At 37.3% G+C, this 72,089-nt stretch overlaps 2 protein-coding genes and 1 non-coding gene across 8 annotated transcripts; all 3 read right to left on the bottom strand.

The window, feature by feature from the left end:
* Positions 1-8,724: 8,724 nt before the first annotated feature.
* LOC140894130 (small nucleolar RNA R71) lies at positions 8,725-8,831 on the bottom strand. The gene has a single exon (XR_012153679.1). It is a non-coding gene; the product is annotated as a small nucleolar RNA R71 (small nucleolar RNA).
* Positions 8,832-35,590: 26,759 nt separating this feature from the next.
* On the bottom strand, positions 35,591-61,762 carry LOC140887098 (autophagy-related protein 18b). The gene is made up of 11 exons (XM_073294133.1): positions 61,605-61,762; positions 61,454-61,527; positions 43,914-43,987; positions 43,704-43,813; positions 41,536-41,627; positions 40,595-40,707; positions 38,892-39,011; positions 37,852-37,997; positions 37,409-37,522; positions 36,549-36,611; positions 35,591-35,940 (listed from the first exon to the last, which is right to left on the bottom strand). The coding sequence occupies exons 1-11, from the start codon at positions 61,661-61,663 to the stop codon at positions 35,802-35,804; spliced, it is 1,104 nt and encodes a 367-aa protein (XP_073150234.1). The 5' UTR covers positions 61,664-61,762; the 3' UTR covers positions 35,591-35,801.
* A 4,822-nt stretch (positions 61,763-66,584) lies between these two features.
* Positions 66,585-71,344, bottom strand: LOC140886654 (transmembrane 9 superfamily member 12-like). 6 transcript variants are annotated; one of them, XM_073293362.1, is made up of 3 exons: positions 71,218-71,323; positions 70,005-70,463; positions 66,585-68,884 (listed from the first exon to the last, which is right to left on the bottom strand). In XM_073293362.1, exon 3 carries the CDS (start codon positions 68,794-68,796, stop codon positions 66,820-66,822), a length of 1,977 nt encoding a protein of 658 aa, XP_073149463.1. In that variant the 5' UTR covers positions 68,797-68,884; positions 70,005-70,463; positions 71,218-71,323; the 3' UTR covers positions 66,585-66,819. The 6 variants fall into 6 exon arrangements, with proteins under 6 accessions (XP_073149463.1, XP_073149466.1, XP_073149465.1 ...); XM_073293365.1 differs by having other exon boundaries at positions 70,037-70,463; XM_073293364.1 differs by lacking the exon at positions 70,005-70,463 and adding an exon at positions 68,985-69,051 and having other exon boundaries at positions 71,218-71,306.
* Between the last annotated feature and the right edge of the window lie 745 nt (positions 71,345-72,089).

Here is a 72,089-nt window from a genome sequence, read left to right as displayed (position 1 = left end):
CTGATCAGTCGGCACAGATAAGCGTCACACTTACGGATAGGACCATAGACTGTTTCAAAAATACCCTGCTCAACTATGTTATGTATGATGAAGAAAGATGATGTTTATGCTTAAAATTTATGTTTCAGCATTTATGTTATGAATAAAATGTTTTCATGCATGCTCATGTATCATGTATATGTATTAGTATGATTATGTGATGCATTATTTTAAACCTTGATATTCAAGTTTAGACATGTTGAGCCCCTAGGCTCACTACGCTTATATGGTGCAGGTGAGTCAGATGATACTTATGTAGCTCCTACCGGTGGTGAGGATGTATGAGCTCACGAAACAGTGGCCCCGTGACCGTTGCAGTTTTTAGATGATGTTTTAAGATACATTTATTTTTATGACGTTGAGTTTTTAAAACAAGTTGCATATTTCTATTTTATTATTTCCCCATATGAGAGTTTCAAACATGTATTATTTACTATTTTTGTTTCATGCATGAAACCCTTTTTAATTATTTATTTGTTTATTTTTATTTAAGTTATTACTAAGAAGTAGTATTTTAATTGCTACGTGTAGCAGTAATTGATCTTAAATATGATACATATATGTATGGGCATATATGTATTGTTATTATTAAAAAAAAATTCCGCATTTAAGTTTTAAGAAGGTCTAGATGTTTCAATTGGTATCAAAGCACGGTCCTTGGAGGATGTTCATCTGCCACGTGAAGCTCAGAAATCTCACTATCGATCTGTAAGTTTTAAATTTTTTTGTTATGATCTATAAGGAGCATATGTAATGATTTAAGATTTCTTGTTAGCAAAGTTTTAAAATACTTAGTTATGTCTTGCGATTTACGTGAAGAATATGTGGTGATGCAGTATGCCCCAAGACATGTTATACGACAGGTTGACCTCAAGGAATTTTGAATTTGGAAATTTGGTTTTATTTTGTTGAAACTAAGTTTGATATTTATGTTGTCACTTGAATTTTTTTTGTAGTAACTTATTGATTTTAAGTTAGAATGATTTCATTGGTAAATTATTGGGTTGGTGATGGTAAGAGGTAGCGGGCCTATCAAGAAATTTTTTTATGAAGGTGTAGCGATAAATAGAACAATAAAGGTAAATTCCAATAAGAGGCATTAAGTTTTTGTGATAGCAATAGAATTATTGCTTGAGGCAAGAGTAGGATTCCTCGCAAGAATGATTAATCGAGGGTTGTATAATTTTCTTCTTTGGTGAATTTAAAATGTTACTTTATAGAGTCTGGTATATATTTTTGGGAATTAAGTTTGCATGTGTCAAATTATGCTAGTGGGTTCACAGATATTATATTGTCATTCATTTAACTATTAAGGTTTTTCCCTTGACGAAGAAGTCATGATTTTTTTTTTGGAGATGACACTGGTACCATAAGGTTATAGTTTGATGGTTTGTGGTTTTAAGTTTGTACTCTTAATTATATGAGGTATAAATTGATGATAAGTATGTTTTGTATTAGATTCTTGAATCTTTGAGAATAAAAAAATAATCGTGGAGTTAGTTTGATAAAGAATTGGGTAATCTTTGATAAGAATTAAGGGTTCGCATGGTTGGTGTTACCAAGTAAGCTGTATTGGGTTTGACGTTCAAGTCACTACGTTTAAATAAATAGATTTGGGAACTTGTCAGCCTGACTTATAGATATTGTGATGACTGAATGATGAAGGTGTAAATTTTTATAGGCTTGTGTAATTGGTCAGGTGTGGCATAACACTTGTTATAAAATTTTGGTTTCGATGTCAAGTGTAATATAAGCTTTAGATATGACCTAAGAGTTGACGATATATATATATATTTTATGGAGTGAGTTCTTTGTTAAGAGTTGAGTCATTTGAGAATTTGGGTTGTTGGTTCTACGCTTGTATGGGTAGTTGAAGCACTTGGAATAATCACGAGTCAGCGTAATGACTTGATATTATAACTGTTATCTCGATACTTTCGTTTTATGTTGGGGTTAATTGTATATAAGTATTTGTATGGATGTTCTTTCAATATCCTTGAGTTGTATAAACTTGAATTATTGGGTCATGTTATAGGAGTGTCTCCACCAAGATTTTTGGGATGCATGAGCAAAAAGGTACTGGTTGTGATTTGACTATACATGGGACCAACATGTATTACTTGTGAGCGAATTATTCAGTTTATTAGGTAATTGACTTAGTATTTTGATTTTGAGGAGTTCAGATTCCATGGAATATAAATAGAGGAAACTAGGAAATGATATGGAATTAACTATTGAATGTTATATTATTATGCTATTTAGAGATGATGACATGTAAATACTATTCGGGGAATTTCACTTCTCCAATAGGAGAATCTAAGTGTCTTAAGTCTAAACTAACCACAGAATTAGAATTCATATATTTTAAGCATATTCCTGACGTTAGGAGAATTTATGTTGTGCATGACGTTTGACACTAAATTCACTTTTTGGGTTTCATGGATTTATAGCACTCGAGATTTAAGATTTTCAAGTGTTCGATAGTTGAAAGTGTAGTGGTAAATGGATAAGTTGAAGAAAATTGCGATGAATGGTAGATGTTTGACTCAAAGATGTTTAACTTGTTATAGAAGGCTAGTGTGTGGATAAGCTTTACAAGTTGAATTTATTGGGGTTGATATTGTAATCATATGCTTTAATAAGTAAATTTGGGAACAAAAGTTCGGCTCACGAATGTTGGAGGATTGATAAGTAGAGTGTATAAGCATATAAAATCAGTCAAGTTTTGGCATATTGTGATTTTTGTGTTTAGGAAAAATGATTAGTAAAGTTAATATTTTGTTTATCAGAGTACGCAGCAGAAGCATGACTTTTGGGATACTGAAACTTGGGAACTAGATGGGTGATCGTGGATAGACTCACCAAGTCAGCTCATTTCTTGCCGGTGAGGACTACTTACTCGTTGACACAGTATGCAGAGCTTTATATCAAGGAGATTGTTAGACTGCATGGCATACCGGTGTCGATAATATCAGACAGGGATCCGAGATTTACATCTTCTTTCTGGAAGAGTTAGCATTGGGGACTAGATTATTATTCAGTACAACGTTCTATCCCCAGACAGATGGTCAGTCTGAGAGAGTGATCCTGGTTCTTGAGGATCTACTGAGAGCTTGTGTCATCGATTTTCAGGGCTCTTGGGAGACTAGATTGTCGTTGGTGGAGTTTACCTATAGCAACGGCTTTCAGGCATCTATAGGTATGGCTTCTTATGCAGCTCTCTACGGGAGGAGATGCAGATCTCCCGTGCATTGGGATGAGGTTGGCGAGAGGATTCTACTTGATCCCGAGATTGTACAGCAGACTGCAGACATTGTGATTCAGATTCGGAATCGTATGAGGACTGCTCAGAGTCGTCAGAAGAGTTATGCTGATACTCGACGACGGGATCTCGAATTTGCTGTTGGCGATCATGTGTTTCTGAAGATATCACCTATGAAAGGGGTGATGAGATTTGATCGAAGAGGTAAGCTGAATCCGATGTATATTGTGCCTTTTGAGATCTTGGAGAGAGTTGGCACGTTGGCCTACCGTTTGGCTTTACCACCAGGACTTTCAGCAGTGCACAACGTCTTCCATGTATCCATGCTTCGGAGATACGTCTCGAATCCGGCGCATGTACTAGATTACGAGCCTTTGCGGTTAGCACCGGATCTAGTATTTGAGGAGAGGCCTGTTCAGATCTTAGCCAGGGAGGAGCGGAGACTGAGGACGCGGGTCATACCAATGGTCAAAGTCCAGTGGTTGAATCACTCCGAGGAGGAGACCGAGGCAGACATGAGAACCCGCTACCCAGAGCTATTCGGGTAAGTACTTTAATTTCGAGGACGAAATTCAATTTAAGGGGAGAGAATTGTAACACCCGAAAATTTTAAAACGTAAATCCGCATGCATAATTAGGAGAAATTAATTTTTTAATTAAGGGTTAAATGTATTTATGTGATATTATGTGATTTATATGCATGATTTAATTTATTTTAGCATTTAATCCATAATTATGAAAATTCTAGATTTTTAAGGAATTTAATATTTTGATCGCGTAGACGGGACCGCGAACGGACGAGATACCAAAATTCTTAGCCAAAAATATTTTATGAGTTTTATGAGCCTTAAAATAATATTTTAAGGCATTTTGTCAAGAAAATTTTAGTATTTACTTGTATATTTATTTAAAAATTGATTTTTGCCCAAAATAAGTCATTTTAATGACTTTTATTGATCTTTAAAAATCCTTTAATATTATATTTCGGGATTTATTATTATATATCAGATTAGTAGGTATTTTTAAAAGTTTAAAATATTATATTTATGTTATATTATCTACCTCATTAATTTATATTAGTTATTATCCTAAATTAATCCTAATTATCAAAATTTAAAAAACTAAAGCCTACCCTACCCTAAACTCAATCAGCCGACTCCATCCTTCTCTCCATTCTCTTCTTCACGTTTTCTTCAGATTTCACAATCGCCATAGACGACCAAGCTTGATCTTCGTAGATTTTTGGTTCGTTCTTCGTCCCGGAGTCTCGTAAACGCATCAATCTCCATTCAAAGATTAAAAGGCATGTTTAAAACTTTTATTTGGCCACCATATAAGCTATTACTCTTGCATGATGTGTTTTATTTCAGATTTTTCATGAAAATTTTGAGTTTATGCATGTATGCCTTGTATTGATACATGTTCTTGCTTGATTGGTCATGACTCATGTTTTTGCCATGCATGGTATGGTCCAGAGGCTGGGGCTCGGTCAAGGGTGTCCTAGGGTGCCTTAGGGTCGAGTGGTTTGAGTGGTTTGAGCCAAGGTTGGTCTGAACCGAAAAAATATCTTCTGGTTGCATAGAAGGTCGCAGTTTGAGCGGTTTTGGGAGAATGGTTCGCGTGCACTGTATAGGACGGTTTGAGGGTGATTCAAATTGGGTTAGAACCCCAAGACATAGAGGAAGTTATCTCAGGTAGTTCTCTAGCCAGTGATGGTCGGATTTGGGCGGCTGAATGGCCGGAAGTCCGGCATCGCGCGCAGTGCGCGAGCAGAAATTAGGCAGATTTTGTTTTGGTTCGTTCGCCTTCGTTAGAACTCCGTTTGGGCTGGTTTTTAGCTTTCTGGAAACGTCTTGAAGTCTTCTAGGTGTAGGTGGTGGTGCTCTGGCCATTTGGTGGCCGGAGTATGGCGGCCGATGCCTCTGAACAGAAGCTAGTCGCAGCCGAGAGTAAGGAACAAGAGGGAAACGGGTTTAGGGTTTTGGGCAGGTCCGGGTCGGGTCTTGGTGCCTAGATCGGGTCTGGTAATTTGTGGGTTGGTTTAGGTCGGTCCGGGTCCTGGTTAGGTGGGCCGGGCTTGAGTATTTTTAATTTTTAAGTGTTTAAGGTTTTAATTGGTTTTTGGGCCAATTAATTAGAAATAAAATTATTTGGCTTTATTTTGTGCTTTAAATAATTTATTTAAGTTAGCCCAATGATTTTTGAGTCAATTATGAATAAATCCCCAAACCCAAACCTTTCTTTCTCCCAACTCCCTCCCTTAAAGATTCTTTCTTTGCACTCCCTAAGGACCACAAAACTTGATTATTTTAATATTTAATTCTTGTACTCAATATGGGTTGTTTTGTGCTTAGATCTGAAGGTTTTATACTTATATCTAAAGATCTCTGTGCTTATATCTCATGTTTTAATGCTTATTTTGGAACAAATAATTATGTGCAAAAAATGGTATCAGAGCTTTAGGTTAAATATTTAGACTTAATATTATTCGTTAACTCATACTTTTCTTTGTTGAGGAGAAGATTTTTTACAAAAGATGACTTCAAACGAAGGTTTGAATCAAGAGGATTTTATTTATATGAAATCCTATAAACAAGTTAATCTGTTCACAATAGATTACTTACGACAGAAAGATGATTTCTAACTCTCAATTTTTAGAAATTACCCCAGATTCCTCTAAACTCTCCGGAGATCTTAGAGAAATTCAAAAGACGGTACAATATTACAGCAATCAGCTGTATGAAATACCTTGACAGATTGAAGGAATCCTTAAGAAACAAGAAGAAATTCTTGTAACCCTAAAGGATCTTCAAACTAAAATCACAAATATAGAACAAACTTCAGGTTCTAGAAAAGGAAATACAGGAGGAAGGTTACCACTCTCGTTTGGTACCGAACCGTTGTTACATCAGAAAGGTAAAACCAAAATGGTTTAAAAACCTTTAACTGATGATGAAAGGATGATTAATCTTATAAAAGCAGTATCAGAGAAAAACACTATCTGATGACTACTTTAGAGAGATTAAATCTCGAGGACCTACAAGATCTCGCGGATTCTTTTGCGAATCTCAAAGTAGTAGATCTAAAAATGAACTCCCTTGAGGGCGAAAAACCCATAGGGAATCCCCCAAGATATGCGGGTAAAACAAAAGAACCACATAGTGAGTTTCAGGTTGGAGAAAATTCACATCCAGCAGGAACCAGATCAAGAAGGAGTAAAATCCCACTCCATCAAACTCTTTACGGAAAAACTGTTTTAGATCCAATACATCCTTACGGGGTTATGTTAAACCTTGATGTTTTGGACTTAAAAAATAGAGAAGATCTTATAGATGATTGGACGTCAGCTATGAGAATTGCAGCAAGGACATTTGATAGGAGTCTTTTTTATGTGTTTTTATTGCTTGTTTTGTGTTTGTTTTGCATTCGTTTCGTTTACATATTGTCCGTTCTTTTCCATTCTTGTTCTTTATATTGTTTTATTATGTTCGTATTCACTCCTCTGGTTTATCTATTTTTATGGCAGGAAATCACCAAGAAATGCCGATACTTGATGGGAAGGTGATGCACAGTAGAGGCCATGCAGATAGAACAAGAAGAAAGGCAAAATTCTGGAAAAGAAGAAGGGCGCGCGGGCGGCCAATATCTATCGCGCGGGCGCATACACGGTTGAGAAAAACAATAGGTTGGAACTTTAGGAGGCGCCCGAGCGGCCATATTCTACCGCGCGGGCGCGGTCACGTATTTTTGAGACAGTAGTGCAAGGAATTTCGAGGCGCCCGAGCGGCCAATTTCTACCGCTCGGGCGCGGCGCGCAGTTTTTATTTTTTTTTATTATTTTGAGAGTTTATTTCGGAGAGGATTCTGGGGAACTATAAATACAATTATTTCTTTAGTTTTTGAGGGTTACACGGGACGCATATCAGAAGACTACCGGCGGCTGAACGCTTGAGATTTCTCTTCTCCATTGGGAGTTTTTCCTTTTCTTCTTCTTCTGAATTTTTATGTTGAACATCTTGGAGATTGAATTTTTGTAATGAATTCTAGTAGCTAAACTATTATTTTGTTGGAATAGAGGGGATCCTAATCCCAAAACACTGTAGTGTGATTGAATCACCGGACGTATTGGGAATTGATTTATGTTTATAATTGATTTTATCATGTATTTCTTTCTATGTTGATGATTAGCTACCCTTAACATAGATTCGTAAATTATGAATTGCTGTCGAGAGATAGGTTTATAATTAGGACGAATGATATAATCCATGGACTTAAAATATGCATAGAGATATGGTATTTAGTACATGTTGATAGCCATAGACCACCAGGTTGAAAGTTCATAGAAAGCAAAGCAATCAGTCGTGATAAATAATTAGAGAGATTTAATTACTTCACTGATTTGCTTAGTTTGGCATCACCTCGAGAGAGAGTGTCAATGTTATAGGAACTTCTGTTAAATTTATAAGAATAAATTAAGTTCCAATCGTCCAGTTCAATTAGGGAAAAGGTGAACCGAAATTCCAACAAAATCATTTTGAATTGTTATTCTTCACTCTGAGATTTGTTGGCTTGGTTGTGAAATTTAAGTTTATTTATATTGAGTTTTAATTTTAGATGTTAGTTAATTCACAAATCACTTTTTCGATACTTTGTGTAGTTAAAAATTGAAAAGACAAATTATTTTTGTTAGTCCCTGAGGACGATACTCGTACTCAGTACATTATATTATAACTTGAATCGTGCACTTGCGATTTATTCGAGCTTAATTGATAGATATATTTACGTTGATTTTTCATGGTAGTATTTGCTCGATCAAGTTTTTGGCGCCGTTGCCGGGGACTAAATAGATTTTAATTTGTTTGATTTGATTTTTCTCTATTACAATTTTAATCATTCTTTTCCATCTGTGGACTGCAGGATTCTCTTGCAGTACATGCAACACTCACCTGAAGGACTATTGCCTTTTGATCCAGAAATCGACAGAACCTTTCACAGAAGAAGAAGGCAACAGCAGCAAGAAATGAAAGGAGAACACGAACAAGAACCACCAGTTTACAGATCCATGATGGATCTTGCCTTACCAAATATTGAAGGTGCTCGACCAAGCATTATCCGGCCAACTGTAGCAGCGAATCACTTTGAGATAAAGCCGAGAGATTTTTCAAATGGTTCAAAACACGCTTCAATTTGGTGGAAGTGTCATTGATGAACCCTATGTGCATCTCACAAATTTTTTAGAAATTTGTGATACATTCAAGATACAGGGAGTTTCAGATGACGCTATTCGTTTGCGTTTATTTCCTTTTTCACTACGAGACAAGGCGAAAGCATGGCTAACGAATTTACCTGCAGGTTCCATCATAACTTGGGATGATCTGGCTAAAGCTTTCCTCACCAAATACTTCCCACCATCGAAGTCAATGAAGCTGAGAGCGGACATCACAACTTTTTTCCAAGGTGAACAGGAAACATTTTATGAAGCATGGGAACGCTACAAGGATCTACTGAGGAGATGTCCACACCACCAATTACCAGACGGTCTTGTGGTACAAACTTTTTACTATGGACTATCTCATTCAAATCGTACCATGTTAGATGCAGCTGCAGGTGGGAATCTACTGCGAAAGTTGTCGGAGGATGGTTATGAATTAATCGAGGAAATGGCAACCAGTGGCTATCATCCTCAATCTGAAAGAAGTGGGGCCCGAAAATCAACTGGAATTCATCAAGTTGAAGCATTCACATCTGTGGCTGCTCAACTTGAAGTCATGAACAAAAGGATCGAGGAACTGAGTGTAGGACATTCGGCAATGCGAGTGCAAGAAGTATGGTGTGAAAAATGCGGTGCAGAGCATTTCACGAAAGACTGTCAAACATTCTCTCAACCAGAGGGAGTTATGACAAGCCACATGGGAAATCAGAATCGCCCCAGGAATGACCCATTTTCGAATTCATACAATCCAGGGTGGAGACAACATCCGAATTTTTCATGGGGTGGACAGAATAATAAGCCGTATGGAAATCAGAATTACAGCAGGCATCCTCAAGTGGAGAAATCAAGCTTGGAGCAGATGATGCAGAAATTTATATCATCTACTGAAACCCGTATGCAGAATCAAGATGCATCGATCAAAAATCTGGAGAATCAAATATTTCAATTGGCCAAATCAATTTCCAGCAGAGATCAGGGTACTTTGCCAAGAGACACTGAGAAGAATCCGAAGGAACAGGTGAAAGCAATTGAATTAAGGAGTGGAAAGACGGTCGAGCCTGAACAAAAAAGCGAGAAAGAGCCCGAAATAGGTACATCAAAAAAAACTTCAGGTAAGTCATCTATCTCAACACCCCCACCCACTTCACAATCAAAAATTGTTGTGCCACCACCTTTTCCTGCAGCTCTTAAGAAGGCCAAGCTAGACTCTCAGTTTTGTAAATTTTTAGAAGTGTTCAAGAAATTGAACATCAATATACCCTTTGCCGATGCACTGATGCAAATTCCAAGCTATGTGAAATTCTTGAAGGAAATCCTCTCTAACAAGAGGAAATTGGAGGAGCATGCAATGATAAGTCTGACAGAAAATTTCTCGGCACTAGTGCAGAACAAAATCCCACAAAGAAAAAGGATCCAGGGAGTTTCTCTATCTCTTGTGTAATTAATGATGTTCAGTTTCATAAGGCTTTGTGTGATTTGGGTGCAAGTATAAATTTAATGCCTTACTCTGTTTTCAGGAAACTGAGCTTGGGAGAACCAAAGTCCACCAGAATGTCTTTACAACTGATGGACAGGTCCATCAAATATCCACGGGGGATTATCGAGGACGTGCTTGTGAAAGTGGACAAATTCATCTTTCCCGTGGACTTCGTGGTGTTAGATATGGAAGAAGATCTGGACATGCCACTCATCTTGGGAAGACCTTTCCTGGCAACAGGAAAAGCACTTATAGATGTCCAGAAGGGAGAGCTGTTGTTGAGAGTGGGAGAGGAGAAAATTTCTTTTGACGTTTTTAATGCTTTGAAATTTTCTCAGAATAATGAAGAATGTTTTCAGTTAGATGTAGTAGACTCACTCTTATTTGATTATGTGCAGGATAATTTTCAGGAACCGTTAGAGGTTGCACTTGTATCTGAACAGTTGGGCGACCTCAGTGACGGAGTAGAAGAGATGACCGCATACTTGAATGACAACCAGTCATGGAGAAGAGGTGGAAAGCTTAGACTTGAATACCTTGGTGACCGGAAGGATTTAGTTCTTCAGAAACCAAGCATTGAGGAACCACCTACTGTGGAATTGAAATCATTACCCATTCATCTTAAATACATGTTTTTAGGTGAGAACGATAAGTTACCTGTCATAATATCTTCTTCTTTAACAGGTGAGATGGAGGACAAACTAATGGAGGTGCTTAAGAAACACAAGAGTGTGTTTGCTTGGAAAGTGGCGGATATCAAAGGAATCAATCCATCCATATGCATGCACAAGATTTTAATGGAAGAGAACATCAACCCATTAGTCCAACCACAGAGGAGACTAAACCCAAAGATGCAGGAAGTTGTGAAAGCTGAAACGATCAAACTGTTGGACGCATGTATCATTTATCCTATTTCTGATAGTCCGTGGGTGAGTCCAGTGCAGTGTGTACCAAAGAAAGGGGGGATAACTGTCATAAAGAATGAGAATAATGAATTAATACCTACTAGGACAGTTACGGGTTGGCGTGTGTGCAGAGATTATAGAAAATTAAATGACGCAACCCGTAAGGATCATTTTCCCCTCCCGTTCATTGATCAAATGCTAGAAAGATTGGCTGGGTATGAATTTTACTGTTTTTTAGATGGGTACTCAGGATACAATCAAATAGCGATTGCACCTGAAGACCAGGATAAAACGACTTTTACCTGCCCATATGGTACGTTTGCCTACAGACGTATGCCTTTCGGATTATGTAACGTTCCTGCTACTTTTCAGAGATGTATGACTGCTATTTTTCATGATATGGTTGAAAATTTTCTAGAAATTTTCATGGATGATTTTTCTATTTTCGGTCAATCTTTTGATGCATGTCTGCATAACTTAAATTCTGTGTTGATGAGATGCGAGGAGACCAATTTGGTGCTTAACTGGGAGAAGTGTCATTTCATGGTGACAGAAGGTATAGTGTTGGGTCACAGAATTTCTGAACAGGGGATCGAGGTAGACAAGGCTAAGGTGCACGTTATTCAAAATCTGCCTCCACCTACGACAGTAAAGGGAGTTAGAAGTTTCCTCGGACATGCTGGTTTTTATCGGCGATTTATTAATGACTTTTCAAAAATTGCCAAACCTCTGTCCTCTTTGCTCATGAAAGATGCCCCTTTTTATTTTGATTCGAATTGTTTGCAGGCCTTTGAGGTGTTGAGAGAAAGACTGGTGACTGCGCCAGTATTGACATTGCCGAACTGGGAGCTTCCATTTGAAGTAATGTGCGATGCTAGTGATTCTGTTGTTGGTGCGGTACTTGGCCAATGAATATACAAGGTATTCCGAACCATCTACTACGCTAGTAAGACTCTTAATGAAGCTCAGCTCAATTATGCCACCACTGAAAAAGAGTTGCTAGCTGTAGTATTTGCACTAGACAAATTTCATTCGTACCTTGTGCTTTCAAAAATCACAGTCTACACAGATCACTCTGCTATTAAACACCTATTGGCAAAGAAAGATGCGAAACCTAGACTGATTAGGTGGATCCTGCTTTTGCAAGAATTTGATTTAGAGATCAGGGATAAGAAAGGTGTTGAAAATGTAGTAGCTGGTCATCTGTCTAGATTAGAATGCATTACTGATGATGCACAAAATGAAGTAAAGGATATAGATGATTGGTTCCCTGATGAAAAACTTTTCGCCATAGAGAGTTCACCATGGTATGCAAATTTTGCTAATTTTCTGGTCACAAGCACACTCCCACATAATCTATCTTTCCATCAGAAGAAAAAAAATTTATCGGATGTCAAGCACTATTTTTGGGAGGAACCATTTTTGTTTAAAATATGTGCTGACTCAATGATTCGGAGATGTGTGGCGGAAGGAGAAATGCAAAGCATCCTCAGTCATTGTCATGATCGTGAGGTAGGTGGCCATACTGGGCCAATCAAAACTGCAGCGAAGGTACTTGAATGTGGGTTCTATTGGCCCGACCTTTTTAAGGATGCGCGCCGGTATGTTTTAGCTTGTGATAGATGTCAGCGGACAGGTAATATCTCTAACCGAAATGAAATGCCTATGAATAATATCATTGAGTGTGAGATATTCGATGTTTGGGGAATCGACTTTATGGGACCATTTCCACCTTCTTTGACGAAAAAATACATTTTGGAATCGACTTTATGGGACCATTTCCACCTTCTTTGACAAAAAAATACATTTTGGTCGCAGTCGATTATGTTTCAAAATGGGTAGAGGCTGAAGCTTTTGCAACAAATGATGCACAAGTTGTACTAAAATTTTTGAAGAAAAATATTTTTAATCGGTTTGGTACACCCCGTGCAATCATTAGTGATGGTGGCACCCACTTTTGCAATAAACTTTTTGACAAACTTTTAAAGAAATATGGTGTCAAGCATAAGGTATCTACCCCATATCATCCCCAGACCATTGGCCAAGTGGAAGTGTCCAATCGAGAGATCAAACAGATCCTAGAGAAAAGTGTGAGTACTAATCGGAAGGATTGGGCACTTCGACTTGATGATGCCTTATGGGCCTATAGGACGGCATTTAAAACCCCTATCGGCACTTCCCCTTATAGATTATTATTTGGAAAGGCATGTCATTTACCTGTTGAATTAGAGCATAGAGCATTTTGGGCTATTAAGACTCTAAACTATGAATTTGCTGTTGCAGGTGAAAAAAGATTGTTGGACCTAAATCAACTGGAAGAATTCCGCGACAATGCATATGACATGGCGGTTTCGTACAAGGAACGGACAAAAGAATACATGACAGACGTATTCGTCAGCGGGAATTCAAGGAAGGAGAGGCTGTGTTGCTGTTCAACTCCCGGTTAAGACTATTTCCCGGGAAACTGAAGTCTAGATGGTCTGGGCCCTATAAGATCACCAGGGTGTATCCATCAGGGGCCATAGAGATCAAAGATGCCCGCAACGAGTCGTTCACGGTCAATGCTCAAAGGTTAAAACACTATGTGGGGGGTGATGTGGATTCCACGCCAGTCATCACCACATTGACTGACCAAGACTAGTTTGGGGAGGGTGAAAAGTCTAGCTCTCGACTTTAAATTGAGAACTACATTCTACTTTCCCTTTTATTTATTTGCGTTTTTGTTCATTTTAGTTCAAGTGTTAGATTTTTTAGTTAATTTCCTGTCTTTCTCGAGTTTAGTTCTGTTTTAAAATTTTTTGAAAAAATGGGGTGCGCTCGCGCGGCAGTTTTTTGCCGCCCGCGCACCCAACTCTCGGTCTTAAAATTTTTTGAAAAAAAGGGGGTGCGCTCGCGCGGCAGTTTTCTGCCGCCCGCGCACCCAACCCTCTGTCAAAAATTTTTTAAAAAAAAGGGGTGTTCGCCCACGCGGCACTTTTCTACCGCGCGGGCGCCTCGCGCAAAATCAGAAATTTAAAACACCCGATTCCTTCTTCCCTTCTTTATTTTCTCTCTTTCCTTTTTCTCTAACCCTAATTCCCTCATAGCCGCCATCTCTCTCACTCTCAATTTCTTCTTCTTTTCTCAATTTCGCAAGTAATTCACTCGATTTCTCACATCTCTCGACATGGCGCCAAAGAAACAGAAGATTGCCACCTCTAGGGCCAACCCATCCCACTTAATAGATGGGAAATTTATTTCTGAAGAAGCAAAGGCACGTTATGAGGAAGCCAAGGCCGCTAGGAATCCCATTCCGGAGCGAGGAATTGATCTTTCTGAAAACCGCACCGCCTCCCTTGGCATCGTAGCTCGAGGATGGGCCGAGTTTTCCCGCCAACCTCTCGCGGCATTAGTCCCCTTGGTCCGTGAATTTTACGCCAACGCCGCCGAGCGTACCGATAGCACTACCTTTGTGCGGGGTAAGATGGTTTCTTTTACTCCCGCTGCTATTAATGCGTTATTGCAAACTCCGGAAGTAGACGATAGCCAATTTCTGGCTTTTAAGGCCAATCCGGATTATAATGAAATTTCGAATGAGTTGTGCTATGAAGCTAATGTGTGGAAGGATTCGGTGAAGTTCATATCTTTTAAGGAAAAAAATTTGCGGCTGGAACCGGCCTTGTGGTATGCTTTTCTGACCCACAGGTTGATGCCGGTGTCCCATACACATGTTGTGACAATGAGCAGGGCGGTGCTTCTCTATGCTGTGCACAAACAATGGCCGATTAATGTTGGACAAATTATCAACCAAGAGTTGTACACTTCCATTCGCACGTCCAACATTTAAATTTTCTTTCCGACCATTGTTTCTTTACTGTGTGTGCAAGCTGGTGTCCCATACAAGGACACAGAAGAATGGTTGCACCCAATGCAGGCAGTGGATAACACAATTCTGAAAGCAAAACATGCCTTCCGCGTAAGCGAGTTTTCACTTCCTGGCCAGGCCAGCTCTGGCCCTGGTCAATCATCACGGACTGCACCTCGGCCACCTCCTGCTCACCGCACCACACATGATTCATTGATTGAAATGTCGGCATGGATGCAACATCAGGAGCACTGCCAAGAGGTAAACACCGCCTACAATGAATCCACCCATGCCATGATGCGAGGACTGCTCGCCAATGCTGGGATGGACCCGGCCGTTTATCCTGCACCACCGCCATATCCTCCACCATTCCAGTTCCAATATGCTCCACCGGTTCGGGATCTGCCCGAAGACATGGATGAGGAGGAGTCTGATTAGTACCAGGGGAGTTTTTAGTGTTTTTTGTTTTTATTTTCTTTTAGTTTGTTTTAGTTTTGGTGGTGTTAAGTAGCATTAGGGACAATGCTTGTCTTTAGTTTGGGGAGGGTGTGTGTCTTTTGTGTTTTCAGTTTTGTTTTTCGTGTTTTCTTTGTTCGTTTGAGTCGTTTGTAATGTGGTTGCAAGTGTTGTGAATGAAAATCAGAAAAGCCAATGATGAAAAAAAAAAAAAAATTGGGTTCACCGTTTGTTTTTGCTTAAGTCCATGACTATCTTCTTTGTTTGACAAATCGTTTTGAACTAGTATAACCAAGTCGATGAATAGGTCTCAAAACATTCTGTGAGGTACACTTGAATCTGTATTTGAAACACACAAACTTGGATATGATTGAGGCAATTTGTTTGATCTTTGGGCTAGAAAGAAATTTTCGTGAATTACTTTAGATGCCCAATTGAGCCTTCACATTTATATGAGCACGAGAGGTGCATAATCTGGATTTTATGTTGGTGTAATCATCGCTTACTACTGATGATTCTTTTTTCTGCACTGATTGAGATCTGTATGAGTTAACTATGAATTGAGATTTGTCTAGAACAAGTTCGAACATCCCTCGAGGCGCAATACGAGCATACTGTGATTTAGGAGTGATATAGGCATTTCTTTCTGAATTTCGTTTGTGCCTTTCAAACTACCATTGATTTATTTTGTCCCTAGTACCTTATTTGAGCTTAATAGAAAACTAATGGCACGCGTGAAAACGTGTGGAAAACCCCCATTAGACATTTTTCAAGAAGCTACAATTACTACCCATAGCTTAAACACTCATTCCTACCTTGTTGGGAGTAAATTGAATGTAGATCATTGATGTGTATGCTCCTACTGAAAAGTTGAGAAACGAATGGTGTGTTGAGTGTTGTTCAAAAATCAAAAGGGGGTAGCAAGAAGAAAAGAAAAAAAAAGAAGGGATATGTTTAAAAATATGAAAATATTGAGAAAAAAAATGGGGAAAAAGAAAGAGAAGACTGTTGGCAAAAGGCAAGTGAAAGAAAAGAAAAATCTGGAAATCAATGAATGAGAAGAAGTGCAAATTTTTAATTCGAAAAGAGTAGTCTGTATAGAATGATCATTATTTACTCCCTCTTTGAATTCGTGTCCTTCATTTGGAGCCATTAGCCTAGCCTAACATTATAAGCCGAATAAGACCTATTGACCGAGTTACAGTTGCCTAATATACTAGTGGAGAGGGGTTGTGAGAATTTTGCCTATGGACTGTTGATAGACACAGTTAATGAATGTGGATTCTTGATCAAAAACATGCACACACTATTTTTCATTGAGTTATACTAGTCATGAGTGTGTGTATTATTGAATGTTTCAAAATCTTGATCCTGATATACCCAAAAAAGTCCTCATGATTCTAGAATGTGTGAATTGAATTTAGAGTAGAGTATTCCAAAATACGGAGTTGCGAGATTTTGAAGTTTGCAAGGTTTGCTAGTTGGTGTTACATTTTCAAAATGTCAGCATGTTGATTGATTGGATTGTTTATTTTGTGGAAATTATTCTGAGGCTTAAGAAGATTGATTTCACTTCCTTGTTTCGTCGTTCTGTTGTGTCTGCATGTTAGTCTATCACCTATTTTGCTCGAGGGCGAGCAAAAGGTTAGTTTGGGGAGGTTGATAGGAGTCGTTTTTATGTGTTTTATTGCTTGTTTTGTGTTTGTTTTGCATTCGTTTCGTTTACATATTGTTCGTTCTTTTCCATTCTTGTTCTTTATATTGTTTTATTATCTTTGTATTCACTCCTCTGGTTTATCTATTTTTATGGCAGGAAATCACCAAGAAATGCCGATACTTGGTGGGAAGGTGATGCACAGTAGAGGCCATGCAGATAGAACAAGAAGAAAGACAAAATTCTGGAAAAGAAGAAGGGCGCGCGGGCGGCTAATATCTACCGCGCGGGCGCATACACGGTTGAGAAAAACAATAGGTTGGAACTTTAGGAGGCGCCCGAGCGGCCATATTCTACCGCGCGGGCGCGGTCACGTATTTTTGAGACAGTAGTGCAAGGAATTTCGAGGCGCCAGTTTTTATTTTTTTTTTATTATTTTGAGAGTTTATTTCGGAGAGGATTCTGGGGAACTATAAATACAATTATTTCTTTAGTTTTTGAGGGTTACACGGGACGCATATCAGAAGACTACCGGCGGCTGAACGCTTGAGATTTCTCTTCTCCGTTGGGAGTTTTTCCTTTTCTTCTTCTTCTGAATTTTTATGTTGAACATCTTGGAGATTGAATTTTTGTAATGAATTCTAGTAGCTAAACTATTATTTTGTTGGAATCGAGGGAATCCTAATCCCGAAACACTGTAGTGTGATTGAATCATCGGATGTATTGGGAATTGATTTATGTTTATAATTGATTTTATCATGTTTTTCTTTCTATGTTGATGATTAGCTACCCTTAACATAGATTCGTAAATTATGAATTGCTGTCGAGAGATAGGTTTATAATTAGGACGAATGATATAATCCATGGACTTAAAATATGCATAGAGATATGGTATTTAGTACATGTTGATAGCCATAGACCACCAGGTTGAAAGTTGTAGAATTCATAGAACGCAAAGCAATCAGTCGTGATAAATAATTAGAGAGATTTAATTACTTCACTGATTTGATTAGTTTGGCATCACCTCGAGAGAGAGTGTCAATGTTATAGGAACTTCTGTTAAATTTATAAGAATAAATTAAGTTCCAATCGTCCAGTTCAATTAGGGAAAAGGTGAACCGAAATTCCAACAAAATCATTTTGAATTGTTATTCTTCACTCTGAGATTTGTTGGCTTGGTTGTGAAATTTAAGTTTATTTATATTGAGTTTTAATTTTAGATGTTAGTTAATTCACAAATCACTTTTTCGATACTTTGTGTAGTTAAAAATTGAAAAGACAAATTATTTTCGTTAGTTCCTGAGGACGATACTCGTACTCAGTACATTATATTATAACTTGAATCATGCACTTGCGATTTATTCGAGCTTAATTGATAGATATATTTACGTTGATTTTTCGTGGTAGTATTTGCTCGATCAATATTAGATCTCAATAAAGAAGGATTCATTAAACTTCTAAAAATTAGCCTAATGGGATCTGTCAAGATTGCTTGGGAGATGACTATGCCAGATACGAAGGAATCAATCTTAGCTGGAGAATCCCTCAGTGAAATTGGAGAAAGAATGGCCACCCTATTTAAAGCACAATTCATAGGGGTAGACTATTTCAACAATCAAGATACAGAGAAAAAGAGAAGATATACTCAAGCTCTGTATAGCCTCGAGTTACATGATATCTGTTTAGTTGATGAATACATTATGTTATTCACTAAATACAGATGGAATTCAGGAGTCGAGAAAAATGTAGCTATTCAGCTATTTTTCGCAAAAATGCCAAGTCCCTGGAGAGAAATGCTGATTAAAGAATACGTTCCAGGTCATCTTGACACTTTGGCAAGACGCGCGTCCTTTTTGAAAGAAAAATTGGCAGAATGGTGCCATATGGCAGCATTACAGAAGAACTACAAGAAAATAAGGGGTATAAATAAACGTACACCTTTATGTTGTAAAGATAATGATCTTCCAACGATCATTGGAAACAGATCACAGGGATTTAAAAGGAAGAAATTCAGAAGTAATCCCTACAATAAAAGAATGAGAAGTTCTTGGAAACCAAGAACATTTTGGTCCAAACAAAAGGCCAGATCTTATAGGTCAGGAAGAAGAAGTGGACCTACAAGAACATCCCCAGTAACAAGCTCATCACAAAGCAGGGGAAGAACACCATCAAGAAGAACTTTCAGAAGAACTCATACAAGAGTAATTGAAAGTTTCAAGGATTGCAACTGCTGGACATGTAGAGCAAGAGGACATATATCTACAAATTGTCCAGAAAACGAGAAAAAAGGAGTTAAACTCTTTGAAGCAACACCAAATATGGATGATACGGTCTTCTTTCAAGATCTAGTCCAAGTATATCAATTTGAGGATAACCCCTCAGATGAAAGCATATACGAAGAAGAGATATTGTTTAGTCAAGAAGATTCTGAGGATGGATCAGAATCAGAATAAAGAAGAAGTGTTTCGGCATGAAACACATGAAAGTTTGGCTGGATTCTTTAGCCAAACCACGATATCTCATAATATGGTCCAAAGGATTATGAGAGAAAATCCAACGTTACAAAAGTACCAGGGATTTTCGGCAGGACAAGTAGAAAGAGTCTTAGGCAACCTAGGGCTTAGACAAAGAAGACATAATTTGATTTACAAAGTATCAGTTGAAAGGTGAGGTAGCAAGGACGATGTCTTGGATTCATATTGGAGCAATCCAAATAATGATCAAGGCAACTTTTAAAGAAGGAATAGATTCACCCATAGATATCGTAGTATGCGATAAAAGAATGGGAAATATTCAAGATGCTGTCCTGGGTACTATCTCAGGAAATCTTTGTGCAGGAAAAATTGTAGGAGTTATCTATCCAAGAATAGACTACAATTTAGCTGACAGGGACTTTAGTCGAGCCTTGACGTTGCATCAAAACTTCAAGGAAAAGAGACTAATGAAGGAAGGTAATAGACCATATTCTATTACATATCAAATTTCATATGCTCTTTCTAATACTCATCATTCTGAATTATTTATTAGAAATGAGTTCATTGAAATTCCAGAGATCTTTGGGAAAGTTGCTCATGCAATATACCCAGAAAGAATCGAGTTTCCTTTAATTCAGGAAACAAACATTCAAATCCAAGACAGACCGGTTCTATACAGAGACCTTAAAATAGAACCTCGAAGTTTATCTTTTCAAGGAAACCGAATGACAAGTAGGAGATGGGACAAATCTCCTATTCAAGAAATTCCACCAGAAGAAAAAGAGTTTTCTATAATAGGAAAACTTAGATCTCCAAAAGGATGGAAAGAAGTGAAAATAGTATTCGATATTACAAGTCATCGTAACCAGTTCCCTTGTAACTCGATTTACTATTTGGAACAACATGAAAAAGGAACTTACCAAGGATTGATAAATATTGGAGAATTGAAAGTTCAAATATGTGGAATTCCAGGAAAAGAAGTGGATCAACTCATTCTTGGCCTAGAGTTTCTGGAGGACCATAAACCATGGAAACGCCTTAAAAAAGGAATAGAGTTCATGGTAAAAGAAAAGACTTGGAGGATTCAATAAGAATTCTACGAAATGGAAAACCAAGAGAATTGGATAAGGGACAATCCCTTAATCAGATTCGAGAACTCTGTTTACAAACAGAGGAAGAAGCAGCTGTTGAAATTAGTAAGTCATGAACATGATTTACTAGATCGCATTGAAGAGGTAGAAAGGAGTAACCATACTCTACCTTCTGAAGCCTTAGGAAGACTAAAGGTGAATAGTCTTAATCGGATTACTGAGTTACAACACAGTCTGTTAAAAATGGCAGGGCCATTTAGTAATCCCTTTAAAAAATGACAACAAGTCCTTTCTCCATATACATTCCGATAGGGATATTGTATGAACAATATAAGGCTGAATACTTTGCAGCTTATATTTATTCGGGAGCAGGAATTTGTACAGCAAAAAGAGGAGTCTTCCCTGAAAAATGTGAAGAAGATTTGCCAAAAATTGCTGGACGAGATTTCTCTCGAAGAATTTTAATTCTTTGCAAAGGAATAAAACAAGCAGAGATCCTTATAGGAGGAGCAGGTCAGACACCTTGGTACAAGGTAAAGACACCACCAATCTATTTCCATGATATAGGAGCTGATATCCTGTTAGGAAATAACTTCTTACAAATGTTTAAGAAGTACACACAAGACAATGAGTCAAGAAGACTTATGTTCACTACAATTTGTGATCATAAAATTATCGTTCAAAGACTCAAAGTTGCTTTTTATCGATAATTGCCGATAATATTTCGTAGCCAGCGTGGTGATAAGGGACAACTTTTTCACCCAAAAATGAAAGATCCAAGAAGGTTTGGAGAAATCATGTTGAAAATAACAACAGAACAAGAACTCCAAACAGAGGATATGGAGCTTCTCAAGGTAACTCTAAATCATAGAGATATAGAGTTAGAAAATAAGGTATCCCTTGAAGATGTCAAAAAGAGGCTCAAAGAAAGTTATAATGAGCATCATTTGGCATGGTGGGATAAAAATCAACTCAAAGCCAGTCTTACTCTAAAGGAAGGCAAAGAGTATGAATTCGTCAGATATAAGCCTATCCCGATGAACATAACAGATCAAAGGGATATGAGAATGATTATCAAGGAACATTTGGACCTTGGTCTAATCAAAGAAGGAGTTTCACCATATAGTAGCCCAGGTTTTCTGGTCAGAAATCATGGTGAAATAAAAAAAGGGAAACCCAGGTTAGTTATTAACTACCAAGGTATTAATAAAATCCCGGAGTTTGATGGGTACTTCATACCTAGTAGAGAACATCTAATTAGCTGTGTACGAATGCTAGAGTGTTCTTAAAATTTGATTGTAAGTCTGGATTCTACCAGATAAGAATGGAAGAAGGCAGTAAGAAATTCACAGCCTTCTCTACTCCACAAGGACACTATATTTGGGAAGTTATGCCTATGGGATTGGCTAATGCACCCCAGATATTTCAAAGAAAGATGGATAACCTTTTTAAAGATTATTTCAACTTTATGTTTGTTTATATTGATGATATTCTTATAGCATCAAAAAATATAGACGAACACGTTAAACACTTAGATATTTTCTCTAAAATTTGTAAACAAGAAGGACTGGTGTTATCTGAAAATAAAGCAGTCATAGCAACAAGAAAAATTGAATTCCTCGGTATTGAGATTGATGAAACTGGAATAATTCTACAACCCCATATTGTGGAAAAGGTAAAGAATTTTCCAGATAAACTCAAAGATGTAAAACAACTCCAGAGTTTTCTTGGAGTAGTTAATTTTGCAGGGATGTTCATTAACAATCTAGCAATGTACAAAAAGGTATTCAGTCCTTTGTTAAAAAAGGATGCTAGGTTTATATGGAGCGATGACCATACTAAAGGGGTAAACCAATTAAAAGAGATATGTAAGAATCTCCCAAAAATGGCTATACCCGTAGATGAAGATGATCTGGTATTATTTACGGATGCCAGCGACGATTGGTGGGCGGCAGTCCTTACCAAAATCACTCCAGATGGGGAAATACCATGCAGATACTGTAGCGGTCTTTTTTTCAGAATCTGAGGCCATTAGATGGCATATCAACGAGAAGGAATTTTATGCGGTTAAAAGGGCTTTTGAAAAATGGTCATTATTTTTAATTGCTAAAAAATTCACTCTGAAGGTTGATAACACCCAGGTAAAAGCTTTTCTAAAGAATAAGATTGAATCTAAACCTGAGAAAGCTAGGTTATTAAGATGGCAAGCATTATGTTTAAATTATATTTTTGATATTGTTATTATTAAATCTCATGAAAATATTCTTGCAGATTTTTTAACAAGAGATGGAAGGCAGTGACGTGGATTCCATCCTGAAAATGCAGAGGCATCTCAGAGAACACCTTGGGTTGCTTCAAAACGAGTTCAACCAGTTAGCCATTAATGCTGAAATGGCCGGCAGGTTACAACAAGCTGATCGGATCAAAGTATCTAATCGAATTACAGGATGTATGCAAGCTCAAACACAACTATGGGCTGCTATTCAAGGGCCAATTGTGAAGGCTATAGAGAAACCATTGGTTTCTCATAAACAAGATATACTAAAACCATTGATTTTACAAGAAAAAGAAATACAACCACCGGTTGTGAAACAAGATGTTGAGGAATCTAAAACTCAAGAAACAAGAGCTAATCTATCATCAGCCTTTGATGATCTGGATGAAGCAACAATTGATGAGGATAACTCATCAATTCAACCCTCCGCCTCTAGGGTAAAAGAGGAAGAGATCAATCTTAGGCCCAACACTGACAAGGGCAAATCTAAGATTGATACTAATCCATCTATTATTTCTCCATTCCAGGTTTATCAACAGAAGTGGGAGAAATTGAATACAAGGAATGAAATCAACCCGAACACTTGCAGGGTTGATGTTGCAGGAATATATCCAAGGGTTTGGCTAGAAAACAATGTCAATCCTAAAGATGTAAAACTCTGGTATGAATTTGGGGCTTTGGCATCAGTTTATACAACGTCACCAAGCTTTCTGGAGATATCACAGTTACCAAAATGGATTCAGGAAGCAGTCCAAGAAACATGGGCAAATAATGATCATTTGTCCAGAGGAGATGTGCTTGAGTTATATTTTTTCAGTGCAGCTCCAGAACCAACAGTGAAAGGATCACACGAACCCTTTCATTTTATCAAGCTGAGGAGACCTGATATAAACAGTCATAAATTTATCAAGGATCCTAAAACTGAAGAAATACCCTTGGTGTCCACTTTCGGGGAAAATGAGATCTCAACCAGAAGGGCATGGGGTATTTGGGTCTGTCTTACTGAGATGGACAAAGTCAAGTTTCCATTCAAATTTTATCAGAATTCTGTGAACGGATCGTTCTTGTTGAACACAATGACAGGAAAAACTACAGCATTTGCGGAAGAACTCTTCGAAAAGAAGAGAAATCTTTTGTGGAACAACAAGCTGTCGGGGAGTAAAGAAACTCACCGAAAATTTTGTAACATGGCTCATATTAGACGATGGTCAGAGAATATCTGCCCAAAATGCCCAAATCAGAAGGAGCCAGAATTTGGAAAAACCTTTAGACCCCGAACGGATCGAAAGGATTTTTCCGAGGCAAGCAAAGGTGGACAAGGACCACCAAAGATGCATTTTCACAGGGGTCTACTTCAAAAGCAAAAGATGCCCCGACAACAATAAAGCAGGCATGTGAGGAGAATAAAGCCAAAAAAGTGGCAGGCATATGATTCCTCCACTAGTAAAAGATGCCATCAATAATGGCATAAAAAATTCAAGACAGCTGCCTCCTCCACTAGTAAAAGATGCCATCAATAATGGCATAAAGAAATACAAGACAGCTGTAAGATTCCCTGAAGTTTCTCGGTGAAACGAGTGGAACTACAGCTATAAATACAGGCATTTGAGGAAGCTGAAGATATCGATCATTCCCTTCAGTTTTCTTACGAATAAAATTGTTGTAATATTTCTCTTTCTATTGTAATAAGTTTTTGTTTATGTATTTCAAAAACGAGGCTACTATGAGTAGCTAAACAAGTTGTCTTCTCCTCTTCAAAGGAGTTAATTTATGTAATAATATTATGTCTGAATAATTTTTCTAAAGTCTCTTGTTCTTTCATGTTCATATTTTATAATTAAATTTATATACCTTACGCCTTAAGGTAGAAAACGAATTAAGGCTGTGCTGGGTGTCGTTAAAGGAGCTTGTACAGAAATCATCTGTTGCGACTGCGTGGTTGGAGTGTGAGGAGCACTTCGTAAAACTCGGCAGGTATGACCCGACGACATTATGGTCAAAGAGGTATTTAAATTTGATTTACTTTACGGAAGCATGTTGGACCCTAATCTAAAGTATATAGGATGGAAACCTTGCGCAACCAATAGTTCTTCACGACATGAACTGGTTCGATAGGTAAAACAATGTCAAAGTACAAAAGATTAGTTAAATACTTGTTTAATCAAAATTGGGGACCACTAGGGAGTGCAAACTAAAAAATTTGAATGTAGGGAGTTAGAAGAAATTTATGTTTAGGTTTAGGGATTTTAAAATAATTACCCCATGATTTTTATGGGCTTGGGAGCCCATGGGAATTTTTGGGTCAGTCAGAGGATTTTTGGGCCAGTCTAGTGTCTTATTGGGTTTATTTAAGTTAATGGGCTTAAATATTTTTATTTAGGCCCATTTAAGTTTAGTTAAGTTATTTGGGCTAAAATATGATAATTGGGCTCTTATTTAAGTTTAATGGGCTTAGAGTGAGTGACCAGCAGTCTGGACCAACCCATGAAAAATAACTAAGTGCGGAATATATATTTAATTATTTTTATGCATGAAGTTTATATTTTAAGTATAAGTATATTTAATATGAAAAAAATCAATTAAATATATATTACGGACAAATTTTCAGTGCATGCATTCATGAAATTTTATATGATATGATTATGATTATGTATGAGTTGAGCAAAAATATTTTCTTGATGGAAATTGAAGTAGTGTGACATAAGGGTGGTTATCCACCATATGGTATATGATTTATGAGGTAGTTTACTACCATAGGAGGTGATTTATCACCGCCACGTACGTTGGTTCATGAGACTGATCAGTCGGCACAGATAAGCGTCACACTTACGGATAGGACCATAGACTGTTTCAAAAATACCCTGCTCAACTATGTTATGTATGATGAAGAAAGATGATGTTTATGCTTAAGATTTATGTTTCAGCATTTATGTTATGAAATAAAATGTTTCCATGCATGCTCATGTATCATGTATATGTATTAGTATGATTATGTGATGCATTATTTTAAACCTTGATATTCAAGTTTAGACATGTTGAGCCCCTAGGCTCACTACGCTTATATGGTGCAGGTGAGTCAGATGATACTTATGTAGCTCCTACCGGTGGTAAGGATGTATGAGCTCACGGAACAGTGGCCCCGTGACCGTTGCAGTTTTTAGATGATGTTTTAAGATACATTTATTTTTATGACGTTGAGTTTTTAAAACAATTTGCATATTTCTATTTTATTATTTCCCCATATGAGAGTTTTAAATATGTATTATTTATTATTTTTGTTTCATGCATGAAACTCTTTTTAATTATTTATTTGTTTATTTTTATTTAAGTTATTACTAAGAAGTAGTATTTTAATTGCTACGTATAGCAGTAATTGGTTTTAAATATGATACATATATGTATGGGCATATATGTATTGTTATTATAAAAAAAAAATTCCGCATTTAAGTTTTAAGAAGGTCTAGATGTTTTAATTGCAATCACTCAAAATCCAGTGATGCATTCCAGAACCAAGCACATTGATGTGCGCCATCATTTCATTCGTGAACACGTACTCAAAAAGGAGATTCAAATGATCTACATATCTACTGACCAACAGGCAGCAGATATTTTCACCAAGCCATTGCCGGACGCTAAGTTTTCTTATTTTCGCAATATTCTTGGTTTAATTGATTTAAATTAAGACAAGCATAAGTTTAGGGGAAACAATCGTTTATTTATTTTAAATACTTTCATTACATAGAGTGCTTAACCCTAACCCCTAGTGAGTCTGAAGTCAGCATGAGCCGCAGAAATTCTGCTTCTCATTTCATGACTCCACTCTATCATCCAGACGGAGAGCGAGCCTTGACCATTGCAGACGTCATCCTCGAAACAAATGTTCTGGATCTCGTCTCTTTATGCCAACAGCATCATGAGCCGAATAGCAGATGGCCTTAGCACCACACCAGTGCTCTGGGTTCGCAAGAAATGCTTGCACCACAGCAACCCTGCAGCAAGGCCCGACCTAAGAGGCACAACACCTGAACGATGTTGACGACGAATGGCTTCCATCATATACCACACGCTCATGCCTCTTTCAACAACTCTACTTCTGTAGATGGACTTTCGTCTTTCGAAATCGGATTCATCCATTATTTTTTTTTGTTATTTGTTATTGTTTCAACGAAGCTATGATCTATTTACTTGTTTACATCACAGTATTTATAGGCGAAGAATACCAAAAGGCCAAAGGTCATGAATGCCAACAGTTACCTACTGATTTATCTTCGAGAAAATCCGAAAGAGATACTGGCTCAGACTGTTGATAAGCATACATTATCGATATTTGTGCACTCTTGCATTTATCTAAAAGCTCAAAATAGTTATTATTTGCAAACAGTGATTTGTCTTCATCAATATCTGTTTTCCTTCTCGATGATATCTCGTTTAATGTGTGATGTGACGTAACTTTATTGCTTATTGATTCATAAAGCAGATAATGCGCATAGATTTGTTTATTTCAGGAAACAGAGAAGGACATATTATATAAGAGCCCTAAAGGCTTCAAGAGCCCTACTGATCTCCTTCTCCACCTCACTTTTCCAAGAGAGCATGAAGAACGTAAGCTCCCTGGTAGGAGAGCAAACGTAGCCGAGATCATCCGATCGGATGCGCTCCAGTCCTTCTAGCTCTTTGTAGAGCGAGAGGAGCAATAGGCCCTCTGGACTGAAGACCAACATCGAGTCAGACGACCCCAGCTTGTCTTCATATTGCTGCACAAGGGCAGCATAGTCTCTCTCAGAATCGTGAGGATGGCCAGTTGAGAGAAACAGACACAACTCTTCAATTGTCTCAATTTCTTCAACAACCTGGAAGAACACAGCATCTTCGTACTCTCGAGACCTTACTCTCTTCAGCACAGCGGCGAATTCTTCTGCCAAATCATTTCCCGAACCCGGCATATTGTTTTCTGATTTATTGAATGACTTCTTATTGTTACACGACTGATATATTCACTTCATATTTATAGGCATAATAAGAGAAGGTGAAACGTCGGGTGATATCAATCGTCTACTGAACGGATCACGCATCAAATCATTACTCTAAAAATCGACGGCGTGTCCAAGACTTCACATATCATGATGTCAGACGTTCAAGAATGATTACAGTCATTGGAATTCGAATCCAACCGCCTTATATTATATTTTATTATATTATATTCATTGTACTTACTTTATTTTACCATGTATCTTTCACTCTCTCTCTTTTTCAAAATTAAAAATTTTAAGTGACGTGACACCATATTTACCGATCATTTCAGACGTCTCTCACAACTTGTCTTGCAAATCAAACTCATATTCAGTTTTTGCATCTGCATTCTTCACAAACTATTGATCAAATACTTTGTTTGCAGAAAAACTCAAGGATGTCTATCCAAAAGACTTGTCTGGCTATTAATTTCGATGAAGTTCATTCCATCCAGAATGCGGAAATTTCAGCCATGTTCAACATGATTGAAGCTTCAGGTCTTCGCAAATTTCTTAGCTCTGGATCAACGGTCAACTATGATCTGGTCAAGGAATTCTTTGAATCCGCCCAACTACATCATGGATGCATCATATGTATCATCAGAGGACGGAAGATTGAGTTCAATCAACGTTTCTTCGGCGACACTTTCAACTTGCCCACAACCGGTTTGATGAAATGCGCAGACTTACCTGACGGAAATGCAACTCATTGGGCAGCTTAATTCACACTTGATGGCTCACCCATTAAGGTCAATGGCCTCAAACAAAGCTTGAAGCCAGCATACCGACTGTTGGCTAACATAGTCGCAAAAACTCTTTTAGCCAAGGCTGGCTCCTACGACAAGATCACTCTCGAAAAGCTTCAGTACATGGCCTCTATTGCCTCCCAGTTGAACTTCAACTGGTCTTCGATTCTCTACTCTAATGTGAAATGATTAGAGGCAAAGGACAATCGGAAGGTTTTGCACTACATATATGTTATCTACTTGCAGCCCTAGACGTTGACTCCTCAGACTATGAAGTCCTTCATGCAGCCAAATGGTTAAATGCAGTCACAATCCCTCTGTTCTTAAACAAGAATCAGGTGACTTCTGACCAGCTCAGGACTATCAAACGAGAAATTGGGGCAGAGCAACACACTGCCAAAAGCACTGCAGCTCCCCAAGTCAAGCGTACTCGACCGATCAGACAACCTATTCAAGTAGACTCTGATCTGGAGGATGAGGTTAGTGACAATGCTCCCTTAGTTCAAGTATTCGCTCACCCCTCTCCATCCCAAAAGGAAAAAATGGCTCCCAAGCTATCTCACCCGAAACCAAAGAGGATCAAGTTTCTATCTACAGTTCACACCCCAACGTCTCAACTGACCACAGCAACCACTGAAGTCTCAACATCCGAAACACTATCTACTCACCCAATCCAAATTCCCCAAATAACTTCCGAACCAACTTACAGCACCATTGTTACCACATTACCCATTTCTCTGCCCTCACCGACTTCATCAGTTGATATTGCTGTCATCATCAGTCAGCAAATCTTGAGAACACAAGAGTTGGTTGTGAAGACCCAGATTCCTCCACCAAAAGGAATCACTATCCAGAAACCCTCGTTCTTTGTACTGACCTCAACTTCAACCGACCCTCAGGGAAAAGGAAAAGCACCTCTCATCCCATTTCAAAAAACCCAATCGGTAGGAAAAATGGAGGTTCTTATCATTATTTTTAACATTCTCCAGGCTGTGCGGTTCAAACTACAGGAATTTGATGAATGGGTGAACTATCGTCTGAATGCTTCATATTCTCAGATCTTGCTTGAGAACTATCAGCCGATGAGCAAAACTGCCAAAGATGACACTGAAGTCATCTTACGTCTTAAGCAGTCAGTTGATGTCACTGACACTTTTTACGAGAATATCGGCTCAAATACTTCATCCCACTACCGGATGAAGAATACATACAGGCGTATAACAACGTAGTTCAGACCATGATCCCTCTTCTAGATTCTCATGATAACTCGGAAACATCTGACTTCGTATTTTCAGCAGAGGAACAGGAATTTATTGCGGCACAAGACGAATGTCCCTTGACATATTTTCCGTTTGCTTCCTCATCAGCCGCTGAACCTACGTCAAATGCTGATCTCATCCCAGACACTCCACTGACTGACCCAATCACAACAGTTACTGGTGATAATCTTCCTGAGATCCCACTCACATCAGTCTCAGATGTTATGCAATCAATTTTCGATGATGAACAACCAACATTTCCTCTTCTGGAGATCCATTCTGAAGACTCGCCTCAACCTACAACTGACGGCTTGCAGCCCTCCAATCCAATTCACCAAACAGATCAGGTAATTGGAATCGATGTCCGTTCATCAATCGATACCACCATAGTCTCGCCTCCAAAAGAACAAACTACCACACTTGCTTCAACTTCAGCTGTTGACTCCGAACCAGCGAATTATGCTTTGGAACGCATCGTAGAAGATTTTCGCGAGACCACATAGCGACTCAGCAATCGCATACAAGGACAAGACCCTGGCATTGACAACACAAGATCAGCGATTATGTCTCGTCTTAACAGTTTGTCTTCTGAACTCGGCAGATGCGTCACTGAACTGAAAAACTACAAAGAACGCAATCTTCGAGCTATTGGTACTATTGCCGAACAGGTCTCTCAAACTGTTCGACGCACAAATGAGCATACTTCAACGCAAATATCAGTTCTTCAGGCTGATTTAACCGCTCATATCGACTCCCGTATTGACACTTTTCAAAACACTGTCGGTGCTCAACTAGGAGAGATCATCTCTCATCTCACCCGTGGTGATGTCAAAAAGGGGGAAGTATCCAGAAAATCAGTTGACACCTCTTCACAGAGAATGCAAAGAAAGTAAGGTACATTTTATGTACATTTTATTTACTTAACGAAATGTAGGTGTAATAGGTCTTCACTGCTACTTATCAATGATTGCTTGTAACATTAATTTTTCAATGCAATTCATCTTCGCAATGAATTCATTTCGTCTACTATCTTCTTTAAATGATTTTTGGGGCCTAGGTTTTGTCATCACCAAAAAGGGGGAAATTGTTGAATCCTGAATTTTGGTGATAACAAAACAATACTTTGTTGTTTAGTCGGCCGCCATTTATTTGTATAAGCAGCTACGTCAACCGAACAAAGACATATCTACCAACGGCAGCCAAAGCATGCAAAGTAGTTGTACGTCAACCGAACAAGTACATATCTACCGACATCAGCTAAAGCTTATCAACCAACGAAAGATGAAAAATAGTTGTATGTCAAACATATCTACCGAACTTCAAATACAAAAAGCTATACACTACATTTCGAAGTTACAGTTTCCGAGATCTCAGAAAGTGACAAGACAACTGAAAAGCAAAAGGACGAAGCATTTAAGGATTTGTCTGATAAAGTGAGAAAGCCTTAAATAGCATTTAATGTGAGCGACACATTGAATAGACAATTAAAGGCGCTCCAAGTACGAAATATTCAGAAAGCTTTATCAGTAGGGAAATCCTACCGTTGGACAAAGAAGAAAGACGTTGAAGACAAAGGCTATATATATCAAAGCCTCTCTAGACAAAAAAAAAAGAGACGACAGAACACAACACAACAAACGCTTATTGAGAATCTGTCTATCTGAGCTCTCGAACCCATCTTGAATACTCAATCGCTCAAAGAGAAAACCCTTAGCCTTAACAGCTTTATCCGATCTTCGAAGAGATCTTTTCAAGGGTTGCTCAAATCCAGATATCGTTTGAAGAACGCTACCTGATACAAGGATTTGAGAAGTCTTAAGTCCTCGAGAGACTAAGACAATCATCATCACCATCTGAAGAAAAGTTTGATAAGAGCTTCAAATCTTATAACTGTGAATCTAGGAGTTCCATATTAGGCATTGGATAAGTCCTAACTTGGATCGGGTGTATTGCAAGATGTTGTAATAACCAAAGTCTTCTAGTGAATCCTTCCGAGGTGGAAGAAGGGGTGACGTAGGAGATTGAGTTCCGAACATCCAAGAAACATATCTGTGTCTACTTACGTTATTGAATTGCATCATTCCATGGATATCATCTAGCATGTTTAGAGCTATTTCCGCACTAATCATAGTTGCTCTTATATCTCTAGCAGGCTAAAAGAAAACCGGTCGAGTGAACTAACATTTACTCAACCATATTGCATTAGATTTTAAAGACTATCAATAGTGTGTATTCACCCCTCCTCTACACACTATATCGATCCCCAACACATGACATGCTGTATATAAAGGCATATAAAACATGCAATCACATAATCCATGCAAACACATAATACATGCATACTCAATCTGAATATCTCGAATAATATTTTCGTACCTCATAAACTAGGCAAGCTAGACCAGCACTATGTCCAAGCCTATAGTCCGCACTACAATGCAAAGTACTCATGCATTATAATCTTATATTCTAAAAGTCTTAACTACACTATAGCATACTCCCTATTTACTATAAGGAGCCAGAGCTATATCTGCGTCCGTCGTCAGCCCGCTGATGACGACTGCCCCAGAACTTGGGCACCGCTCCGCCGCAACCCCGGAGCGCCTGGCCAACCTCCGGACCAAGCCTAGGAAGGCTGGAAACACCCCAAAACCCCTAGAATACACTAAAGACCGAGAGAGAAGTTGGAAATTGGTGTGAAAATTCTGAATTTCGGAGGGCCTATTTATAGGCGGAGTTCGGACGGTCCGAACTACCACTTGTCCGAGCCGTTTAGACACCTGGACCCTGCGGAGTTCGGACGGCCCGAAGTGGTCCGTGTGCTCCGAACTGTTTTGGTCCTTCTGAAGTCATTTTTGAACCCCCGGGACCTACCCCACCATTTTCGGACGTTCCGGATCTGATTTTCCACTCATTTTCACCAAATAAGGACTCCTTAAACATGTTTTGACACTTTTAAAATTATATGTCATTTTATAACATGTTTAAAATCACTTAATCTTGTAAAATGAAACCGGACTACTACACTGTAAGTAGGAGATAAGGATACTTCAGCTATACAAACTTTAATGCTACCTGAACACAAAGAATATATAAGGAATTTTCACGAGCACCAATCATATGAGCAGAGGCTCCAGAATCAAGAATCCACGAATCATTATAGACATTATAAGTATATTGAGTTGTATGAGCAGGTGGACATGATCCATGTTTTTAAAACCGAACAGAACCGGCCGGTTCGATCGGGAATCAGTCACAGGTCTGGTCTGGAGCACCCCAAAAAACCGTTTTAACTGTCAAATAGGTCAAGAACAGGTTGAACCGTTTTTTTTATTTCTTTTTCGAAAAATTAAATTTTTTAATTTTTAAAACTTCAAATTTAATATTTTTTTATATATGCATGATTATTTGTATTTCATTAAAAATATTATTTTAGTAATTTTAGATTTTTTAAAAATTAATTATTTTATTATTTTAAAAATGTATAACTATAATTGATATTTTTAATACATTTATACATTTATATAGTTTTCAAGGCATGGTAAATATATATTTTTTTGAATTTATATACATCTTTTGGGTTTTTAAAATTTAAAATATATTATTCATTATTATGTTGTATAAATGATTTTTCGGTTCGACCATTCAGTTAAAATAGTCCGACCTATTGGACCGTTTTTTTAAGGTAGACCAATTCGACCACAAGTATGGTTATGAAAACATTGGACATGATATACTTGTGTGCAAGATGAGAGGAAGGAGTGGTAGTAGTAGTAGCCGTGATACAAGGAGATTCAAGTCTAGCCAAAAGGTGCAGGAGAGTTTGCACTGATGGGATCGGATAGTCCCATAGAAGATTTTTCTTCACCTGAGATTGAGGTCGTGAACCACTAAATCTTCTACCACCATAGCCTCCTTAATTTGGGACTGACATGGATTATCCAGCATGTGTCCTTGGTGTGATTTGGTTTCGCACAATATTCACATTTTCTCTCATTTTCTTCTTCGCCTCTTTTACTTGTACTTCAAGCTGCATTATATTTTGTAGTGATAGTATGCGATTCGACAAGCAATACCAGATCTTTCGTTAGAAATGATTGGTTCCGTCTGCTTTCTTCCTGTTGTACGTAGTTAAATGCCTGTCGTAAAGAGGAAAATTAAAAGGGTCTCTTCCAAGAACTTGTACTCAAATTTGATCAAAGACATCATTCAGCCTTGCTAGAAAATCACACAAGTTCCTGTTAGGAAGATGTACTCCGAATTATGAACAATACAACAACAACAATAGCAGCATCAATAATGAACAAGTCGATGCGAGAGAATCTCTCTATCCGCAAGACAAAATTGCCTGTTAACAGTGCTCAACGTTGACGACAATCGACTCTAAGATACAATGACTAACGATCGTGATATAGCAGCACTACAAATATCACGAACTTCAGCGAACGAAAATAAGTAAAACTTTCTTTTGAGAGAGTGAGGGAGAATTCGCAGAAAACAAAAATCTGATGTATATACGTTATAAAATCATCTTTCTGCGTTATAACTTAACATAGATATAGCCTAAGACTCCAAATAACACGTCTTATGGCCTAAGGATGCAACCCATGACAGAAAAAGTCCAAAAAGAATCGTGACTTTTCAGAATACAGACGTCGCGCTCGAGCGGTAAAATTTTACCGCTCGGGCGGCCAATTTTAGCCAACCTTTCTGTCTCACAGATTGAGTGATGCGCTCGAGCGGTAATATTTTACCGCTCGGGCGGCCAAACTTCTGTCTCGCAGGTGAGGGCTGCGCTCGAGCGGTAATATTTGTCAGCTCGGGCGCACACAATAAAATAAGTGTCATGGAGATCGTCTAAACAAACATGTATAGTCCGGTCGACATGGAATCCGAGTTTATTGCTTTAGATAAAGCTGGAGAAGAAGCCGAGTGGCTTCGAAACTTTTTAGAAGATATTTTTTGTTGGAATAAACCGGTGTCTTCCATTACTATTCATTGTGACAGTCAGTCAGCAATAGAAAGAGCACAAAGTAGTATGTACAAACTACAATGGTAAATCTCGACGTATTCGTCGGAGTACATCTTCCTAACAGTTCCTTTGCGACAAAACTTTGCTGCATAAGTTCACGTTGTGGCTGAATTGAGTTGATTAACCACGGGATAACAAGAGAATTCTGAGACTCCCATTTAGAAAGATCAGCATGATCTGGTTTAGTCTTCCCATTAATATAGCCCTGCAAACCTCTAGATTGAATAAATAGCAAGCGTTACCGTGACCATCAAGTGTTAACAGGACTGATTTGTAGAGAAAAAATATCCCAAGTGGTTGTATGTATTCTTGCTGCATATGTTCATATATCCATGGCCTTAGAAGATTCTTAATTCCTTCTTTGCATCAGACATGATAGAAATGCAACTGGAACACAAGCTCTGCGGCTAAGAAACTAGCGGTCGGTGATGATCCAACAAAAAACAGCGAGCCTATTGAAATCGTGAAGAAAAAATTTTGAAGGAAAAATATATATGGGTTAACTTAGATATGATATGGGCTTCTTTTAATTTAGGCAAACGATCGAGCCTTTCAATCTGTCCAAACATTCAATCTAAAGAATAGCAATTAAGGTTCGAAAATTGCTCAAAACCAATTGCGAATAGCAGCAATTTAAGGCTGAACAAAGTGAAGATCTACAAACAATTTACATAATTATTCCTTGCAGTTATTTCCTTGTCAACTTCTACAACCACGCCGAATAATTGACCTCCCAAAATAACGTTTATCTGTCAAGTATCAACATCTCCCATTCTTGCTTTTTCATGTAATCATTCAGACTTGGTTTAATAATAAATATCCATTTTTACTAAAAAAAATAACATAATCTGTAAATATTGTCACACTTTGTGATATAATAATATATCTATAATATATTGTTCAAAAAAAAAAATCTATAATATAGATATTTCCTTCTGAAAACTTAATAAATGATTTACCACATTCTCTAGTGCACCTTCTAAATATTTATATATTATTTTATATTACATAATAACATATTGATTATTCAAGTCAAACTCGAAATAAACCACCATTTGCATATTTTGTATTAAGCTGGGGATTTTTCTGCAACTGCTGTCAAAAGATTTAGCTCGTGTTCCAAGCTCCATGCAGCTTCATTCTTGTGGTTTACTCTCAGTCCATATTCTTGAAAATACCCGCTAAAAGAAATAACTGATACAGTGGCCCTACAATCGAACACAAACTTTCATTACATATTCAAACTTCTCAAGTATGTCTCTACTGGTTTGTTTGCATTTTACATTTCAAATATTCTGCTACACTTGAATAGATTCTTTTACGGTACGGTTTTGGCGTCTGCCAATGTATCTAATGACTCGAGATGCTTTTACAGATAATAAATGTTATGGAACATATGAGAGGCAGAGACTTCTGTCATACTTTAATCTGGTTTATATATGTCAAACACTTTTGTTATACAAGGCTGAATGTTCTACTTGTCTTTTTAACTTAAAATACTGGTTGAAATACAGTCAGCGGCATTAACAACACAGAGGGAACATCTAATGCAATAGGAGGTGGAAGCGGATGAAACTAAAACGCGGATACACTTGGGTGGCATGTTTTGCAATGCTAACCGGACGTTCGGAAGTGTCCTATGACTTGAAAATGCAGCTAAATCATTCCAAGTACTTCAGGATACGTGCAGAATAAAGTAATGTACCAGAAAAACTACACCGATATCTGAGAAGATTACATTTGGTGTTTCTGCACATGCATCAAAACAGAATAAAGATGGAACAAAGTGGGTCAATTCAAATTGGTGTCAGGTTACCTCAAAGCCACTGGTTCGGACATTGATGTATTGGCTTTTTCTGTCTTCCGAACCACAGTTTGACTGTAAACAAACACCTAAAGATTCATTATGCTTAAAGAAAGAGAAAATCATGAAAAGTCACCTTCAGTCTAATATTTGAGCAGAAAGTACATAATTACGTTCAGAATGTCATAATATGGATGGTCCGCCAATTAACAAGGGCCTCTGAAGAAGTTTTGATGCATTTGGCTCATTTCAAGAAGCTTTTCGTGATGGACAGGTCATGTAGACAATATTTTTTAACAGTAAGCCTCCAAAAAAGAAAAATCACCAAAACTTTGCCAGCTAAGACGGGAAAACATCAGTAACTTCTGATATAATCATATTTTCCCATCAGAAAATACATTACAGGAATTTATTTATTTTTTGTTTGCGTGAACTACAGAATCGGACAATTTATTTTTAATGAATGTAATTCTGTCTAATGACCCGGGTCTCTTGTTTCTTCTGCTACAAATTCACAATTCCGAGTAATATTTGATGTCTATAGTGTAAGTCTTCCAACATTATAGATCACTGAACAGGTAGCACCAGAATTATCTACATTTCAATTTTCACCCTGTTGTAAAACCTTTAGCAAGACCATATTTTTTATAACATTCCTCGTGCTTAAATTATCCACGGCCAAACCAAGAAGAGAAGTAAGAGGCAAGGAAGTAATCTTTCCAAGAGGGTTGAGATTCCTTGAATTATTAGATAGTTTTCTCTCAATTTGCCTCTTTCAGGTATGGTGATACATGGTGTTATGTTTCGACGGCATTTGAGTAAGTCCGCAACAAGCAAGTAAATGCATAATTCATTGGCTTTGCAACAATCACCTTTTGACTCCAGCTGGAAAAGCATGATGAAATACTAGATGATGCGATGGATCCAGTGCGTCACTAACAGAACCAGACATTATATTTCCAAGGAAACTACTCGATTTTTTGCTCCTGAATGTAAAATAAAAGGTACCAGTGAGCAATTAAACATATGAAGAAAAGTAAACCATGTTTAAGGAGCAAAAACAAAAATGCAATGCAACATAAGATTGATATTTAAAACACATTGACAGTCTTACAGCGGACTAGTCAACGATAAAATGTATGAGAAACTAAAAATATATGTTTTTTTTGCTTCCTCAATATATTATCAAAAGAGATTGCAAGTAGCCAAGTTTTTTTAACAAATTGAAGGGCACGAGGCAGCAGCCAACATCATGGTCCTTTTCAAAGACAAGGAGTTGAACAATGCCACAAGAATTTCATAAAAGGCTTTTTACCTGTCGTTGAGATCCAAACTCAGAGGGAAGATGTGAAGAGATCCCGAAGAGCTTGTTGCAAGAAGAATATCTGGGCGATCAGCTGATGGCCCAAAAGAAAGAGAAAAGATGGTTGATGGATATGTCCCCCTACGGAAACTGTATGACTGATAAACATAAGACAACTAAGCTCTCTACAAGAATAAAATAAAACAAAGGTCCGACTGAAGTCAAGCTTTGATATTATTGCATACTGAGAAGATGAGTGGTCATAACTGATTTTTGAAACAACAAATTCATCACTCAACCCCGTACAAGTGCCCTAAATCATATCCTGTAGGCAATTAGCTGAGGCACCAGCCCTGGTGTATGGTGAAGTTGTTTATTAGTTACAGAGTGTTGTCTATCTCATGTAAATCAATGATCCAATTAACTGGAATTAAAATAAAATAGAAAGAATAGACTACAAGTCTACACTCCCATTATCAGGATACGAAATAAAGTTTTAATTTCAGCCACCTTAATAAATAAAATGGACTCAAGAGAACCTCAGTGGCAAACAAAACGTTTCATAGGGTGCTGAGGACAAATGAACATACCCACCAACTAGGTCTGATAGCTTAGAGATTAAACTAGATCTAGGGAAAAAAATGTTACAATCAGTGGTACGGTTTCACAGCGGCTTAATGCACATTGTTAGCTTAGTTTCCAAGAAATTACCCACATTATGTCAGGCAAAATTATTCATGCCTTTAAGGGAACATTTGAAATTAATGAACGAAAAATAGATGAACTCTGGCACAATCGGTCAAATTACATTAAAATCCACTGCTACCAAACTCACAATGTATTAAATCAAGCATATACAAGTACATACACATATTTCTACTGGGAACAAATGAATAAGAATAAGACACTCATACCTAAAAAATCACCCATTATGAATGCTTAGTTTATCAACAGATTAGAATTCCATTAAATTTCATGTATTCCAATATAAAAGAAAAGGGAAAAGAAAAGTAATCATGTTATGATACAAGACTTAATTTTTACTGCTTCACCTTAGTTGCTTCTGAAATCAGATGAACTCTGATTATAGTTCCCTGTTCAGATGCTGTCGCTATATACATCCCATTTGAGGAAAAAGCCAAGGCAGCTAATGGTGAGCGATGGGCATGTATCTGCATTTTGAGTTCACTTAGTTAAATTTCTTGATCATCCTATGGTACCCACAGAAATTTAAATTTCATTTCAAAGTACCCCTAATATTAAATAGTATGGTATCAAAACATACAAATACAAGTAACAATCATGCCCAAACCTTCTTGTAATGCAAAAATCTATTTCAAACAAGAACATAGAAGTCCAAGCACCATACCAGAAAGGTGAGAGAAAGGGAAGATATTAGTTAATTGATTGAACTGGTAGATATGCATCATTTGCAAAGATTAAGAATAATGCCTTTACTGATATACATGAACTTCATCAAAGTTTATGTTTGACAGACAAAATGGATGTTGTCCCATGCTAGATCAATGGTCAGTTTTCTTCGTTCATATTCAATTTATATTTTTTTGTAGAATGTCAGAAGATGACAATTTAGAAAAAAGAAGCTGCACTCCTTTGACAGATGGCAAATTATATCCAGAGCTCTAAAAATCCTTGAACTAAATTATGTGATGCCCTAAGTAAATCATGAATCATGTAAAGGCTGCAATAAAAGTTCTTTGAGTTCTGAGGATTTATACGAAGAAAGTCCAGTCTAAATGCAACCACTAAAATATGCTTTGCTATTTGAGTATGCCATCGTGCATATTTCCCAAGGAGAGGAAGTTCGAACAAACACCGCCCTTTTCATGACAGAACACAAGGAGGAACCATGATGGACATTATTCATTTTTTTTTTTTTTTTGATAAGAAACTATAATATTATTAATAATGTGAAATGATTTGAATACAAACAGTGAACCAGTGGTCCACAAAAGCGTGCTAGTGCCCAACACCAACAAAGTAAGCTATCATTCTAAATCAGTGGTTCACAAAAGCGTGCTTTATCTTATTCACTTATTGAACAGGAAGTACATTAATGAAAAGGAAACATCCAATCGAATTTCCTACCGAATCAAAGCAAGTAAAGCAGTCAAACAGAAGAGCAATACATCAAATTATGTCACAGATTCTCATCAAAAGGGGGAAAAAACCAGAACTGCGTGCTGTCAAAGATTAATCCATGAGCCTTTGCTGTGATTAACGGCATGTTGCTAGTATTTCCGCATTAACGGTCTTTGAGGAGCATCAACAACAGTGCAACAAAGAGATTTGGCTCATACAGAATTGATTCTTGTAACTAGAATCACAAGCAAGAAACAAAAACAAGGATGACTTGTACACGCACTTGCAATCTACCAATACTCTCTTGGTCATGGAAAGAAAGTGAAATAAACAGAACTGAAAGGAATGGTTCAAGAAAACAAGAGTTCAAATTGAATCATTTCCAATCCAGTTAACATGCTCATGATAAAAACAGGGTCACCGAGTCACAAATTGCGCAAGATTGTCAGTGACAAGATTAACTAGGAATTACTGGAAAGCTTTCATATAACATACAATGGAGGAAACGCATCCACGTATCTGATCCAAATAATTTTGAAATAAGCACGATTGATGATGATGAGCAACGATGACATAAGGCAAATTTTGACTGAAATATGATTCGAATATTTGGTTTCACAAGAAATATAAAAAAAAAAAGTTCACATCGAACCTCACAGTGTGATTGCAGATCGATCACATTGTAGACCAACACAGAACCTTTCATTACACTAGCTGGAAGAGCCAAGTAGGGGTTTTCCGAATTTGCAGAAAATGCACATAGCCCTAACAAACGAAAGAGAAATGAAACAGACATTTCCCAAAAATTAAGAGCACAAATCCCAATATTACAATTTGAATTATTTATCGAAGTTGAAAACAAATATGACTTGACACAATATATATTAGGTTATGTGCTAACTGCTAACCCACTGTTTGGTAAAGCCATATTAGGAAGTTTGATAAACTTTGGATGTGTAAGTACCATTTCATATGTTTGGTGGAATGAGATTTTAAAGTGGAATCGGTATTAGAAGGATTTAATGGGATTTCATAAACTAATTGAAATTCTTTCAAAATTGGTTGGATTTCTTGGGAGTTGGAGACCCGTGGAGTGTAAAAAAAAGGACAATTTTTTTCAACTATTATTTACAATTTTCACCTTTCTCAAATTATTTACAATTGTTTTTCATTAAATTATATATCTTCCTCAAAAATATACTAAATAACAAAAATTCAATAAAACACTAGATTCAAAAATTTTACAGAAACAGATGAAATCGATAGTTAATAAATAGTATAATTTTTAAAAATTGTTTATTTTAAAAATATTATAAGTTTATTTTAATAAAAATTAAAAATTTCTCAAATTCAAACCTCTTTATTTCCAACCAAGAAATTGTATGAGAATTTTTTAAAATTTTAACCAAGCGTCAAAAAAAAATAAAGCTTCTCACAGATGATGTAACATGAGAAGGAGGTCTAGTGACAAGCCGTGAGAGTTTACCATCATGCAATGTAATAGAAATCTGAAACATGAGAAAAAGAAAAAAAAAATTGCAAAATACTGAACTGAGTGCTGCTAGAAGCCTAGAGAAATGGTTTCTAACTGACCTTTTAAATTTGGAACCGTATCAATAATGCGCTTGATTTCCAGACTGTTGGCATCATAAATATATGCTTGCTCTTGCAATACAACGATCAATCTGCGTCCACAATTTGTTAGGAAACTTGAAGAATATTTTCCAATGAATAGAAAAGATTCCAAATTGTCCAAATACATTGGTTTGCAAGACCTTATTGATGATGACCCTGGTGTTTAGTATGCTAAGCTGTGTTGCTTTTAAAAAAACACTTTGTCAGAATTGAGTTTTGTGGGTAAAATATACAGCTATGAATTTGTCACCTCTGCAAACATCAAACATGTTTATAGCCAACATTTCATCATTAGTATGTCTCTAATTCGCAATAATGTGCAGCAGAAGCTACGTTTACTGAGCTCGAGCCCAGATCAGCTCCCCATAAAAAGGAGAATTAAAATGTAACCAAATCACAAAATTTCTTGTCGCAACAACCAGTTCACTTCTTGCAATAGAGAGGATTATCATAAGCAACATGAAGTTATAGTTATAGCTAAATTACTATTTTTACGATATTCAAAGTTCAAAAATATCAGCAGTCTATAAATCAAGTGAATGTAAATTTTACAAATGACTTAATAACAAAGCAACTGAGAGACAGTTAAGCAATTAAACCTAAGAATAAAGTCATGAGAGCAAGAATAGAGATAATAAAAAAATGCTTCAAAATACAAAATAGAGGACATCTACCGTTCTCTCTATATCCTTCAGCGTATTCAAGTATTGATGTCTACTTTACAACTGAATCAGCTAGCTTATTTCCATGACAGTCATCAAATCATTATTCTTCAAAACTTTTGGCTTTCTATATTATTTCTACCATTGGCGAACAGTGGAACTTACCATGTAATGAGTGCTATTATTTACAATCTTCTAAATTTAATTTATAAACCTTGGGGAAGCATAGTTAAAAGCAAACAACTGTCTGTACATCGGGAAAAAAAAAAAGAAAAGAGTGATCACCTAGCTAATTAAGACCCTCTCTGTCTCCTTCAAGTCTGGATGCTGAATCAGTTTATTTCCATCATCGGCCATAAAATTAATTGTTCTTCAAAATTTTAGGCATTCAATACTATTTCTACCATTAGCAAACAGTTAATTGACCTTGTAACAAATATTGCTATGTGATCTTATAAATTTACAACTCTTGGGGAATCAAAGTTAATAGCAAACTACAGTTGGTACATAAAAAAAAATAACTAAATAAAAGAAACCAGCGTGCTGATCAAAATCATCTCTCTTTCTACACCATATTTGAGTATTGACGGCCGTATCACAAGTGAAACACCTACTTTCCATGAAGACAATCATCAAATTACAGTTTTTCAATATTTTAGGCATTCAATACTACTTCTACCATTGGCGAAAAGTTGAACTCTTGTACATCAATAAGTAGAGAAATCACCTAGCTGATTAAAACCATCTCTTTCTTTAAATCTTGATGATTGCTTCACAACAGAATCAGATTATTGCAACATGACAATCATCAAATCATTGTTCTTCAAATTTTAGGCATTCAATACGATTTCTACCATTTGCAAACGGAGAAACTGACCTCCTAACGAGTGTTACTATGTGCAATATTCTAAATTTATAAATCTTGGGGAAGCAAGTTAACCAGCAAGCTACAGTTGGTACATCAAAAAAATAAACCGCCTAGTTGAGTGAAACCATCTCTCTGTCCATACCATATTCCAGACTTCCTGTCTTGACTCTTGACATCTATTTCATGGCTGAATCCTCATTTCCACGGCGACAGTCATCAAAACATTTTTCTTCAAAATTTTAGGCATTAATACTATTTCTACCATTGAAGAACAGTGAAACTCAACTAGTAAAGAGTGCTACTAAATGCAATCTTTTAAATCTTTAAATCTTGGGAAAGTACACTTAACAACCAAGCAATAGTTTGTACATCAAAAAAACAAAGAAAGAGAAATCAGCAAGCTTATTAAAGCCATGGAGTATTATGAATAATACAAGTAGCTCTTCAACACATTTGCAAAGTTCAACCTACTCATCTCCAATGAAAATAAGAAGACCAAACAATTGCCATGGTTCATCCCAGTACTCAGCATCTTATCAACATTAGAAACCTCTCATCCCTAAAATGTGTAAAGAGGAAAATATGAGAATGCTTACCTTTTCCTGCTAACACGAACAGCTAAAATGGAAGTCAAGAAATTTAGTTCTCGGAGAGCCGTTCCAGAAACAGTGTTGTACAAGCATAATCTTCTTGGTGATAAAGATGGCTGGTGGAAGCAGATAAAATACAAGAACTAATTAGACACTGCGTTCAACAGTGAAAGACCAACAAAATCTCAAAATAAATTCCAGTAAATGGGAGAAAACCTGTTCACCAGCACCAACAATGGCAAGAAGACTTGATCTGTATAGCATTTCAACAATAACAAATGCCCCAATAACTACAAGAAGAAACTGAATTTCATGAATTGGCCTCAATAAAAAAATTCATCCGTGATTCATTAGATTAAGGATCACAAGTAGATTAAGGCAATTGAAGATGCAGAGTATTTCACAGAAATCAGCTCATTTTTATGTTCCTAGAATTCATTGATTCATTCATCTCTCATTTCCTTGGTTCTATTGAACAACTGCTCTGTGACTAGTTTATTTACTCACCCAAGGATCATAAAACTTCATAGTTCACTGGACAGGAAAAACTTACGCTATAGCAATCAAGTCCAAGAATAAGACCTGAGTTTTACATTCATATTAAATAGAGGCAAAGTCCACGTTATTAGTTTCAAGTACAAATAAGTTATGATCATAGTTGTTAAAAGCGTGCGCCTAGGCGACAGGCGCAGCCAGGCGCACCCATTGCGCCTGGGTGATTACCCAGGCGCATGCCTTGAAACAGGTGCGCCTAAAGCGCTCGCCTTTGTAGAGGCGCACGACATGAGAGAGGCGCAGAGGCAAGCGCCTCATTAATCTGGGACTCAATCTATTTCTATAATTAAAAATTAACCCTAGCCCAACCAATTTTGAAGCCTAATTACCAAAGCCCATAGCTATTTAATAATAAAAGACCTGGACTTTTCATCTCCCTCAATCTTTGGATTATAATTTCGAAACTAAGTTTCTAGCAATCACATTCAGCAGAAGCAATTTAAATCAGGTAGAAGACATCAGCTTTTATTAGTTTCTGCTTGCAGTTTTTTCAAAAAAACAGTCGCATTTTCTTATTTATTTTTACAATTGCTCTTAATTACATTTTTCAAATCCTATCATCCCACTTCCATTCTCTTCAGCCCTTATCTCCTCTAGAGCTTGTTCTGGTAAAAAAATGTCAACTTCTTTAATTATGATTTATGCTACATTATATATATATATATATATATATATATATATATATATATATTTTTATAAGAAACACATTATATTAATTACTATAAAATTATGATTTACAATATGCGGACAAGTGATCCGCCATCAAGGAGGCTTTCATGAACCTATTCCTATCAACAAAATGCAAACGCCCAATCTCGTAATAAATTCGAGATCGAAACATTCTCAAAATCTACATGAGATCCTATCCACGTAGAAGCTTTGATTTTGATCCTTTCCCAACATTCGTCAATCGACTCTTCAAGATCTTCAAAAATTCTTCTATTTCTCTCCAGCCACACGGACCAGCAAACGCCGTGAACGACCACCCTCCAAAAGATTATCCCCTTCAGGCCCAAAAGATGTCCAAGATCTATAGCAAATAAGTCTTGCGTTGATCTTGGAGCCACCCAAACCAGCTTCATCTCTGTCAAGGCCCTAGCCCAGAGCCCACTCGTGAAAGTACAATGAATGAACATATGATCTTGCGTTTCCCTCTCTTTCCAACACAGCACACACCAATTGGGGCATCGAGCACAAGTAGGCCACCTTTTTTGCATCATATCCGAGGTCGGCACCTTGCCCAACACTGCGATCCACGAAAAAACTTGAACCTTTGTTGGAACCGGAGCCTTTCAAATGGCGCTGAATAATGAGAAAACTGGGAAAACACTACTCGGAAAGAAGGACTCGATGAAAGACTTGACTGAAAAGACACCTGAAGAATCCCCTTCCCACACCTTTATGTCGTCCACCCTTTCAACCAATCTCACCCTATCTAAAACACCTATCAAAGCATTTAACTCATCTAATTCGTCATCCCTCAAAACCCTTCTAAGATGCAAATCCCATGAAAGTGAGGATGAATGATTTCCAAACAAAGCAAAAAAAGAGATAGGTAAATTATGAACCGACGAAATCTGATATAAAGACGGGAACAGATCCCGAAAAGAAGAATCTCCCCACCACTTATCCTCCCAAAACCTGACCTTTGTTCCTCCTTTAACCATTGTCCTCGCTAATTGGTGAAAAGCCAAGTAAGATCGAGAAATAAATTTCCATGGACATCTGAATGTGACATTCTTCGCTAACCCCGCATCCCACCCATTCTTTTGTAACCCGTATTTACTCAAGATGATTTTTTTCCACACCGGGTCATCCTCAACATAAAACCTCCACCACCATTTTCCCAACAAAGCCCTATTCCTCAAACAAATATTCTCAATGCCCAACCCCCCTCTATCTTTGGGCTTGCACACCTGCTCTCATGCAACCAAGTGGCAATGTTGGTCGCCATCAGCCTCATCCCAAAGGAAATCCCTCATTACCTTCTCCATCGCCTCCGCTATGCCCTTGGGCACACGGAATAAAGACATGAAATACATCGGATCGCATTCAGAAATGCAGCGATCAAAGTTAACCGCCCCCCTTTTGACAAAAATGCCTTTTTCCAACTTGCCAGCTTTTTGGATAACTTAGTTAAAATTGGTTCCCAAAATGAGGTTTGTAATGGATTCCCTCCTAACGGAACCCCCAAATATTTAATGGGCCAATTCTCCCTGCTGCACCCAATCTGTCGTGATAACTCTTCCACTACTTCCTCTTCGCAATTGATACCTAGCAGGGCACTCTTCTCCAAATTTATCCTTAAACCTGGCATGTCGCAAAATGCTCTGACTACTTCTACCAGAAACCGAAGATGACCCTCGTCTTTGACAAAAAATAGAGTGTCATCCGGAAATTGAATATGAGATATTTCTACCTTATCTCTGCCCACCTCCAATCCCCGTATGAGATCCTGGATTTAGCCTTATCAATCAATCTCCCCAACACATCAACTACCAAATTAAACAGGAACGGTCACAACAGATCCCCTTGTCTGAGCCCCTTTCTGTCCTCGAAATTTGCCCCTTGGCCTCCCATTGAAACACAGCCTTTGATCCATCTTCTCCATCTGTTTCCAAACCCCTTCTTCATTAGAACGACATCCAGAAAGTTCCAATCCACATTGTCGTATGCTTTTTCAAAATCAACCTTGAAACCCAACCCTTCTGCTTCTTCCCCCTCCCCTCCTCTACCATCTCATTCGCAATGAGGCAACAATCAAGGATTTGTCGCCCATCAATGAAAGCATTCTGAGACTCTGTTATTGTGTAAGACAGACTTTTCTTTAGCCGAGCAGAAAGAACCTTGGCTATTATCTTGTATAAACTGGTAGTGAGACTGATAGGCCTAAAATCTTTCACCTTGATGGACTCTTGCTACTTCGGCATTAGACAAATGTAAGTCTCATTCGTGATTCCATTGATAACACCCCCTTCAAATAGTTCATTAAACACCCTCATTAAGTCTCCTTTGACAATATCCCAACACCCCTGATAAAACGCCATTGTAAATCCATCCGGTCCCGGAGCCTTGCAACCGTCACATTCAAACACTGCTTTCTTAACCTCCTCTTCTGAGAACGGTTTCTACATCTCTAAAGTCATCTCCTCATCAATAGGGCACCATTCCACTCCTTCAACACCCCACCCCATCACTGATTTGCTGTACAGATCTTTGAAAAGCTTCACTATGATTGTTTCTATTTGGTCTTCATCATTAGTAACTGACCCATCATCCCTTTCCACCTTGTTGATTGTAGCCTTACTCTTCCGCTGATTCAAAAGCGAATGAAAAAACTTAGTATTGTGGTCCCCTTCTCTCACCCTCTTCACCTTTGCTTTTTGATTGTCAATTTGATTCCTTCGACACACCATTCCTTCCAAGGCACTTAATGGCTTTAAGCTTCCGCATAAATTTATAACCCCCATCCTTGAAATTTTGCATTGTTCCATCATGAAACAAAAGAGGATTTGAAATTTTTGTCTTTAAGCCACACATTCTCAAATCGAAAAGGATAAGGTCCCCACTTGATTTTTTCCATGTCAAGAATAACTGGAAAATGGTGCGAAGTAATTCGAGAAAGAACTGTTTGTCTATAAAAAGGGTAAACCTCCGTCCATCCTCCCAAAAATAAGAGTCTGTCTAATTTGCAGCAAATAGGGTCCGCCCTCAAATTTGACCATGTGAATTTCGCATTCAATAAAGACGGATCAACCAGCTCCAATTCCTGTATCAGTGAATCAAAACAATTCATGCTTGTTGTTATGGATGTGTTATTCAACTTTTCACTTAAAGATCTCACTACATTGAAATCCTCTCCTAAACACCATTTCTCCCCACATAAAACTCTCAAACCAGCCAATTCATCCCAAAAATTCTGTCTGTCTTGGATTACATGGCCCCTACACCGCTGTAAATCACCACTTGTTATCAATGTCTTTCTCAATACAAACTGATACCGAGGATTCCCCAATCAGATTATCCTTGACCAAAACCACTTTTGGATCCCACATTACCACAATACTTTCTGATCGACCAATAGCCGGTAAGGTAACCCACTCCACAAACCTTGATTTCCACATACTGGCAATAAATCTTCTATCCACCACCTCTCTTTTGATTTCCTGAAGTACAACCAAATCTGGTCTTTCTTTTCTCAAGATAGCTCGAATAAGACCTCTTCGATTGCCCGATCCTCCGCCCCTAATATTCCAAGAGCAAATCTTCATTTAATCACTATAAAACCCTCAACCTGAAAATCCACCTTCCGGACTCCCATTTTCAGAAGACATGCCTCACCACCCTCCAATTCCACCAACTGCAAGCCCAGCCCCTGTCCAGCCCCCAAACTACACCTTACTTGCTCAGAACCATGAACATCATTCCCTGACAAACCTGGCTTTTCCCCAAACAGTGGCTGTCTCACCTCCCCTAAAATTTGGCAGCAGACAGGTCTTTAAGCAGGATAGTGTCCTCACTAATATCCAACAAGCCACCACACTGCTCCCCCAATCTTTTTAAAAGATGCGTCGTCCATAAATCCCAAGGGATCCCAAAAATTCTCACCCAAAAATTCTTAACCTGTCGACCTCCGAACAAAGGTTCTGATCGACATGATCTATTACCATTACTACTCTCCTCTTCTTGATTTTTGATGATACTCTGTCCACTATTGACGAATACTTCTACACCATCAACGATACAAGTATGGCCATAAGTTTTCCCCTCAAACCTCGACTTTGAGTCAATTTTATCTTCATGCCTCACGCATTGAGCCACATCTGATTCTAACCCATTCCCACTCCCCTCAGCCGAGGGCCTCTTCATACCACCCCAACCAACCATCACCCTCGTTCCATCAACCACTACCTGAGAATAAGACCGTCTTTACATTGACAGAATCTACGGCAATACGGACAACCAAGGGGCCACGAATTGTCTGAATCTGCATGAAGCTATTAAGGAAGCCACCTTCAAAACCTACCACTTTGATTTTGGCAGCAGACAGGTCTTTAAGCAGGATAGTGTCCTCACTAATATCCAACAAGCCACCACACTGCTCCCCCAATCTTTTTAAAAGATCCGTCGTCCATAAATCCCAAGGGATCCCAAAAATTCTCACCCAGCTCTTACAACATTCAAACACATCCTCTTCCCTATTGATCTCTTGCCTCCAAGTCTCAAAAGACAAGGTGACCCTTCTCTCGAAGAAGCACTTCTTCAGTTTCAAATAAGAGGCTGCCTCCTCCTCGTTATTAGGCCACCACACTGCTTTATTTGCCTGGAACGGGAAAATCTCAATCTGCCTCTTAACAGCCTTACCAAGAACAGTACGCACCAAATCCCACGAGGTATTAACCCTTTCCTTAGTGATAATAATTGCTTTCTTCCAATCTTTAACTAGACAGGGACGGATGTTAGCCTTAGCGTCAATGTTCCTCGAATCAGTGGTCTTCGGTATGTCTTTACCAATCTGCGCAGGCTCCCCAAACCGATTCCTTTCTTCTCTTGGATTGGCTCCATTAACCCCCCCTATTCCGGACAAATCTGAACAAGTAGTAGGCCAAACATTTCCACCCCCACCCTGCACGTCCGCTTGGTGCAATAATGCACTGCTTGTACCCCATTTGTGCGTATTTGGTCACCTCCAGAAAGCTACCTCTGCCATTGACATATTTATGCACAGAGATTACAGCGTCCTTACCTCTAACTCTGTTGAACGCTGGGCAGGACTTGGGATTATTGATATAATCCCCAATTATCGACCGTAACCACTTAGCACTGTCAAGATCTAACTCCAGCATATAGCTTGCATTCCTCGTTCTTTTTGTCAAACAAATTGAAACTCCCTCTCAAGCCCAGCCTGATTAAAAACAGTTTCTGTTCAACTTTAACCTCTTCAACCACCTTGGAGAAATGTCGTTCATAATATCTTGCCCTATAGTGCCTGGGATCCTCTCTCATCACCATTTCGGTCACAACCCAACCTGGAGTAATCTAAGTAAAGGAAAGAAGCTGGGGAAAAGGATGATAAAAGAACGGGAGGGCTAGGAATCAAAAAAGTAGGAGAGAGAAAGACGCCGGTCGTCACCGACGGAGGTCGGCGCTGGCCGACAGAGAGTGTTCGAACGGGAAGGGATAATGAGGTGTGCAGGAGAAAAGGAACGGGAGAAAGCTATGAGGAGTGTGTAACGGCAGATCTAGGGTTAGGTTAGGGAGAGTAGGAGAGAGAAGGTTGCTGGCCGTCTTCAACCTCCACCGGAAGTCTCGCCGGCCATCGGGAAGGTGGTTGGTAGAGAAGCATGGGCGGCCGAAGTGCGACTACGAACGGTTGGGGGTTTTTCGCGAAGAGAGAAAAAAAAGATATGTACATTATATATCATTGCCTTTTTTTATTTATATCAATATCGTTGTATATTTAATTTATGTAATACAATAGTATCAATCATTTATAATCCTTAATTTTAAAATTTATGTCAAATGCGTTTTACTTCGATAAAGCGTGCGCTTCGCTTTGCGCCTCAGGCTCCAAGGCACCCTAGCGCTTTTGTGCGCCTTGCGCCCTAAATAACTATGGTTATGATGAAACTCTTTCGTGTAGGTTATTTTATTTATTACAGTTTGAAGTTGTTAATATATGGAGCCAAATTATTTGTTTAAGGATATTTTATATAGGTATTGGTAGCCGTCATCGTAACGTAATTTTCCTACACTGAGAGAGACAAAGAGTGAGAAGAAAATAATAGTTCTGAGAGGGGACAAGTTCTAGTAAAATTCTCTTTATTTTCTTGGTTTCATTATAAAAAAATTTGCAGTGGTGGCAAGTGGATGTAGCTCTCACAATGAGAATGGACCACCATAATTCGTGTGTTTTTGTGTTTACTTTCGTCATTTTTATCGCTTTCAATAATCAAAACTAGGATCATAATTCCTAACAAGTGATAGAGCGCTAGGTTAAACTTGAGAGTGATGGCTAACGAAGAAGGTTTGATACATGGATTGGAAAATTTCATGACAACGATTTTGCTTTTTGGAAAATGCAAATCGAGGACTATCTGTATAGTAACTGATATCAGAGCGTTGAGTTGGATTTGAAAGTGATGGCGAGCAAAAAAGGTTTGGCACATGAGATTGGAAAATTTGATGACAACGATTTTACTTTCTGGACAATGCAAATCGAGGACTATCAATATTGTAAAGGAGAAATCGACTTCCGGTCTGATGGAAGTTTTATCACATATGTACAAGAAGCCTTTCATAAATAATTCGGTATTTTTTATGAAAAAGATTTTTAATTTGAATTGAGAGAATGGGCTTATGTGGCAACACATCTGAATGAGTTTAATACAATTTTTTTCCGTCGAAATTAATTTTGATGATGAAGTTTGTGCCTTAATACTTTGACTTCTCTACCAATCAGTTGGAAACCAATGCGGGTTACGGTTAATAACTCTATTGGTAGCGAAAAACTGAAATTTAATGATGGCAGAGAAAGAAATCTTGCAGAAAAAGTTTGCAAAACTGATTCTGTTGCAACAACATCAAATACTGCCTTACATATTGAAGGCAGAGGAATAACATAAATTCTAATCGGAATAGAGAAAGATCACAATCAAGGAATCATAGAAGTCATTCTAGATCTGGCAGAAATCTAGAGTGTTGGAACGGTTGGGTACAAGGTCATATGAAAACGAATTGTAAGGCACCGAAAAAGGACAAAAACAAGGACAATGATGCAAACGTGGGAATTGATGAGATTCAGGATGCACTACTGTTGTCTGTTGTTGATTCTTGGGTTTTGGATTCAGGTGCGACCTTTCATTCGACTCCTCATATGAAATTATGGAAAATTATGTTTGCTGAAATTGTGGAAAAGTATATTTGGCTGATGGAGAACTTTTGGATATTGTGGGTATTGAAGATATTTGTTTGAAGATGTCAAACGTGACTATGTGGAAAATAAAAAATGTGACATATACGAAAGTTGATGCGAAATCTAATTTTGCTAGGACAATTTCACAATGAAGTACATTGAAGATTACAAAAGTTCTATGGTTGTTGCACAAATCAATAAAACTAGAACTCTTTATATGACTTCTTATTGGAGAGACATGATTGTTGTTGCTGATTGTTGTGTCATATGAGTGAAAAAAGATGAAGATGCTTGTGTCAAATGGTAAAATACCAAAATTGAAATCGATTGACATCCAGTTATGTGAAAGTTGTGTTTTTCGAAAGCATAAAAGAGTTGGTTTCTCTAAATTTGGGAAGATCTTAGGTAAGGAAAATTGGAGTTGGTGCATACTGATGTTTGGGGGCCTTCACCTGTGAGTTCTCTTGGAAGATCTAACTATCATTGATGATTATACCAGAGAGATATGAATTTATTTTCAGGATAGCATTGTGCTGAAAAGAGATCAAGATGATGAAAACTGTTCCTGGAAATCTTCAACAATACAGTGTGACTGAAATGATGAATAGGATCTTGAATGAGCGTGCAAGAAGCAAACAAATTCATGCAGGATTGCCTAAGGCATCTTGGGCTAATTCAATTACATGCCAGTTTATTTAATTAATAGGGTCCCTTAGCGCCTTTAAATTCAAACATGCCGGTTTGGAGCGACAACGAGGTAAATTGTTTTTTCTAAAAGTGTTCTGTTGTTTCTCTTGTGTTTATGTTCATGCTTCTGCTAGAAGTAAACTTGATCCTAAGGTTAAGAAATATTTCTTTATTGTCTATGATGATACTGAGTTTTTTTACCGTTTCTCGTATGACCAAAGTCTGGAAAATTATCAGGAGTAGAGATGTGATTTTCAATGAGCATGTTTTGTATATAGACAGATTGGATAAATATCAAGAAAAAGTATATTCTAAAGTAAGAAAGTAATGAGTTAATTCATTCGAAAGATTTTTCAGCGAAAGATTTGCAATAAGATGCTACAACTAATGAAGAATATGTACTCCCGGCAGACCAAGAAAATGTAGTCCCAGACACAACTCATGCCCCAAAATTGAGGAGATCTTCTAGAATTTCCAAGCCACCACTGAGATTCTCTCCATCCTTAAATTATATTTGTTGACTCACTGAAACCAGAAAGTTATGAGGAGACAATGCAGGTTGACAATCAGTTAGTAGAGTTACCATAGAGGAAGAAAACATTGCAATTAGCACGATGATAGCAAGCAGTCAAGCACTATAAAGCAAGATTGGTGGTGAAAGGTTCTTTATAGCAGCCAAGCACTATAAAGAAGAAATGAGTTGATTATAGTGCTGAGTTGATTATAGCCATATTTTCTCTCCGGTGGTTAAATTGACCATTGTAGTAACTCAATCCCATTTTACAAGATTAAGTGATTTAAACATGTTAGAAAATGGCATATAATTTTAAAAGTGGCAAAACATGTTTAAAGAGTCATTATTTGGTGAAAATAAGTGAAAAATCAGCTCCGAAACGTCCGAAAATGGTAGGGAGGGTCCCGGGGGTCCCAAACTAGTTCGGAAGCACCCAACAGTTCGGAAGGAGCGAACAGTTCGGATCATCCGAACCCAGTTCGGACCATCTGAACTCAACAGGAATCAGGTGTCAAAGTGGATAAGACAAGTGACAGTTCGGATCATCCGATCCCAGTTCGAACCATCCGAACACCCCAGCAGATTGAGGTGTCAAAATGCTCTCTACACGTGGGATTCATGTGCAGATCGGATCGTCCGATCCCTGGCCTATAAATATGCGTCCAACTATGTTGCATGGATACGGGTACGGGTATTGGATCGGATACGATACGACTACGACAATACGGGAAATTTTGAAAATACAGGACACGATACGGCTAGGATACGGCTAGGATTAAAAAATATTATATATATCTATATAAATTCAGTATTAAGGCCGATCAAGAACTTGAAACGGGAGAGTGGAGGGCTGCGTCCGGCGAGCGGCGTCCGGCGGCGGCGAGCGGAAAGCTTCAAGCAGTGGGTTGGTGATGATAGACGACGAGAAGCAGAAAGTGGGAAAGAGGAACGATCGAAGAGAGAATAGAAGATTTAGGGCTTTTTTAAGCCCAATTGATATTAATATATTTATTAAAAAGTCCCCATAAATTTCTCACTTTTCAATTGCACCCTTAAAACTTTCAATTTTTTTGTGATTTGAGCCAAACGTACCCAGAAAACGTACCCGGGCCGTACCCAAGCCGTACCCAGCACGTACACACCTAGTCAAACTTAAAAAAAGTCAACGACACGGGTTTTGTCGTATCCGACACGCGTATCCGCGTGTCGTACCCGTAGCCGATACTTCAATTTTTTTTTTTCAAAGTACCCATGCTACATAGGCGTTCAAACTTCATTTTCAGATGCAAATTGAAGGGAATTTCGAACTCTTAGTCTATATTTGAGTGTTTTGGGTTATTCTTGAGAGTTAGGCACTAGCAGGGTGCTATGGGGCTTGTAGCGGAGCTGTGCTTGGGTCAGGGCTTTCGACATCAGCGAGCAGACGTCGGACGCAGGTATAAGTCTAGACTCATGATTAGCTTTTGAGAGTAGCTATTAGTCTAGTTAAGACTTTTAGATCAGTAATAGTGACTTGATAAATATTGGTTTGTAGGCTTGGATCCTAAAGTGGTGATCATAAGACTGCCTTTATAGAGATACATAAGTACAGACTGAGATAGCCAGTTGAAAATATAAGTTTATGTGTTGCATTATTATTTATCATGAGATACATGATATACTGTTCATGATTTGTATGCGGCATTTGCATACCATGTTGAGCTTGTTATTCTTTCGAGATAGTCAGTTGCTCTAGGGTCGCTCAGCCCTATGGTTGTTTTTATTGTACGATCGGGTACCGTGTGACACCCACTGCCACTGAACCGACGGAGCAGCGTGTGCGGTTTATCCAGGACGATAATAGTCCAAGATCGAGTCTAGTATGTGTGGCACCCACTGAATCTTCGGAGCAGCGTGCGCATATTGGAGGCGCCTATGTTCTGAGCATGATTTTCCAGATTTGATCTCAGTTTATCCAGAGCATACATATTTCATGTTTCATGCATCATATAGACTTGTATATTCGATATTTGCGTACTGGGCGTTAGCGCTCACGTCTCTGCTTTTATCTCAGACACCCTATTCGACGGGGCAGGTTTACAGGTGAACCAGGAGCGAGATCTGTGGTTGGTAGGTGACCAGGGCTTTGTAGCAGGGATCGCCAGAGGTTTCTAGATTAAGATTTATTCGGAATTATTTTATTCGATATGGTTGTAATAATTTAAGTTGTTTTTGTAAGATTTTAGATTGTTTAAGTTTCTGCTCTGATTATGTTTAATTAAGTTTAAATGCATGCTTAAGTTTCTGATTAGTAGGTGATCACGGTGCGGGTCACTACAACCACAGTCAGAATTATACTTGGGTTAGTGGCACAAGAAAATTTGCATCTCAGCTTATAGATGTAAAAACGCATTTTCTTCATGGTGATTTAAGGAAGAAATTTACAAGCAGCAGTCACGGAGTTTTGAGATAAAACGAAAGGAGAAAATGATGTGTAAGCTTCAAAAGAGTTTGTACAGTTTGGAACATGCACCTAGACAATGGTACAAAAAATTCAAAATTTAATTAGTAATGACTTTCTGAGATGTCGGGCAGATCACTGTTGAACATCACAAGGTTCGATAGTTCTTATATCATTTTACTACTCTATGTTGATGATATGTCGATTGTTAGAGCTAGTCTGCTAGAGATTAATAAGTTGAAAAGGAAAATGTCTAAAGAGTATGCGATGAAATATTTGAATTTTGCAAAACAAATCATTTGTATGAGAATTATTAGAGATGTCTCAAGAAGAATATGTGAAGGAAGTCCTTTGCAGATTTACATGAATAGAGCAAAACCAGGGAACACACCGTTGACTGCCCACTTTCGTCTATCTACAGATCGGTCACATTAGTGTGAGGAGCGAGGTTAAATTGACATGATAAGGTATGCTACTGTTATTGGTTGTTTTATACATGCAATAATATGTATTATACCAGACAAATCACATTCAATAGGATTTGTGATCTGGTTTATGAGTAATCAAGAAAAACAACACTGAGAGACGGTGAAATGGATTTTCAAATATTTGATAGATACTGAAAATTCCGCTTCATGCTTCAAAAAATCAGGTTTTTACTTGCATGGACATGTTGATGCTAACATGGCTGGTGATGTAGATAGTAGAAAGAGTACTTGATTTGTTTACATTTCGGGTGTCACTGACGCACTACGGTTAATCGGGTTTAGAAATAGATAGTTACACTTTATGCAGCTGAGGCTGAGTATGTTGCAACAATAGAAGCTAGTAAAGAAATGATTTGGTTGCGGTCTTTCTAGAAGAGTTGGGTCACAAATATAAAAAAACAAAAAAAAGAAAAGAAAGGTGTAACATATGTTGACATAACGTTGTGTTACTCATTTGACAAAGAATCTTGTATATCATGCTAGGACAAAATATATACAGGTTCAATATCATTTCATAAGATACGATCGGAAGATGGAACTCTGGCTCTTGAGAAGATTGAAGGAAGTCGTAATCCAACTAATATGTTGATTAAGACTACGACGGTTGAGAAATTGAAGTTGTGTATAACTTCAGTTGGACTATTTCATTGAGGAGTGAGGAGTCGCTACCGCTATAAGTGGAAACGATCGATGATTGTGTATTTCACATATATTGGTGTAGCCCTAATATTGGTAGTCGTCATTGCTACATGATTACATACACATCGAGAGACGGAGAATAACAAGAAAATAGTTTTGACTTTTGGAAGGGGATAGGTTGTTGTAAAATTCTCTTTGTTTTATCTTGAGAAAAGAAAAACCATATTTGGTGGTACTCCAGGAAATCAAAAGAGAGGTGGTGGATAGAAGATTTATTGCCAGTATGTGGAAATCAAGGTTTGTGGAGTGGGTTACCTTACCGGCTATAGGTCGATCAGGAGGTATTGTGGTATTGTGGGATCCAAGAGTAGTTTCGGTCAAGGACAATTTGATTGGGGAATTCTCGATATCAGTTTGTATTGAGAAAGACAGTGATAACAAATGGTGGTTTACTGCGGTGTATGGGTCATGTAACCTAAGAGTGATACAGAATTTTTGGGATGAATTGGCTGGTTTGAGAGTTTTATGTGGGGAGAAATGGTGTTTAGGAGGGATTTCAATGTAGTAAGATCTTTAAGTGAAAAGTTGAATAGCACATCTATAACAACGAGCATGAATTGTTTTGACTCATTGATACAAGAATTGGAGCTGGTTGACCCACCTTTGTTGAATGCGAAATTCACATGGTCAAATTTGAGGTCGGATCCTATCTGCTGCAGATTAGACAGATTCTTATTCTTGGAAGGATGGACGGAGGTTTATCCCTTTTATAGACAGACAGTTCTTCCTCGAATTACTTCGGACCATTTTCCAGTTATTCTTGACACGGAGAAAATCAAGTGGGGACCTTCTCCCTTTCGATTTGAGAATGTGTGGCTTAACGATACAAATTTCAAATCCTCTTTTGTCTCATGGTGGAACAATGCAGAATTTCAAGGATGGGAGAGGTATAAATTTATGCGGAAGCTTAAAACCATTAAGTGCAACCTTAGAAGATGGAACGAGGAGAGTTTTGGACTGGTGGAGGTTAAATGTGCTGAATTGAGAGGAAAAATAAAAAAACTGGACGAGATGGAGAGTGAGGGGTTAGGATCAGAGGAGGTGGACATCGAAAGAAAGGAAGCCAAATGTGCCCTGGAAGAGATGGTGTGTCGAAGGAATCAGATTGACAAATCAAAAAGCAAATGTGAAGTGGGTGAGAGAAGGGGACCACAATACTAAGTTTTTTCATTCTCTTTTGAATCAGCGGAAGAGTAAGGCTACAATCAACAAGGTGGAAAGGGATGATGGGTCAGTTACTAATGATGAAGACCAAATAGAAACAACCATAGTGAAGTTTTTCAAAGATCTGTACAATAAATCAGAGGTGAGGGGGTGGGATGTTGAAGGAGTGGAATGGTGCCCTATTGATGAGGAGATGGCTTTATAATTGGAAAAACCGTCCTTAGAGGAGGAGGTCAAGAAAGCAGTGTTTGAATGTGACGGGTGCAAGGCTCCGGGACCGGATGGATTTACAATGGCGTTTTATTAGGGATGTTGGGATATTGTCAAAGGAGACTTATTGAGGGTGTTTAATGAATTCTTTGAAGGGGGTGTTATCAATGGCATCACGAATGAGACTTACATTTGTCTAATACCGAAGAAGCAAGAGTCCATCAAGGTGAAAGATTTTAGACCTATCAGTCTCACCGCCAGTCTATACAAGATAATAGCCAAGGTTCTTTCTGCTCGGCGAAAGAAATGTCTGTATTACACTATAGCAGAGTGCTTTTATAGATGGACGACAAATTCTTGATTGTTGTCTTATTGCGAATGAGATAGTAGAGGAGGGGAGGGGGAAGAAGCAGAAGGGTTTGGTTTTCAAGGTTGATTTTGAAAAAGCATACGACAATGTGGATTGGAACTTTCTGGATTTCGTGCTAATGAAGAAGGGGTTTGGAAACAGATGGAGAAGATGGATCAAAGGTTGTGTTTCGAGCGTCTCATTCTCGGTTATGATCAATGGGTGGCCTAAGGGCAAATTTAGAGGACAGAAAGAGCTCAGACAAGGGGATCCGTTATCACCGTTCCTGTTTAATTTGGTGGTTGATGTGTTGTGGAGATTGATTGATAAGGCTAAATCCAGGGATCTCATATGGGACTCGAGGTGGGCAGAGATAAGGTAGAAATATCTCATATTCAATTTGCGGACGACACTCTTTTTTTTTGTCAAAGACGAGGGTCATCTTCGGTTTCTGGTAGAAGTGGTCAGAGCATTTTGCGACATGTTAGGTTTAAGGATAAACTTGGAGAAGAGTGCCCTGGTAGGCATCAATTGTGAAGAGGAAGTAGTGGAAGAGTTATCACGACAGATTGGGTGCAGCAGTGAGAATTGGCCCATCAAATATTTGGGGGTTCCGTTAGGAGGGAATCCATTACAAACCTCATTTTGGGAACCTGTTTTATCTAAGTTATCCAAGAAGTTGGCAAATTGGAAGAAGGCGTTTTTGTCAAAAGGGGGGCAGTTAACCTTGATCGCTGCAGTTCTGAATGCGATGCCGATGTATTTCATGTCTTTATTCCGGGTACCCAAGGGCATAGCGGAGGCGATGGAGAAGATAATGAGGGATTTCCTTTGGGATGGGGCTGATGGCGACCAACATTGTCACTTGGTTGCATGGGAGCAGGTGTGCAAGCCCAAAGAGAGAGGGGATTGGGCATTGGGAATATTTGCTTGAGGAATAGGGCCTTGTTGGGAAAATAGTGGTGGAGGTTTTATGTTGAGGACGACCGTTGTGGAAAAGAGTCATATTGAGTAAATACAGGTTACAAGAGAACGGGTGGGATGCGGGGTTAGCGAAGAATGTAACATTCAGATGTCCATGAAAATTTATTTCTCGATCTTACTTGGCTTTTCACCAATTAGTGAGAACAGCGGTTAAAGGGGTGACAAAGGTCAGGTTTTGGGAAGATATGTGGTGGGGGATTCTTCTTTTCGGGATTTGTTCCCGTCTTTATATAAGATTTCGTTGGTTCATAATTTACCTATCTCTTTTTTTGCTTCGTTTGGAAATCATTCATCCTCACTTTCATGGGATTTACATCTTAGAAGGGTTCTGATGGATGATGAATTAGATGAGTTAAATGCTTTGATTTTAGATAGGGTGAGATTGGTTGAAGGGGTGGACGACATAAAAGTGTGGGATGGGGATTCTTCAGGTGTCTTTTCAGTCAAGTCTTTCTTCGAGTCATTCTTTCCAAGTAGTGTTTTCCCGTTTTTTCATTATTCAGCGCCATTTGGAAGGCTCCGGTTCCAAAAAAGGTTCAAGTTTTCTCGTGGACCGCAGTGTTGGGCTGGGTGCCAACCTCGGATATGATGCAAAAAAGGTGGCCAACTTGTGCTCTATGCCCTAATTGGTGTGTGTTGTGTCGGAAAGAGAGGGAAACACAAGATCATATGTTCATTCATTGTACTTTCACGGGTGGGCTTTGGGCTAGGGCCTTGACAGAGATGAGGCTGGTTTGGGCGGCTCCAAGATCAACGCAAGACTTATTTGCTATAGATCTTGGACATCTTTTGGGCGATAAAGGGATAATGTTTTGGAGGGTGGTTGTTCACGGCGTCTGTTGGTCCGTGTGGTTGGAAAGAAATAGCAGAATTTTTGATGATCTTGAAAAGTCGATCGACGAATGCTGGGAAAGGATCAAAATCAAAGTTTCTATGTGGATAGGATCTCATGTACATTTTGAGAATGTTTCGATCTCGGATTTATTACGAGATTGGGCGTTTGCACTTTGTTGATAGGGATAGGATCATGAAAGATAGGATCATGAAAGCCTTCTCAGCGATGGCGGATCACTTGTCTGCATATTGTACATCATCATTTTATAATAATTAATATAACGTGTTTCTTATCAAAAAAAAAAAAAAAAAAACTGGAACCATGATTCCTAACAAAAGTGGCATTCCGATGTTTTATTTCCCTTGTTCGCACATTACACCTTCTAAAATGGACATGGTTGTCAGAATCAGTCCATCTGATAAACGTAGGACCAAAACACTGGGCTCAAGAAAACTTAAAGCAACTAGAATCCCCAAGAATGGTATGTAAGCTGTAACTACTAAGAGATACTTAAAAGGTTGATTAAAACCGGAAGACACTATGTGAGCCACTATTCAAAGTTTGTTCTGCATGATAATCAAATAAAAAGTATATATCGGAACGAAAACGAGTTTGTGCACAGGCAACATAAATTGTCTATTTTTTCTCCACTGAAATGGCATCCCTTCGACGTCAACTGCCTACAGTCTCAATAGCCTTCAAAATTGGAAGAGATAAAAGAAAATAAAAGCAAAAAATTTCCTAAGAGCATGGCCCAGCTAGAGAGATTCTACACAACACAATTCAAAAGCAATCATTTTTCTTAAAAATTAATCATCAAAGCACTGCACTGTATTATATCACCAGAACATTAATTCCAACGAACGACAGATACTTCGATATCAATGATAAATTCACAGACTTAATGAATGCACACCTTGTTCATAAAGAAGCTTTCCAGTGTTGCAGTCAAAAATTTTGAACCCATCCCTCGTTCCGATTGCAAAGCAGCTGCGCGAAATTTCTATTCGATTCAAGCAACGTAACCATTATAGCCAAAAAAAAAAAAAAAAAAGTTCTGAAATGACCTGTTATCTTGATTGAATGAAGCGCAGATAATAGGGTGGGAAGAAGATTGAGTCGCCATTCGCGTGCGTAATTGAAGGACGGAACTCTTCTCATGTCACTGCTCTTTCTTTTCCACACGAACTAACTTAAAAGCAAAGCCTCGCCAATGACAAATACTTTATTGTAGGTAATGAAAAGCAAGGCTAATGTTATTGGGTAGGTCTTGTCTGATAGGATTCGATAAATAAATAAATAATAAATAAATAAATAAATAAATAAATAAATATATATATATATATATAGAGTTTTGCTATCCTGCCCACCCACCGTGCCCACCTAATGTGCCCACCATGAGGTGGCACTCAACTATTGGATGTGATGAATTGTGCGTCCAATAGTTGAGTGCCACCTCATGGTGGGCACATTAGGTGGGCACGGTAGGTGGGCAGGATAGCAAAACTCTATAAATGGAATCCAAATGATCTCTGGATTGATAGTGTGCAGAAATTTCGTGGGCCATTTAACAATTTTTTTTTAGGTGAACATTGGTTGATGGGACATCTAGTTTATCAAATAGATGAATTCATTTTTATCATTGAGATGAAAAGGAGATTAGTAGAATTTTAATGAATCTAGTGATTTTTACACACATCTTTGTAATTTTTACATTTGATCAAAGATATAAATTTCAAATATTTTATATAAAATGTACGAGAGATAAATGCATATATATATATACATATGTATATATATATATATATATTAATTAATATTAATTTTTTTTTACTTGTAAAACTCATATTAACAAATCCGATTCTAGTGAATTTATATCTTATCATAACTATCCTATCTAATAAACTATTTTTTTTTTTTGAAATTTGAAATTAAATTATCATACCATGATGGTATTTTTTTACGTAACATCAAAATTTTTTAATGTGTATATACTGACCATTGATAATTATTAATTTTTTTTTAAAATTTGTATTGGGATAGTTGGATCTATAGCTTTAATTTAATTTAATAGTTTTTATCAGTAATTAAACCTCATTTGTCTTTTTAAAAAAACTAAACCGTAATAATTTATCTTCTCTTTTGTCTGAGGGTTCAAGATTTATCATCCATATTGATTCAACTGTTGGACAAATACTACACTACAAGGTTATTAGTTATTACATGGTCTATGTTATACAAAGGTGTATTATTTACAAAGACTCCACTATTCTGAGTTAATTAGAGCGGGTGTAATGTAGCCTAATGACTGGTGTGAGACGTCCATAGGATGGGAAGTTCCATACTATAAGGCACCGTTCTGTTCACCATATTACTAATGTATGTATAACTCATCTCATCTCATCTCATGTTTTTCTCATCATATTATTTAGGGATGTAAATGAACCGAACTGTTCGCGAGCTATTCGAAACTCGGCTCGTGAAAAAGCTCGTTCGGGCTCGTTCGTTAAGCTTATTGAGCCGAGCCCGAGCTTAATTTTGAGCTCGAAAATTTTAACGAGCCGAGCCCGAGTTTAAGGATGTTCGGCTCGTTAGCTCGCGAACATGTTCGTTAATAGGCTCGGAAGCTCGAGCTCGAGCTCGGCTCGTTTAGGTGGCTCGTTAGCTCGGGCTTGGGCTCGGCTCGTTTAATGGCTCGTTAGCTCGGCTCGTTTAATGGCTTGTTAGCTCTGCTCGTTTAGTGGCTCGTCAGATCGGGCTCGAGCTCGGTTCGTTTAGTGGCTTGCGAGCTCGGGCTTGGACTTGGGATTGGATCGTTTAGTGGCTCGTCAGCTTGAGCTCAGGTTCTGGATCGGGCTCGACTCATTTTTTTGGCTTGTGAAAATATATTAATTTATATAGTTTCTCGAACTCGGCTGGTTTAGTTATTTATATGCTCATTGAGTAAATTTAAATCTATAATATTTTAAAATTTAAATTAAATATTCCTAGAAAAAACTTGTTTTTTTTAAATAATAAAATTTTGATTTGTATTTGAAATTTATATCAAAGTATTGATATGATATAATAAATTTATTTGTTTTTAAAATATTATTGTAAAAATTATTAATATTGTTTTTTACATATATATGCACACGAAACATTTGTTTGAAATTATAAAATTATGATAACATCATATCAAATTTTCAATTTTAAAACAAAAATTAGTATATTGTAATAAATAGAAAATTGCTGATAAGTGATAACATCTAATCAAATATAAAATAAAATTTTTATATTAGCATATATTTCATTTATATAAATGTTCACGATATGGAGACACAAAATTAACTGAAATAAAAAATTAGTTATAATATTCGATCAAATTTCAAATTGTGAAACCAAATTCATAATTTCATTACAGATAGAATTTATGGATATTTTCACATATATATGGATACAAAAAAGTTAAGTGCAATTAAAAAATAATGATAACATTTAATCAAATTTAAAATTTTTATAGAAAAAATAGATACATTATTATGCATCTATATCGTTTCTGAATATTTTTGTACACAAAAACTAGTTAAAATAAAAAATAGTGACAATATTATATCAAATTTTGAACCAAAAAACATATATTTGATTATGTTTATTTCTTTTATTGGTAATTACGTTTTAGTAATAATTATATATATATATATATATATAAATTTGGTATCGTACGGACACCAATCTTAAGCGCTTACATGGACAACAATTGATGTAACACTTTGTACATTCAATCAGTTATTGTTACATGAGTTGTTAACCAACTAGGTGTCTATGATTGTCAAGTAAAAGTTTAAGGTAGAACACAAAATATCTTAAATTTTAATATTAAATAATATTTTTTTATTTTAGATTATAATTTTATGGCATACTTCGGGTTATATTAACAAAATAATACAACTCTAATCAAATGGAAGGTATATAGGTTTATAATTTATATTGTATTTAGTAATTTTGTTTACAAAAATACATGCATGTATATAGCCATGAAAATACAAGAACAATTTTTTTCATTCATTTTATACATTTTCTTTTAATGATATTATTATCTATGTGAAGAAAAAATTAGGTATATATAATTGAGATGAAAAGATTATGATATAAATCATATCACACATTGGTATAATTAAATCATTATATATAATTAAAAGAATTTGTGAAATAATAATATCATTTCATTGGTATAGGTAATAAAAATAAGCTTATCAATTATCAAACAAATTATAAAACCAAATTTTATTATGATTAAAACTTAAAAGTTAAAACTATGAATTCACTCTTGTTAAATAATATGATGTTTATATGTGATCATTAGAATTATTATGTAGAATGATGTTTTAAAACTATGTCACATATAGGTGTCCATAAATTTGTGGTAGGCTGAAGTTTTTGTTAAAATATTTTCAAAACTTAATTTAATATTTTCAAAAATTTAGTTGCAGACAACGACTTAATACATCATTTGCGAATGGAATAACTCTTCAAAAACAACAACTTATTTTCAGAAATTGTTTTTCATAATTATAATAATTACCGATACGTTAGATACATACAAAATTATAAACGTGTCGTAATTTAAAATTATCGATAATTATAACAACTAATTAAAATTACCGATATTTATAACAACTAATTAAAATTACAAACGTATTTTAAAAAATGGTCGTCGCATTCAATTTTCTGCTTGCTTATATTACTTTGTGATATTAACTTTATTTTTTATATTGCATGATTATTTTTTATTTTTATTAGAGATGATGTTGCGAAGAATATTGGTTGCAGGATGTATTTAATTTTTATTGGAGATGCAGTTTTCATTTTTCTAATGGTTTTTCTAATTTGGGTTTTTTTATGTACAATGTAATGATGTTATATTGTTATTGTGTATCGTTGTAGTGGACTGTTGCATATGACATACATTTGATAATTAATTTTATAGTTTTATTTATGTTTGTCATTTTTATTTTTTTAAGAAAAATTTAATTTTAGTTTATATAGAGATTTATATTTTGTATTTAAGCTTCACGAGCTCGAAAACGAGCTCGAGCCTGAGCCTAAGCCCACTTAACGAGCCAAAATACGAGCTTGCTTAACGAGCCAGTTAAACGAGCCAACGAGCTTGAAAATGAGCTCGTTTAACGAGCCAAACTCGAGCCAGGCTCGTTTCATATGATAAATGAGCCGAGCCCGAGCCCGACCTTACAAATTCAATAAACGAGCCGAGCCGAGCTTTATTACAAAAGCTCGGCTGGAGCTCGAGCCGAGCCCGAGCCTCCACATATACCAAACGAGCCGAGCCCGAGCCTGATACTGTTCGGCTCGGCTCGACTCGTTTACATCCCTAATATTATTTATCTATATATTAACTATTTATTTTACATCAATCAAATCATTAATTATTTATCTCACATCAATCAAATCATTGAATTCAAATTACTATATTACCTCTTATAAATAATATAATTTTTATTTTATTTATGGTTAAAAGGACAAAATAGTCATTTAACATTTTTATATAAAATTTAATCAATCAAATCAAATAAATCATAATCTATCAATCAAATCTAATACTATTTTAACTATCATTTTTTATTTATTTTTTATTACATTATACTACTTATCTATATATTACTTATATCATATCTCAAACTAAACGGTGTTTAATTTTATAATCCTCATTGTGGTTATATAGCCAGCAAATAGCCACGCATCTTTTAACGTGAGATTCACATGAAAATGACCAATCATAGCCTTAGATCTTACAACCCCTAAATCGAATAATCCACATAGGATGAACTATAATTGTTGCAATATATCTTTTTCTTCCAATTGTTATGACCCACTAACAAAGTAACACTCTTCAATTTAAACAATTACTGAAAAGAGGCCATTACTGTTTCCACTCAGCCCATAAGAATATCAATATTTTTAAATTTGTAATGGAGTACAACGGGAAAAATATTCTCATTCTCTAAACTATAAGAAAAACTATTTATGCCACGCGATAAGCCGATGAGTTCAAAATAAACTTTGATAGTTGTACAATTACAAACGAATGCAGTACATAATTTTCGAATGCATGCAACTACACTAAGTGGAAAAGACACTATAAAAAGACTAAAAAATGACACATGAGATAACGGGTATTAAAGTATCAGAAAAATCTGTCGAAGGCAAAAGCCGAATTATTCTTGATACATTGCCGACAGACAGATTTTCCATATCCCAAAACACGAGTTGATTATTTGTTCTTCAATCGATCTTCACAGAGGAAAAAAGGTAATGAACAAAGTAGAACGACGTAAGGAGACCAATCGTGCCCGTTGCAAGCATGATTGCAATAGCCATTATCAAAGAGTAACCAAGATAAAGTGTAGCAGAAACTGGCCCACTCAAGCTCTGGAGATCGAAGACCAGGTACTTGATGGAGTACAAGAACACATAGAGAGAAACTGAACCCGAGGCATAGAATGCCTTCCACCACCATGTCCAGTCCTCAACGCACAGATGCATATAAGTTAGAACCACCGAAACTTCAGCACAGACGATGACTAAGAAGAGGAGGACAATAAGAAGGAAGCCAAATACGTAATAAAATCTTCCGAGCCAGATGCTAGAAAGTATGAAGAAAAGTTCGATAAAGAGGGTCCCAAAAGGAAGGGTGCCTGCTCCAAGAACAAGAAGCCATGAGGGATATTTACGTTCAGGAATTTCTCTAGGTATTTGATTAGTTCGGACAGGGTATTGGATAGGCTCGGCACGAGTGCCTAAGAGTCCTCCCAAGAGAGTAAGTGGCACTGATATACAAAACCAAAGTGACAACAGTATGAAATATAATGAAATGGGGATAGCACCTGTGCTATTACTGCCCCAAAGGATGAAATTCAAGATAGTTAGTATAACGAAAACGATTCCTGGAAAAAAACATGAAATTAACCAAGAAACTGATCTCCATCCTTCAGATGTTCCTTTCAGAGTCCTCCACATACGAACACCAACATAACCAGCGACAATTCCTAGGAATAGATAAAGCAATATCATCCCGGTCAATAGCATTCCTCTTGAAGCTGGTGACATAAAACCAAGAGCTGCAAAAACAATTGTGACGGCTGCCATCCCAGTAATTTGAACTCCGTCTCCGATCATTATACAAAGTAATTTTGAATAATTTGGTTCTCTGAAGACATCACCAACCACAAGCTTCCAACCAGAAAGCTCTTCATTCATCTGAGCCTGAGCTTCTTTGTCCAATTCCTCATACCTCGTCAAATCCCTTCTCACTGTTCTCAGAAAGATGACAAATACAATTCCAGCTAAGAAGAAAATCACCATCAACGAATTCATAATTGAAAACCAGTGAACCCGGGCACCTTCCATCTTCAAATAAGCATCCCATCGAGATGGCCACCTGGTATTGCTCTTTACAAACTGAACCTCGTACGTAAATGACACTTTCTCTTGCTCCCTTATAATTTGGAACTTGTCTAGCTCCCGTGGGCAGGTTACAGGTGCTATGTTTTCATACATTTGTTTAGGCATTTTCTCAGGATCGTATTTTATGCTGCAATAGACAACTTCAAAACCAACAATCTCATAACCAGATGCCTTTTTTTTATCAGCTTCTGAAATGACACCCAAACCTTCTTCTCCAGTACCAATTATCTCCACACCAGCTCCTTCATACTCGTGAATTAAAATAGTAAATTTGAGATGGTTGATTAAATAATCATTATTACTGTCAGAAGGACTGTATCCAACTGGGAAGCCAGTCCATGGAATTTTAATCCCATTCTGGATGGTATATCTTAAAGCAGGTAAATTATCCAGATTCATGTTCACCTGATAGAGATCGCGAGATCTCTGTTTCAAAAGCTTTACCTCATGCTCCTTCAACGGAGGAGTGGTGCAGAGGTACACTGATTCATTGACATTCATCTGGAAACGGTATGGAGAGTTGTCGATTTGATCTCCCATAAGCAATTCTCCAAGGTTTTCAGCACTTTTCTTGATTTCCCCGAGTGGTCGGCAATAAGGAAGACTGTAATAGCTAAAAGGAAGCTCAGTTTCGATGGAGGTCAATGAATTCACTTTGGCGTAAATTTCATCTCCTGTTGAATATGTATGCATATAGCTTCCAGGTAGATAAAAACCATTACATGCTTCCAATAAGAGAACCAAGTATGCCAAAGCAGTGAGTGATTTCCTTCTTGTAATCAAAGGCAGCGCCATTGGTCAATATAAACTATAAGGACAGCAAATAAAAAGTCCTCAAACCAGCTAGCTTTAAGTTACGTTTGTGGCATATCAAGAACCAATTCTGAAAACATAATTGGCAAAAAAACCTGCATTAGTTTTAACAGAAGTTTAATATAGAATGTTATTGAAGTATATTAGTACTAAAGGGCCTTTTCACCCACAACTTCTAAAAAATAAGACTTAGCTGTTGTAGAGTGAGCCTTGTTAGAACCCTAGTGACCACTTAACCTATCAAATCAGAATTAATTTAACGAATATAGTCAGTCCAAGCACTCATTAGAGAGTGCATCTTGAAAATGCATTTCATCAAAAATTGTTTAACCATTGATAAAAATATTATCTTCACAGCGGTGAGTATAAACGGGAACCTCACAGTAATCTTTCTGGACATCAAACAAAATATGGCTAGAATTAAGGAATCAATTACTGCAAGCCGGGCCATATAAACCAAAATAGTTTGTTAAGCTACATTAACTACAATCATTTGCAGATAGGTGTCATTCAATAACTGTATCAATTCACTTTAAGGAGTCAATTGACCTGTTCATGATATACAGAATTTGAAGAAACATTCAATTGACAATGAACAGGAACCTCAATGTGATCTTTCTGGACATCATACCAAAGATCTTGCGGCATTTTATCCTCTTATCTTGAATCACTTTTACACACTGTTCTACAAAGCACGGATTAGGCGCGAAGCATGAGGAAAAAACTTCGTTTCAGGCAAAAGCGGTCAACCAAAAGGCAAAAAGGTGTGACTAAGCGTGAGCTTTGTAGATAAAATTTTAAATTAAACTTTTTTTTTAGAATTTTGAATTACCTTTTATTATTTTTTTATAAAAGTTATATTAAATTTTTTATTTAAATATTTGATAATATAAAAGTTTGGAAACTCTGAAGGCCCTTTTTTTTATTTTTTTTTTCCCTGAAGGCCCTTGAATGTTGTATAATAGCTACTTTTGGTAGTAAAAAATTTCTACCATTTATGCATTTATTCTTAAATTTTGTATGTTTTAAGTGTTCTTCGATTTGTTGATTGACTTGATAGAATATAACTTCTAGTAAAAACTAAAAACGTCTTTTCACGTTTAATCTCGTACTAAGCCTGCTTAAGCTTGGTCTCACCGATTCATCACGTTTCGTTCTTCTTAAAACCTTAATTAATTAATTTTACATACCTAAAAGAAACCTTCTGTCCTCGAGCACTCACCATGATCTCATGGTATTCTATCTTCTTTTTTCTTACTCCACAAATATCATGTCCATGTGACTTTCTTTGATACTCTATCGGCAAAGGCCCAGCATGTTGCAGCACATGCAAGACAGCAAGAGTCCATTACACCCTTAGAAAACCATTCACATTGCCCACCAGCCGCCCCCATATTCTGATATGCCACAAGGTATTAGTATTACAAATTTACAATCACCTCCGTTAGATGAACAATGTCAACCTCATACTCCTTCACATTCTGGGATCTCCTCCAGTACACAGTTACCCGGAATCTCTCTGTCAACACTACCCTGGGGCCTATTCTGATGTGATTAAATAATGCCCTGGGCCCACACGATATGGGCCTACACAAAGGGAGATATGCACAAGGGGTTACGCTAGTGATTACTTTGCATCCATTCTCGCCCTGTGAAAATTATTAATCAAAGTTATACACCTACATAATCTTATTCATTTTGTCTCAATATTTGTCAGATGAGATATTACACACTACAAATCTCCTTCGTAGTCCTTAAATCTACAAATGACCCTTAGAGTTGACCTTTATGGCACAAAGAAAAATTGCTTGAAATCAACTTATCAATCATCGACCTTTGGTCGATTACTCTCTCCCCCGAAATTTGACCTTCCAACTCCTCTGTAGTTTGTTACCAATTCAAATTTCCTGATTTTTAGAAACTGCAACCTTGAAACAATTCCTCCCTCCTTCATACATTTTCTTTTTCCCCAACATCTAAAGAGTTTAGTCAACCAACCTATCTTAAGGCCTAAGCATCTATAAATATTATATCTTCAACACCCTTTTGAACCACCTAAAACACACATCTGCAAATCAAATATAGCCAAATTTACAACGAGAAACCAAAAGAATTAATCAGGAACTAATTTGGGTCACACAACCACTATCAAAAGAGATGCAAGCTTCGTTCTCATTCTGAAATCAAATTCATCAACCACGCAATGTCAGAAAGAACCGTAACTACCAGCCAGAACATTGATCTACCATAACTATAGAAAAGATCTCAATTTCTGATCAAGGGTTTCGACTCATACACGGAATAGTAAAGGAATCTCAATTGAACACCTAAAATTGCCAAACTCGCGATCAAATAGAAGTAACAGTAACACGTAAAACAGTTAATTTGTAGAGCAAAACATACCAACGGCGGATCTGGAGTCCAACTGGGAGTTGGGTCTCAAGAATTTTGAGAAGTAAAATCGATGATGGTGTGTGATATTGCAGTGAATTGTGTACTTGCAATGTTAATGTTAGGGTAGGAGAGGGAGTGTCGTAGATTTTAATTTTAAATATATCTATGGTATGTTATAATAGATCCAAGAGTAACGTCCGTCGGATATCTCGTTCGTGAGACAGGTCAACTTACTCATATTTTTATAATAATAAGTAATACTTTTGAAATAGAATAAAATATTTTTAATGGATAATCCATATAAGAGACTCGTCTCAAAAAAATGACCATTGAGACCGTCTCATAGGAGTTTTTGTCTAAACCCAGTGTTTGAAATGAACCAAAATATGTGAAAAACCATTTTTTTTTACACAAAACTAATTTTGAAATATAGTGATGAAACAGATGATTTTTTTTTTTTTGAAGATCAATCCAATAAATTACTTCATAATATCATGGAAATCACCATTAATCCATTCAACATTCGACAGATACAAAAAAGTGTTGTCCAAAATGCTAAACTCAAAAACGTGAATATATAATAGAACAGTACAACAAGAGTAAACAATAAAGCGAACAAGAAATAGTAAGTAAACTGTAAAGCAAACCAAGGCCTGCAGCTAAGTACATTTTCTTTGAAACGGATTTGTCGCCTCCACAAAATGCTTGAGGATCAACACGTACAGACGTCTGTTTTCCAGGATACAACGGTTGAACCAGTAGCAAACTAAGCACAAATTCACTACTCCGGCGAACGCGAATCATACCTTCACTTTATTACCAAAACTTAACGGAGGCCAAATGAGAAGCTAACAATATGAAATGCAAGAGAATGATTGAGT

The sequence above is a fragment of the Henckelia pumila genome, chromosome 3 (genome assembly GCF_033568475.1).
Source record: "Henckelia pumila isolate YLH828 chromosome 3, ASM3356847v2, whole genome shotgun sequence".
NCBI classification, from domain to species: domain Eukaryota; kingdom Viridiplantae; phylum Streptophyta; class Magnoliopsida; order Lamiales; family Gesneriaceae; genus Henckelia; species Henckelia pumila.
Note: the sequence above shows the minus strand (reverse complement) of the source record. Positions and strands in the feature narration are given on the sequence as shown.

Bases quoted from the DNA above. Each gene is read 5' to 3' on its own strand.
- LOC140887098 (XM_073294133.1), bottom strand. From the start codon at position 61,663: ATGGCGACTCAATCTTCTTCCCACCCTATTATCTGCGCTTCATTCAAT. The intron at 37,523-37,851 runs GTAAAAAGCCTT...TTTTACATTCAG, and splicing joins AGTTTGGATCTCAACGACAG to GAGCAAAAAATCGAGTAGTT. The intron at 35,941-36,548 runs GTAACCTGACAC...GTTCGATTGTAG, and splicing joins TCCGAACCAGTGGCTTTGAG to GGCCACTGTATCAGTTATTT.
- LOC140886654 (XM_073293359.1), bottom strand. From the start codon at position 68,796: ATGGCGCTGCCTTTGATTACAAGAAGGAAATCACTCACTGCTTTGGCA.